Source organism: Neopsephotus bourkii, unplaced genomic scaffold, assembly GCF_033783945.1.
Source record: "Neopsephotus bourkii isolate Nb327-2 ecotype Australia unplaced genomic scaffold, CSIRO-AGI_Nbou_v1 NB_780, whole genome shotgun sequence".
NCBI classification, from domain to species: Eukaryota; Metazoa; Chordata; class Aves; order Psittaciformes; family Psittacidae; genus Neopsephotus; species Neopsephotus bourkii.
Genome location: NW_026901276.1, coordinates 3,057,697 through 3,129,785, shown reverse-complemented (window position 1 = coordinate 3,129,785; position 72,089 = coordinate 3,057,697). Strand labels below are relative to the sequence as shown.

Genomic DNA, 72,089 nt, shown 5'->3' with positions numbered 1-72,089 from the left:
AGCAGAAAAGACAGATGCTATGCAAGTCAGCAGTTTACTGATTTGACATTGACTGCATTTGAAAGGTTAACACAACTGTCCTGAATAAAAAGAAATTGGGGGCTTCTGTGTTCCCACTGAACCAGACGTGTTTGTGCTTGGAAGGAGAAAAGACACTGCTGTCACACAAGCACCTGCATTATAGCAGATATGAAACCCAAAGGGTAAATACAAAATTCTCTGCTTTCTGAGGCAGCGGTTATGCAAAATGTAGGTATGTAGAAGTATTTCATGAACAATGTTGTATTGCCTTTCAGTTAAGGAAAAATGTAGTGGTTACAGAAAAGCAAGCTTCAAACCGTCTTTAAAAATAACATACAGTATCAAACCTAAATTAGTAAATCTGCAGGTACTCTGTAATATCCTCCTGAACCTAAATGTGCATTATAAAAGGTCTTTTATACACAAGAAATGAGGAACCTGATTTGGAGTAAGGTCCTCAGACCGTTCAAAGAGGAGATGCATTTAAAACCAGGTCTACCTGGTAAAACATGGTTACCATGTAAATTGTAACAAGCACATAACCAAAGCATTAGGCAAAGACAATGTGAAAGCACACTTCCTGCATTTATCTTCTCTCTTTTTAAAAGTACAGCAGCAATACTTTGACTCTCTTTTGCTAGATTGTCATTCCTGGTATTGTACATTGTCCAGTTCCTCTGCTGGCATTCTGTTTTGCATCTAAATCCAAACCACAGTGGTAGCAGCATTACCCTCATGATATAGTGCTGCAATATACAGCTGTGTATTATTACAACTGTGTATCATTAGCGGGAAATCATTTTAATGCTCTTGTAAACACCACCAGAGAGCCAGGAGACTATTTGTATTTCTTTTACTGTCACAGACTAAAGTGCCTTCTTCCAACCCTGTCCATCAAATTAAGTGTTGGACCAGGTGCAAAGTACTCTAAACCTGCCAACTCCAAGCTGTCTTGAACTTTAGTAGAACAAGGCAACCACTTTCTACTGCAGACATTGTAAGCATATCTGTTGCAAATAGGGGCACTGATAAGGTGTCCTTTCTCCATCACTCAGAAGTCTGCAGTGCTCATGCTGGAAGCATGGCACTTTGCTCCAGAAGGCTTTGCCACATGTTTTATGCTTCTTATTGGCAGAACATTTCACACAGCTCATTCTCCCCACGTAGAGAAAATGTTGGTGGGTAAAATATTGGATAATCTTCTTATATAAAACATCTTATATTTTTATGTAAAAATACTGAATATATTTAGTTCAAAAATCTTGCCTTCTGAGGTAGCCCTTGTTAAGAATGAGAAATCTCAGCAGAGCTTTGAGAGATTTTCTGACCCAATCATTGGAAGCCACAGTATCATTTTAGGAAACAGTAGTCTTTCTTTTGGAAAGATGAAATATTCAGTTCATCCCACCACCATTAGCTATAAAAAAAACAGAACTGTCAACCAAAACATGGTTGCTGAGAGAAGTTTTCAAGCCTTATCTGAGTGGGAGGAACAGGAGGCAATCAAGGAGCACACCTAGCCAGGGAGAGTGAAACAAGAGGCTACAGAGCCACCAGAATGAAGTTTCTTCTGCAAAGTGGGGTGGCAGTAGTGGCTGCAGTGCATCTGGGAGTTTGCACCACAGTGAAGGTGTACCCCAGTCTACGCTTCTAGCTCTACCTTCAGGCACTGCTGCTGGAAGCTGAGAAGGAAGCTTCATCTGCCCAGCTGAAGGCCAGGCCTATAGTAAAAAACAAACAAAAAAATTCCTGGAAAGAATTGCAGTCACAGGGAACAGGGAAGCACAGAAGTAATTACTGCACTTTTGTAATGCTGAAAAAACACCTGTAAGCAGTCTCCAGGAGCAGCGCCAGTAACGAGGAATTCTGAATGACTGCACACTCGAGCACATTTCTTCTAGCCTTCACTATTGATCTTTTGTGTTCACTTCCTGTAAACAGCAAAGTCTTCAAAGCTAAGCTCTGCTGCTGTTGGATAGCAAGATGTTAGCTTGCCTCTCAGCTGCAATAAAAATTTGAATTGTATGCTTAATAAATTGGGGGTTCAGTGGTTAGTTACAAGAGCTAATGAAAGTACCTCCTAGAATTTGCATAGCAGTCCTATACAGGAGCTTCAAAGTACAACCGTCAAATATTCACAAGTGCTTATAACCTTTTTACTTGCATACAGATGCTCTCTCCTGTACCACGCTGTGCAGGAACTGACACTAAAATCAGCACAATTCCCCACAGAATACATTACTGAACTTGAGTAAAAGTGACAGGATCGAGCCCTTGAGGGAGGGGTGAGCAAACCCAATATTAGTTTGAATAATGAATGTGTCTGAGAATATCCTAATCTCCTTATGAAGAGAAAGGCAACATTTAAATACATTATTCATGATAAATTATTCAGTCAGCTGTGTGTGAATTATCCTGGGAATATTTCGCTGGCTTTTAAAACTTCTCCCTTAAAATGCATAAATCCAGCTTGGGAAAAGCATCCTCTTCAGTGGCCAACCACATTTTCAAACTAGTCTGTCAGCCAAAGATAAATTTAAAACATTTCTTTTAACATTTATTTCTATTGAGGAATCCCAGTTTTCTATCTAGGAATCCCAACAATGTATTTGCATTATTGTAGTGCATGCAGGTAACACAGCAGATGTTGCAGCTTCTTCTTTACTAACTCAAATGCAATGCAAGGGCTATGAGATGGACCAGTGGGAATGGAAGATGTTAAAAAATCTTACATAAAATACTCAACAGCAAAACCTTAGTACCACAGCATCACAAGAAAAGAAAGAAAACGTACTAAATCCAAAGAAGAGACAAATTGCAAAAAAAAAATTTTTGCAATGTATGCCAAGACAGAAGGGAAAAGAATGCATAAGAAATGCCGTCATAGCTGGAAAATGGCAAAGATATGTCAAATCTTGAGTTTCAGTGGGAAACTCTGCTCTGTCTCTTCAGAGGGACCTTTTGAATCACGTTTGTGGTTCTTACTTCATTTTTACAAGGTCTATTTTGCTTTAAATCCTGTGTTCATTCCTGGTTATTTTCTCTTTCTTAATTAAACCTTCATATCAGACTTTTATTAAGATAGAGACAAAGTATATACCTTTCTCATTCTCTCAAGGTTATCTTCTGAAATAGGATTGAATTCTTTTAACAGAGAGAGGGTGGAGAGTACTGCTAAATTTATGGGAAGGTTGTAATTCCACAATTATTTCTAAAAATACAAAAGATTATTGTATCTTGTATCTGGACAATCCAATTAGCTCAGTATCTGGGAATTAAACAGACTGCTGATCATGTAGGAGAACTGACCTATTTCAATGGAGAACTGTTGTCTGCATAGCAGACTCACAGGCCAATTTCTCCAGAATCAGTCTGAAATTAAGCATGGGCTCATCAGTGCTTGAAGTGGGAATGGTAACTGGTTCTTGAAAAGCGCAGCTGTAAGAACTCACAGATGGTCAGCATGGCACACAGGGCTTGTCCATGGGGTGTAGCTTTTAAGCAGAAAAATCAAAAAAGAAAAAAAAGAAAAAAAATGGGAATTAAGATTTGAAATACATTTGAAGTGGCCAGAAGTCAATATCTGATATTTTGAAACTAGCTGGAATGTTTCCATCAGCAATGTGATGCATAAGGGTTGGGAACCCAGGCATGTGTGGAAAGCACATCCATTATCAAAACTGGGATGCAAGCATTGGCCCATCATGTATAACCCTGAAAAGCCAGTCTAGATCAGCTGAGAAGTAGGTCTGTATATTGTTACTGTTAGCTTTTGTTTCTGGGGATACATAAGGGGAAAGGGGTAAAAATGGCTGTACAGTACCTTTTCACTGACTGATATGAAGCACAATGACCATATTTTCATATGGGTATTCCCAGTTGCAGAATTAACAGATTTGTTTTCTAAACATGTAACTCAACTAAACAGGGACTCAGATCCACAAAGTGTTTAGAAAGTTCTTCCATTTCCGAGTTTGAATACAAGTCTTCCTGCTTTGAATTTTTTCCCTAAATACATATCTTAAAAGAAAATTTCCTTCCCTTTTGCCCTTTTTTTTTCCATTCTTGTGTGACATAGAGCACTGAGTGTTACCACAGCTTTGGTACTGTGTTTTGGAGGATATTGTTTTTTTTTTTGTCATGTAATTCATTAATTTCACTCATCCTCTCCCCACTTTAGAATGTTTCCAGATGCAAGCAAGAGCAGAAACACACAGAGCTGATTCCCCTCTGCCACCCACTGTGAGTTCCCTTCCTGTTAGGGATGGTGCAAAGGCTCTGGACTCCCTGGGGTATCACATACCTCCATGGCCACCTGCCAAAACTTGAAGAAGGGAGAAAGTACCCAACAACTCTTCCAGGGAAAAGTTATTAGGTATGCTGTGAAGGCACCATACTCAATACAGGGTCTCTCTCACAGAGGCACATCGCTCTCTCTGTCCTTTCTTATATGTGGTTTATGATGCCTAGAACATTAGCATTTGCCTTCACAAGCTCTCCTGATAACATTTTAATCACTAAATTGATTAAAGTGGAAATTACAGAGAAGCAAATCATCAGTCAACAAGAATTTGTTAAATGTTTAGTAAAAGGCAGGTCCGCGGTTTTGGAATTGTGACTGTTTTTGTGGCCTTCACACTTTATTTTCGTCAAGTTTTCACTCCCAAACTTTGTGTTGATCTCTTTCTAGTCAAGATAATTGCCTTATTCAACAGAAGACCTTTCTAAGTTTCAGAGCACTGCATGCCTTAAAAGAAAGCGGGGAGAAAAAACAAAACAAAACGAAACAAAAGAGAAAATGACAGAAATTCAGAAGAGAGCAACAAAAGTAAGTGATGTTTGGAAAACAAGTCCTATAGCAATATATTAAGAGGCCTAGTCATTCAATCTAAAGGTAATAAAAGAGATGTAACTGCCAGAAATAGATAAAGAAAGTTAATGAATAAAAATCAATATCAGTTTCTGATGTGGCACTCTTCATAAATAGATCTTGAAGAGCTTTGGTATAGGAGGTCACTCCCATTACATGAGGACAAAGCCCACCTATTTTCGATAATATAAAAAATGCCATTTTGAAGTTCAATCCAGAAGGTGATACATCTCTGCTAAAAGGACTTATTTTCTGAAGCCTCCTCTAGCACTGTAGAAAGCTTTTATTAAAAATAACCATTTTATTAATTAAGAACAGAAATTGATTTTTTTTTTTTCCCCAGCATAATTTTCCAGCTTTTGAGCCCATACACACACACACATGCATACCTTACACTCCTCTCTGGTGAGACCCCACCTGGAGCACTGTGTTCAGCTCTGGGCCACCAACACAAGAGGGTTGTAGACCTACTCAAGTGAGTCCAGAGGAGGTCACAAAGATGCTCCGAAGTCTGGAGCACCTCTCCTGTGAAGACAGAATGAGACAGTTGGGGTTGTTCAGCCTGGGGAAGAGAAGGCCCTGGGGAGACCTAAGAGCTGCCTTCCAGTACCTAAAGAGAGTCTACGAGAAATATGGAGAGGGATTTTACAAGCTCATGTAGTGACAGGACAAGGGGGATTGTCTTTAAACTGAAAAGGGAAATTTACACTATACCTTAGTCAGAAGTTCTTCCCTGTGAGAGTTATGAAATACTGGCACAGGTTGCCCAGAGAAGTTGTGGCTGTCCCATCGCTGTCAGTGTTCAAGGCCAGGTTGGATGGGGCTTTGAGCAACCTGGTCTAGTGGAAGGTGCCCCTGCCTGTGGCAAGGGTTTATAACTAGATGATCTTCAAGGTCCCTTCCAACCTAAACTGTTCTGTGATTATATGGTTCTATGTTTCTATGAAAAGTTGGATGAAAAACAGTAAGACAAGCAGAAAATTGGCTACTGGCTTCATATGAGGTACCACAACTATTTCTCTTCCTTGATTGTTCTAGAGTCCTAATCAGAAGACAGTCTAATTGGTTGTGTCCTTTGTAATGTTTAATATCTTAGAACATAGGAGATGATCTCTCATTTCCTCCATAAAACAGTGGGCTCTAGCATAAAGTTTTTGTAGGTACAACTATACAAGAGGATTACTATTTGCTATTTGGATTCCTAATTAGGGCATGGTATTATAGTATGTTTAAAAGATCTAAGAGGTACTAAAAGATAATGTTCAGGTTTACAAACAAGGAAAAAAGCTGGGATTGTAAAATGTGATGTTTCCCTGTAGCACATTCTTGCAAAAACGTCCCCAAACTCTTTCATTCATCCAGTGGAAATTGCTCAGCGCTTGAACCCTCTTGTGCAGCAGTAGGCAATAAAATTCTCATAGGTGGAGAATCACTGCTGCCATTCAGGATGGTACACTTATATCAATTGTCCCTATCTCTGCTTTGAACAGTTCACTTGATAGATAGTTCAGCAGATCAGCATGTTACCTCTTCAGTGATATTTTTCACACTAAGTCAGAACTATACTGCAGGATGAAAACAAACCCTAGATAAGCCGCCTGCTCCAGCCAAGCACAGCCAGCTCCTGCATTGCTCTGCTGCTGCCAGCCATCATTGCAGAGCTTGATGTGATCAATACCACATCCAGCCAAATGCCAGCATTTGTCACCTTAATGAAAAGTGACACATTTCAGAAATTATGACTTCAGGAGAAAATTCATAGATAGTCCAGTGAATACCGGTCACTGAAAATAAAATCTCATTACGATCAGTGGCTAACCAGCTCAGTGCCCACACACTCCAGGTTTGAAGGAAGCTTTATAATTAGATATTCAGTATTTATTGAGGTGGGTGGTAGCTGTAGCAAGCTTCGGTGCTGAGGGTAGCTATGTCATCCTGGATGTTGCATGAATATCTAGGAAAGCTTGAGATCTTTATCAGCTTTTAATCATTTTGGAGTTTGTTGTAGGCTGAACTTGCTGTTGCTGCCTTCTGCTTTGCTTTTCTCCTCAAGTTCACTGGTTAAACTGAGCCATATTTGCTCCAGCTGAAGTCAATGGGAATTTCAGCTTTGATTTCATGGGGCCCTGGCCTTGCCAATATAAAGGAATTAACCTTTACTGATGAGTATAGATAGCTGTTAATGGGTATAAGACAAGGGAAAGTCAAAAGGTCATATAAAGGAAGACTTGTATGCCCCATACAAAGATTAGATAAAGCAGAACAGAAAGGGAGAACGAGTAGACACTGATAAATGCCAAAATTACAAAGCCATCAGGTAAGGCTATATGATGGGTGGGAAAAAGATAGGCCCCAAGATCAAGCAAAAACATTTCAGGCCAGCACTGCCACAAGAGGCATTACACTGGTACATGTTGATGAGATCTGCTAGTGATGGGGGTTCTGCCATCCAAACTTGGCTCCCCTGTATTTCCTGGAAGGAGAGATACTGCCTACGTCTTTGAAACTATTGCTTCTGTGCTACAGTGTCCACGGACCCTATGTGCTTCTGCTAGTGCCCTATGTACAGTATTTGTCACAACTACAAGCAACCCTGTTTTCAACTACTCACAGGTCCAACCCAGCTGATAAAACACAGTTTTAATCCTAGAGTTTGTGTTTCCCACTGGGGTGATCATTTTGCAGATGTGTCCAAGAAGTGGAAGTAGCCCTCAGAAAGGCACCCTCGTCCTCCCAGCCTGTCTGCATCCCTATTCTCTCACCACAGCACCTGACACATTTGCTGGGAAGGATATCTGAAAAGAAAGAGATGATTTACAGAGTGGAAAAGAATTTTTTTATCAATAAACAATGAGTCATCCATAATCCCTCTGAGACAGAGGCAAATCTCAGCAGCAGTGGAAAGGAACATAAATGCCAACGGAAGGGGTTTAGAGGGAACCATAACATGCATGTTCAAGCCTCCAGACATGACCCTTTGGTGCAGTTACCTGGCTACCAAAGATTTTAGGTTCCAACCCTTAAACTCGTATTCAAACAAAATTAGGAAATGAGTAAGCATAGCCATAAAGGCAAAAAGCAGTGCATCACAGAATGCATTTTGTTTGTAGCAGTGAAGCTCAGTTATACATATTATATTGAGGTTTTCTTCTTTTCTAATAAGTGCTTTCTGACACATTTTGTAAGAAAATGATGGTACTGTTACAAGTAGATAGCTCACATTCTTGCTGTGCATTTGAACATCTATTAGGGAGTGAAGTCCCTTTTTGGGGGGTATTAATTGTCACAAGTGGCTACAGATCAGTGAGGTATAAGACTATTTATTTGTTTGATAGCCTGTAAAAGCATCAAGTAAATTTTTCCTAGTATTTTAATGCTGAGAGGTACAAAAAACAAAAGACACAAAGGGAGGGGAAGCAGTACAGGAAGAGTTTGCCATAGGTAATCTAGAGGGTATCCTCCCATCCTTAGACTGACCCAAGCTGGTAAGGACTATATAAGAGTCCTATGGTCCATACCCTGTTTCTTTCTGGAGTGCAAACAAATCTGTGTGTGCCTGCACTTGAAACTGCAGCTCACAATACAGAAAAGGAAACAAAACAAAAAAAAAAAGGGGGGGGGGGGGGGAACCCCGCATACTGCTAAGTGGCAGAAGCATTTACTTAGTGGTTTCTCAGATAAATCTTCACTTTGCATGATGACAGATCCACTCATAACAACAGTCTAGAGATTTGCTTAGTTGACTTATTGATTATTGAAAACAGTGCTTTACTGCTGGCTTTCCCAGAAGGACTATGCAGCATGTTTGATTTTAACTCTCCCTTGATACTTGTAAGTGCAAATATTCATTTTCAGAATTTAAGCTTATTAAGCACATATCTACAAAAGAATAATGGTTCATGCTAGACTAATGTAACTGGGGGTTTTGTCAGATGAGATCCAATGAAAAAAAATAATGTTATAAACTGTTTGTCTCCATCTGCCATCAAGCAAAACGAGCTTAAAATATCTGCATAGGTTAGCCTGGGACCATTTAGGCAATATATTCTCCATGGAACAAGGTCCACGTCCTGCAAAGAAAGGTATATATCTATATGCACATATATATATACACACATGCATTCTTACATCCATGCAGTTGAGTCACTTGTATGACATGCAGATGTGTGAGTATTTACAGAATCAAGCCTTAAATGTACCACTGACCCACAGAACTGCTGCCATGCCAGTGATTAAACTAATTGTTACAAATATATTTTTTCTCTTGCTCTCTGACTGAGAATTATTTTTACAGTGGAAAAAGGAATAAAATTAACGGAAAGCATTTTTTTATACAAGCTGGTCTTTTTATTCAAGCTGTTGTGAATGCTTTTTCACTCTGCCAGTGCCTTTGCTATACAGAGAAAGGGTCAGGGAGCAATGCTGCCAAGGCAGGCAGCAGGGGCTCAGAGATATAGGCTGGGACAGGGACCTCTCCCCATGGCCCCTTCCCACTGCCCCAGAGGCAGTGAGCAGAGCCAGGCTGGGGAATGTGACCACAGACATGAGGATGGAGCAACTCTGAGGCCAAGCTGAGGGTCAGGATTGACAAAAGATTTGTGCAAGAGCTGCAGCATGGCTTGAGCAAGGACAAGGGGTAAGGGCTGGAGCTGAAATGCAGCTCGAGCCCATGGAGGCATCCCTGCCTCAACAAGGCTTCCAGCAGCCCTTTCTCATACAGCTCTGCCCCTTAGCTCAGGCTGGGTTACTCCACTGTACCCTGTGGTGCCAGCCTTGGCACACATCTCAAATCCTTTTGGGGTTGTGTGGTTTATGCAGGACCCTATCAGAAAATGACAGCATTTTGTGTGGTTTAGAAAGCACCTTTTCTTGGGTGTTTAAAAAATAAAAAAAACCACAACCAAACAACAGTGATCATGAGCAGCAGTTCATGGTTTTGGTAATCATGAAGCATACTTTTCTTTTTGTTTCTTTTCTGAACTGAGGTGATTTCTGGTATGCTTGTTGCCTGTTTTTCAGAAAAGGCTTTTAAAACCTTCAACTCCTGTATTTCTTTTAACTCCAAATAGTGAACAGTATTAAATTGCGGCCATAAAATACAAGTCCCCTAAGGAGACAGACATGATTACAATATTAATATTCCATGTAGCAACAAATACATGAAGTGGTAACTCATTGCTCTGGGAAGAAACACATTCCCATGATTAAAGAAAAGCATCTGGGAGCAAGGCTGCTGTTCCCGCCTCTGTGAGTGGCTTGACACACAGCATGCAACAAATCACTTGAGGCCGGGATATGAAAAAGTTGTCTGAACGAGTGGAGACCACAAGTGTGAAATTAGGCAAACCCCATCCTCCTAGTGTATTCAGTAATAAGAATGACCATAAATGTCCTTCATCTGATATTTGTATTCACACCAGCTATGAAAAGCATAACGTAATGCCTCAAGCAGAAATAAATTTTTAGAAATCTTTCTCTGTGAGAGCAGACTTCATGCACAGCCATATATCCCAGTTCTTGAATGATGAGATTTTGTGGACAAATGCCTTACATTTTGTCCTTCTTGATTCTTTGCCCACAGACTTGCATCTGTCCCTCCCATTCTTGGTACACCTCTAGCCATCCTATATAAGCATTAATCAATCCCTTATTGCAGTCTTAGAGCTCTTTACTAACAGGGATTTTGATCCTGCTCTGCCAGCTTACTGTTGGACAACCAGTGAAAGTACATCTTTGTCTCACCCCACAGCAGTATTGCCTGGGTCCACCTTTCCATCCTGGCACTTCCCTTTTCCACTGCTGTCAGGTTCCCACAATCCATCATGAGATCAGAGAAACTCCAATCATCCCCTCTCACAGCACACTGCTCTGAAGCAACACTATAACCTGCCAACAGTGTCATCTTTAAGTAGAGCAGCTGGCACACTTGGCAGAAAGGGTGCACCACTGAGACTAATTAGAAGATTAGAATCTTCTAATAAGCGTGTTTCAAAAGGCTTCAGAATCCAAAATCAGAAGTACTAAACACCTGTAGCATCCCTCAATGCAGAGATGTTTGTGTGTCATGGCCCTCCACCTCCTGTCTTAATTAGTAGTCTAAATGTAGCTGAGAACATCTCACATCAGGCTTCCAAATTTGGTACCCAGAAAGAGAATTGCTAAACTGAAACCCCTAGAGGTTACAGTGAAGGAATGATCCTTCTCACTGTTTGTCCCTTGACATAAATATATGAAATATATGAAATGGTTTTGAGTATGATATAACCCAGGTTCCAGGAAGCTGCTTGTGGTAAGGCTTTGAGTTGTGAATTCATGCACTTTGCAGAAAGAAGGTCTACCTATGTGGTTTTACACGCTAAATTTCTAGGATAACAATTTAAAATCCTGTAAGATTAAAGACATTTGAAAAGGACCACCATCACCCAGCAAAGTGGCATCTTATGTACCAATACTTACACTTTTCTTCTAAGTTGGGAGTGTTATTCTGTTGACTTCAGAGCTTCCCACTTCTGCCATGCTAACTAGCAGTTTGCTGTGTTGTGAAGAGAGTGGATTCTCCTGTTCTCCATGATCATAGTGCTTAGGGAAAGTCATACGGCCCAATTACAGCAAGAATGATTTAGATTGAAAAACTGTTGTAACATTAGAGTAACATTAGAGCTTGTAAGTCACTACAATGGTAATTCAGGAGTCTGTGAGCCCTCTCACGCTGGCTATTTTGAAGAACTGGGTAAACATTTGTCACAAATCATGTAAATGGGTCTGGGAGGGGACAGACTAAGGGTGGCATTTCAGGGTTCTGGTTGTCTATGATTCTCTGACACAAAAGTCTTAAAGTGTTAAGGCAAAATTGAAGAGCAGTGCAGTTTTCCATTTCAGCCAATCGCAGAAGAAAAGCAGTATTCTTGTGCCTCATAGTACTGCACTGAACTCAGCCATGAAAACTGTCATAACATTCATCCAGCCGTGCATACAAAATGCACAGTTACTGTAACCATCGTATGACTAAATGTGTGTTTACCTACAGCCATTAGTTGCCTAGCCTTGCATTTTTTCTGCAGGCATTGACTGATATGTGCAATTATGGTGGCTCCATGCATAATTCAGTGCACATGGGCTAGATTCATAATTTTTTTTTCCCAAGGAAGCATCAATCTTCTCCTTAGGAAGAGAGAAAACAGGAAAAGACTGGTTAATAAAAATAGCAAGGAAGAAAGATATCACCACTAGCCCAAGTGTGTCAATCATAATTCATTCCATTTTATCTGCAACAAAGCATACCATGAGCATTACACATCAATGTGTATATTTCTACACCAACCAGCTGAAAGTGGAGCACACAGCAGTATACCATATACTACAGTCCCTACCCAGATTTTGAGTCTCCATTCCTTCCTAAAGACATGATAATTTCACCAAATTCTGTGGAGTTAATCTAGATTCACTTTGGCACAAAAGTAAAGAAATGCATTGCAGAGTCGTCTGTTTAGAAGAAGCTATTTAACGAGAATTTCTTGGAGAGAAAGGTTTGGATAAAACCAGCATAGAAATCTGCATATTAAAGCAAGCTGGAAAAAACAACAAAGCAACCCATCATAACCAAGCAAGAAATTTTCAGTGACTAACGCCATAACTTGATGGTCATTATGTTTTTACAAGGGATCTTGGGCATGTATCTGAAGAAGAGGCTTGGCTCACAAATAAACCCCTTAAAGTGATGTCATATCCATAGGCCAAGATGCATAGCCCTAATTAATTCATGCTAAATGCCAGGCAGTTGGTGATTTTAGAAAAGATTTCCTATTAGGCTGTTAAAAACAGGTCTGCTTAGTGCAAATAGAAATATTCACTATTAATATTCGAATTACAAATTTTTCTGATTTTTTTAGTTAGGAATCTGGATTGCCCAATGATGCCATATTGTGGAGTCTGGAATGGCTGTTTCAGTGTTTTGCCTTTCTCACAATGCTTCTGAAAAAGTATTTTTTCTATCTTTATTTAAATGAAAAACTTTCTAGAAAATAGGGAGCTTACTCTGAAACAGTTGTTCCTCGATGGCTTTATTGACATTAGAGAATCTTACCTGGAAGTTTTCATCAGTCTTCTCCGGGGATGATGCATAATCAGCTTAAAAGAAAAAGAACACAGATAAGGCTAAATCACCCTTCCATTCTTGGATGCATCACTTAATCCAAAAAGCAAAGCATTTTTGCTTTCCCGTTTCCCTAAATACAGACTCTTCAGAACTAGTCATAACTGTGCAGCTCCTCATATTTTATATATATTTTAACTGCCTTTTCGGACTTAACCAGAATATTGACCTGTTGTGAAATAGGATAAATTTAACATTATCATGATACATATCACTCCCTACCCTGCATTAGAGACACTCTGGCTCTGATACACGTCCCTGAAAGAAAAAAAGTAAGAAGCAGAAAGGGGGTCCCTCAGCAGAAATTATTTGAGCTGAAGACAAAAAGGACAGAACTTCAATAGCCTCTGCTCCACCCAACACCTTGTGGGATTTTTCTTTCCCAATGAAGATGTAAGCATCAAAGTAGGCTGATGGAACAGAGTGGTGGTACACCAAGTGACACATAAAATTTCCTCTCACATGCTCTGGATTTAGTGTTGAGTCCCTCAATGTGCAGTGTCTTGACCCTTGACAGAATGAACAACAGTGATCCTACAGAACTTGCTATTGATAATCTCCTTGTTGCTGCTGCAAATGCCAACAGAAGCTCTGCCACTTGCACAGTTTGGTCCCGAGGCAGCCATGCTCTTGAACTTGTCTTTAAAGGCTGTAAGTACAGGAGTACTTGACTGAATGGTTCAGGATCTGTTGTCTGGCCTCATAACCCCTGCAGATCATCTTCATCAGCTGGTATTACTTTTAGCCTTCATCTAGCTGAGTTGTTGAACGATTATTAGATGAATGCAGATTGGGGAGATGGGCAGCGCAGCATTTGAGAGACCTCACTTCTACATTAGAACTGGAAATCCATGAATTTTAATTGCATACTTTTATTTTATCAGCTCTATCAAGAAGCACCTTCAAAATGGACAGCAGGTGAACTGGGTTTGTTAACTGTCCAGTGAGGACAGCACCACAAATACACATCAGAAAGTGATATCCAGTGGCTGTTGGCCTTTGCCCATCCTACCCTTTATCCCAGCCACGATTCAGCTGACTGGTTTTGGCCCCTAAAGACAAGAGAGGGCAGACCAGATCCCAGCTGCAGTATATTGAGGACTGAGGAATCCCAGGAGCAGGAGCTCAGCACACTCAGACTAGGTATTTCCTCACAGCAGGGTTGGGAACTTGAAGTTACCAACATGGTAGTGAAGGGGAAGTTGTGATTTTGCATGTGAAGAGCACCAAACAGAGCTACCACATGATTCTCAGAAGCAAATTAAACCTAAGGGACACCTTTTTTACTGTACATCATGGCATCACAATTCTTGCACAAAGATACACTCTCACATATTGATACTGCATACGCTTGCAAATGCACCCACACACATACACACAGCTATTGTCAAGATCCATAATCAATTGCTAGTAATTTGCTAAGGGAAAAGGAGCAAAAATGTAATTCCCAGGTACAACTAAAACTGTTAAAACCCTCAAGTAAAAACCCTCATTAGCATACAATGCTTCTCATATTTCATATAGATCTACTGAATATTTCAATCCAAAAATTATCCACATAATTTATTACATACAACCCCCCCAGGCTGAGCCTGGACCCACTATGAGGCATTTTCCTGAAGCTTGAAAGCTGTTTAATCTTCTTTTCTGGCCCCTCTGAGATAACTTCTGAATGGACTCTCTAAGCTTCTTATATTAAAAGGTGATCGCAGAGCAAGGCCGGAATCCCAAGTTCCCTTCAGAGGGTGGACGCATGCTGGGCTTGACCAGTTATCAATAAACACTGATAAATTTCAACCTCTTGTACAAAAGGGTCTGTGTATATTGAAGCATATATATATAAAGAAACTTCCTTGGAACAGCATGAAATCACTAGTGAAATCACTAGGAAATTACAAGGAGGGGAAAAAAGGAGAAATATCTCTAAACAAATGCTCAGAACCTTTCCCTTTGTGGCTGATTGAAATGAGAGATATGAGGGCTGGATTCAGCCTTTTATTATGAAACACTGAGGTTCTGCAATATAGTTTTGCCTTTCTCTAATTTAGATATTTGCAAAAAGTTGGCATGAAATACAAATAAACTACAAAGCACTGAGAATTAGGCCATTTGTCTGTAAAACTAGATATAATCCCCAAAATAGAAAAACATAGAAAAATGTATCAAAATGTATTAGAGATGACAGGCCATATATTACACAGGCTATTTATGAAACTGTAGATTATATATAAGTACCACTGAGTCACAGAAGCCTAACATTAGATGTAAGAGGCATCATACACATGGATATTAATTAAAATAACAGTTACTGGTAAGTACTACATTTTGCTAGACATAGTAACAGATCAAAGATTGGTGAGGTGTTCACAATGAGAAAAATAAACATTTTCACCCTGGAATATGTACATATATACACATATATGAGTATACTGCTAGTAGGAAAGAGTTGTGGAAGTACATAAATCTTCATTAATACATCATTTTAATTGCTAAAATAATATTTTCATCCCAAAGTCTCTCTACTGGGACTGTAAGCTTATTTAAAAACCCCATAGCTCTTGCCTTACACAGATACTACAGATCTTGAGAGCCAGTGTTCAGACCTTGGATTTACCTGGTTCAGTTGGGTTTTCATAGAATCACAGAATTATTTGGAATGGAAAGGACCTTAAGATCATCTAGTTCCAATTCCCCTGCTGTAGGCAGGGACATCTCACACTAGACCATGCTACCTAAGACTTTATTCAACCTGACCTTGAACTGCCAGGGATTGAACATTTACCTGTTTCAGTGCCTCACCACCCTAACAGGAAAGAATTTCTTCCTTATATCCAATCTAAACTTCCCCTGTTTAAGTTTTAACCCATTACCCCTTGTCCTATCACTACAGTCCCTGATGAAGAGTCCCCCCTCAGCATCTCTGTAGGCCCCCTTCAGATACTGGAAGGCTGCTATGAGGTCTCCATGCAGCCTTCTCTTCTCCAGGCTGAACAGCCCTAATTTTCTCAGCCTGTCTTCATACAGGAGGTGCTCCAGCCACCTCTGGGGTGGAAGGACACCTCTGGAGCCAAGTCAGAGCAGCAAGGGTGGGATCAGCAAGGGAGTACAGCTGCAGCATAGCTTAGGCAAGACTCAGCACTAGGGCTGCAGCTGAAATGTGGCCCCTAATCCTGGAGATGAGTCTTTCTGCAGCTCCTTTTGGCCAAGTCACTGCTTTCCCAGCAGTGAGAACCCAGATTTCATAAGGACCAGGTATCAGAGGTGGCCTTGTGCACAGCAGCCAAACCACCAGCACTGGAGAGGACATTGCAGAGCTTGTCCATGCCACCGGAGCAAATGTTTCATGATGGAAGCCTCAAGATCTCCAATTTTACCTGGACACTAAAAAACACAAAGCATGGTAAAATAGGACTGATGGGTGTGGGCCCCAACCTCAATTTCAGAGGGCCACTAAAGAAAGAAGCCATGCCACAGACTTAACACAGAGATGGTTTTCTTTCCAGTGCCCCTTCGGCATCTTTTTATGAAGCACTATTTGTTTTAGACAGAGATTTACAACACTGCATCCTCTCCACATTTAAATGCATCTGTAGGATACTGGCATCCTCACCCTGATTCTACACTGAGTTCCTATTAATGTGCCTGGGCATGAGAGATGAGTCAGACCCATTCTTCTGATCACTTTCATCTGGAAAACAGTGAATATGTTTCTTTGCAGGCCAAAATCTTGGGTCTTACTGGCATAACTCTGCTGCAATGACTGGAAGCCTGCAGAAAGGCTGTGTAGGTAGGATAGGAGGAAGTACTGCTTGGGCTATTTTCATCAGCAAGGATGTGAAATAAAGTATTTCCTAATGAGGATTTGAGGGGATTTTTATATCACTTGAGTTCTGTCACTAGATCACCAGAATTCTCACCTAATGATACATGTAGACAGCACTGTAGATCAGACATGGTGGGGAAGGCACATGCATTGTGACACAAGGCAGCTCAGGATGGTCCAGGGGGTCACTTGGACTGAGTTAAGAAGGAGCTCACAAAAAAAGTCACCATCCCCTATCACCCAAACACAGGCCATCCACTTGACCACATTTCAGATCAATATAGTAATTGTTTAAGTAATTATGGTACTGTTTGCTCAGGTGGCATTCATTTCTCATTACAAGATTTCTGCCCTGATAGATTAGAGGTACTCTGGTCTATCTTGGAGCTGAAAGGTTGTACCCTTTCTGGATAACATTTGTAGGTAGAAGAGAAAAAGGTCATTCATAATGATTTTTCTGGTATACTAGCTTAGCTACTCATTTGTTTTATCACGTGTCCTTTCTGACACAGCATGAAATAATAAGAGAGTTAGATTGTCTTTAGGGAAAACAGGCATCCAGCTCGCAGAAGACATCAGTTTTAATAACACAGTTTAAAGGAATCCTTTCAATATATTCAGGGATTTGTTCACCAGTTTGGGTTGAGCTGCTTGCAAAATAGATAGAAGAAACCTCTCTGTGTGATATAACCAGATGCCATTTGCAGAGCCTGTGACATATGGTCCTTCAGACGTGGAGATAATCACAGAGGATAATTCTTGAGAGCCCATTAGGATTCCAGAGTAGTTGTCTCTGCCATGTGGTTCTTGCTGATGTCTAAATATAAATTCACTCACTTTATTTTCAAAAACACAGCTAAAAGACTTTTAAAAGGAGTGGCATGAAAGCAAGAAGTATCAACCCTAACTACTCAATCAAAGTGAGAAATATGTTCCTGATTCCATCCAACTTCAAGGCAAATTAATGAACTAAATAGAAATCTGCAGCTGAAACTCAGTGATATGAGAATAATCTAATTTTCCACAATGAATGCAATGAGGATTTCAAGGGAGCCTACATAAGCTTTTGTTCTATACAGGGGGTTGGGCTGGCAGTAGGTACACCTTGGTCTTTGACCTCCCCTCCTAGAAAAGAAAAAAAAAAAAAAAAGGAGTGAAAATAACAATCAAGCCCTGTTTTCAGGATAAGAAGCAAAATCCATAAAGCTTATGCTGTTATCACAAAAAGTATTTCAAAACTATTTCTTAACACAGAGGCTCTAAAAGTACTGGCTTCCCCAGCTGTGCACAGGGGGCCCAGGCTGGTATTTCCTCGTATGCCGTTCCCATCCTGATCTTGGTACTCCAGTACTGACAAAAATAATTCTCTGAGAGGAGAAACCACAGCATATGGTTGCAAGTGTCTGAAACACCAGTGATGCCTACACTGCACTTCTTTACCCCACGCAGAAGAGGACTAGAGCTTAGCATGTGTGTTTCTTTCCAGCTAGTTCCTACCACCATGCCTGGGAAAGGTACTGGGGATACCTATGATAAGGAATGTTCCAAAGGGGGTGTAGGCAAGACTATATCAGCACTGGCTTGACACACTTTCTGCAGGCTTTGCACCTACAGGGAGCACAAGCCTTCATACATATCACTGGACACATACAGCCACAGCATGGCTGGCCTATAGCACAAACCTCACAGAGAAGATCATGGAATCATATCATAGAATAGTCTGGGTTGGAAGGGACCTGAAAGATCATCTAGTTCCAGCCCACCCTGCCATGGGCAGGGACACTTTCCACTAGACCAGGTTGCTTAAAGCCCCATGCAACCTGGCCTTGAACACTGCCAGGAATGGGGCATCCACAGCTTCTCTGGGCAACCTGTGCCAGTGCCTCACCACCCTCACAGGGAAGAATTGTTTCCTAATATCTAATCCTAATATCCAATCTCAGACACTTTGAATGAAGCCCATGGAATACCATTCAAAGTTTAAGGATGCAGGTTCACCTGAAGACCAGAGCCTGTGCAATGCAAATGCAGTCAGTATGCTCTGGAGAGGACTTGCCTGAAATAGCAAGGCAGTTTGTGCCCCTTTATCCCAAGTCCAGAGTCCGATTCCTTGCCAAGTGAGCAGCATAGAAATAACCAGTAAATCCCTCCACTGCTTTCAGAAACCAAATTAAATAGGCAGCTCCACAGACCAGGATCTATGGAGACAGAAGTTTCACTGGACAGCAGAATACTCCTGAAACAATCTAGGAAGGTATGAAGGGACATGGTATCATCACTGGAAATACTGAACTAAATATTTGAGTAGTTGTCACCACAGCAGCTGAAAGATGGGAAAGAAAGTCCTACAGACTTCCTATAAAGTCTGTAGGAAAAACGTAGCACCTTGTATTAAGCCAGCTGATGAATCTGTATCTCCCATAATATATTTTCTGACCTACTAGCTGCCTCTCTTCTGACACAGGGAATCTTCCTTGTGGTTTGTTCTTTTTTTTTTTTCTGTGCAATGCAAAAGAAACTAAATGAAATTGCATCTTTTACTGTACAGAGGGTCAAAGTTCTGGCCTTATACACCCATGAAAGCAATATGTGTGAAAGTGTCACAAAAGTCTTCCATGGGTATTTTTAAACTGATACAGCTTCAAAACTGCCTAGTTGCTTGACAACACCCACCTCAGCTGGATGAAGGAGACAAAAATACCCTTGCTGGAGGTAGAATCGGGTCAGCTTTTAACAAACATGCCTTACTTCTAGGGCACACTCCATTTGTAGCACGTATCTACTTGCTGTGTAGCATAATTGCCCAGTTAAGCTGTGCAGATAGTGTCCAACAGACCTTTTAATGTATTTTAGATCCAGCATATCACAGGCTTCTTTGTTCACTCAAACAGAAGAGTCCAAAAAAATCAGTTATTTTGGTGATGATTGTTTAAAGCATCATGTGCAGAGCCTTGAAACCTGTGCTTCAAGACATTAGCAGGTAAATGGGGGAGAAAAGACTGTTTCCAATTCACTTGTAAAGGTTTAACTGCTTCACAGCTCATCTATGACACAAGGCAGAAACAAATTTACATTATCATCCTTGGGAATGTGAATTTTGTGCATCCCAGAGTAACACAACATCCTCTGACTTGAGGAAGAAAATAATATGAGCCACTAATTTTTCATATTTGTCATTCCATCCATTTTAAGAAATTAAAGTTCTTGAAGTAATTTAAGAAATGAAGTTCTTGGGCATTGGTGGTTTAGTGGTGAGCATAGCTGCCTTCCAAGCAGTTGACCCGGGTTTGATTCCCAGCCAGTGTAGAGCATCTTTTTTAGATTCTCCTGGAAGGCATGCTAAGGCCCATGAAAAACAACAAGGTGCTTGGTGACAGCCAGCATGGCTTCACCAAGGGGAAATCCTGCCTGACTAATTTGGTGGCCTTCTATGATGGGGCTACAGAACTGATGGACAGGGGTAGAGCAGTTGATGTCATCTATCTGGACTTGTGCAAAGCGTTCGACACTGTCCCACACAACACCCTTGTCTCTAAATTGGAGAGACATCAATTTGATGAATGGACCACTCGGTGAATAAAGAACTGGCTGGATGGCTGCACACGAACAGTTGTGGTCAATAGCTCAATGTCCAGCTGGAGACCAGTAACGAGTGGTGTCCCTCAGGGATCGGTGTTGGGACCGGTCTTGTTCAACATCTTCGTCACTGACATGGACAGTGGGATTGAGTGCGCCCTCAGCAAGTTTGCCAATGACACCAAGCTGTGTGGTTCGGTTGATACGCTGGAGGGAAGGAATGCCATCCAGAGGGACCTTGACACGCTTGTGAGGTGGGCTGATGCCAACCTCATGAAGTTTAACCAAGCCAAGTGCAAGGTCCTACACCTTCATCGGAGCAATCCCAGACACAGCTACAGGCTGGGCAAAGAGATTCAGAGCAGCCCTGTGGAGAAGGACTTGGGGGTGCTGGTCGATGAGAAAATGAACATGAGCCGGCTTCAGTGTGCGCTTGCAGCCCAGAAAGCCAACTGTATCCTGGGCTGCATCAAAAGGAGTGTGACCAGCAGGTCGAAGGAGGTGATCCTGCCCCTCTACTCTGCTCTCGTGAGACCTCACCTGTAGTATTGTGCTCAGTTCTGGTGTCCTCAACATAAGAAGGACCTGGATCTGTTGGAACAAGTCCAGAGTGGGACCATAAGGATGATCAGGGGACTGGAGCACCTCCTGTATGAAGACAGGCTGAGAAAGTTGGGGCTGTTCAGCCTGGAGAAGAGAAGGCTGCGTGGAGACCTCATAGCAGCCTTCCAGTATCTGAAGGGGGCGTATAGGGATATTGGGGATGGACTCTTCATTAGGGACTGTAGTGACAGGACAAGGGGTAATGGGTTAAAACTTAAACAGGGGAAGTTTAGATTGGATATAAGGAGGAAATTCTTTCCTGTTAGGGTGGGGAGGCACTGGAATAGGTTGACCAGGAAAGCTGTGAATGCTCCATCCCTGGCAATGTTCAAGGCCAGGTTGGACAGAGCTTTGGGTGACATGGTTTAGTGCAAGGTGTCCCTGCCCATGGCAGGGGGGCTGGAACTTGATGATCTTAAGGTCCTTTCCAACCCTAACTATTCTATGATTCTATGATTCTAAGTACTTTCATTGAATTCATTTAACAACAGAGAAACTAGAATGAAGACACAGGATTCCTAAGCTGCAGGAGATACTGATCACCCTGGATTTGTTTCCTACAGAAATGACACAGGAAAGTGGAATGTATGAATGAAAGGAACAAAAGTTTGCACAACTGTGATTCAGGAACTTCTGGATTAAAATAAAGCATTTCTTGGCGTTCCAAAAACAAGTCTTTCTCTTTGATTCACTGGCCTGAAATGCAGCTTCTTGTTTTGAGTCAACATTAATCTCTGTGTTCACTCCAGATGCCAGAAAGACTTTTGGGAGTTGTCTCCCATCATCCTCTTGCTCTCCCAGATGGGAATTGCTCCCCAGCCAGACTGTATTTCCCATGGCCTCTCCACAGAGCAGAGGTGTAGAAGCATCCTGTGATGTATCACACTGACTCAGCCACAAGGAGAAACAGCCATTGGTTTTCATTTTTCATAAGCCCAATTTCATCAGTCTTTTCTCCTGTGGCAGATTTTGATTTTCATGAAACCACTTTTCCTCATATAAAAAAATAGGTGAATTTTTGCTATGGGCTATTAAGCATCCCTCAGAAAACAGATCTGAAGAAAGAATGAATGAAGATCTATATCACTGAAGGCAGATTTTTGCCTGTGAAGAAAACAAAAAATAGTATGTGAATTAATTTGGTAGCTAATTCTTCTTCTAAAATGATGGAGGTTTATTATGCACTCATTTGTATATGTAACACTCAAAGACAGATTAACATGGTCTGAATTTTATAAATTTGTCTATATATTTAAATAGCACCATGACTTACTTGATTTTGTATGACATTGTTTGAATTTTTAGAATTGGTATATATATTTACTCAGGAAAATGCACAGTGTGAATGTCAAACTTTGGAATAAAATCTGTTGTTCTTGTTTCTAAGGGACAGATTCAATTTAATTAACATATTTTCCAATAGAGATGTATGGGAAGAAAACCACTTTTAATACCCACGGCAAAATAAATTATTTAAAACTTCACATTCCTCACAAATTCCAGTCCTCTTTTTGTCTAACAATTATACACTCACGAATCTTAATTATCATAAAATATTGTGTAATAAATGACTTGCTGTCCAAAAAGTCAACAATTTTCAGAGCTTCTTTTAATTTACTAATTTCTCTTAGTTATTGATAATCCTAGTCGATCGTAACTGGCCATCTGAGACTGGTTGATTTTGTTACTTGGTTGGATGACATCCACTTGGTTGGATGACATCCAATCTGAATGAGAGGAAGAACAAGTAACAAATGATGGAGAATTAGAAGTGCCAAATGTATTTATTTTTTATAGTCACAGACAGTTTCAATTATTCCCTCCAGTCATTCTGGTATGAGAACAGATCCGATCAGCATCACAGCTGGATTTGTCCAATCTACATACAGGCATGCCAGGGTAACCCTTGTCTTGTGTAAGATCCTGGGCATAGGCACTGTGTTATAGGTTGGAGACTGGAGCTCATATTTCCCTGACAAACTGCAGAAGAAAACCCTAGAGACATATATACTTAGGGATAGAATCACAGAATCACAGAACCATAGACTGTCCCAGACAAATAAAACCAGTTTAGAAACTGGGATCTCCTTGATGCCCTTCCAGAGGTGTCTGATGAAAAGAAAAGCAATGAAGATAAAGTCTCCTCCTTGCTAGACACAGTTGCTCTTCAGCACTGTTCTGCCAAGGCAGGGGGAAGGAAAAGCTTCATGCTGGATTTGGAGACAAAGCGCTGTACAATAAAATAGCAAAGCACTATTTATACAAATCAAAAATGTAATTCGAGCTTCCCTCACCTTTCAGGGTGGATGCCTAGAGGTTCTGACCACACATCTATGGGAACCCCCTGGGTCAGAGACCCAGCAATCACATCTTCCCAGCTGGGAAGAACTGCTGCAGGGAGCAGGAGCACACAGCAGTGAGCAGCAGACTGCAGGCAGCACCAGCACCCTCACCTCGGCACGGCGGGGGATCGCACGAAATGAAGGAGGAATCTCCTCCCTCCAGCTTTAGCAGCTGAATTCCCTCACCACCACGCTGGGAGCTGGCGAGGAGGACAGCCTGCGCCAGGGCTGTCATTATCGATGTAAATTAAACAGTTACCACCGCAGGGTGACTCTGTTCTTTTCCCTGAGCAGACAGCTGCTCCAGAAAACACATGCTCAGGCTGCTCAGGCTGAAAGGAAGAGCCACAGAGATTTTATTTATAGATGCAATAGGCAGGTGTTCACGCCTAATGCCTGCCCAGTAAGAGATGGAATTGTCTCTTTTTGCCCACGACATCTACAGACTTGATTACTTTCTGTGCACATAATGCATTAAATATACTCTGTACCTCTCCCTTCCCATTGGGATTCAGTGCATAACCTCCATACAGCTGTGTTGCCCTCTCTCCTGCAACAAAACGTTTACTCATCTTACCAAGACAGAAAGAAAAAGTACCGCAGACTTTGGAAAACTAAATGCAAATTGAGGAGTTCACACTGAGCTGTGCCTGGTGTGTTTCTGGACAGCAGGAGAGTGTCATGCAACGAAGTTCTGTCCATCACTTTAGTATGAAACGTTTCATCGAGGTTTAGAAAGCCAGGTATGAAATATTAATTAATTACTGCTAAGTCTCACTATAATGTTCTGAAACTGGCACAGCACGGTTTTGTGCAGGTTCTTTTCAGAAATTATTGGCTTTTATTTCAGCTACATGATCGTAGCACTGCATAATTTATATGTGTAAGAGCCTTTTGTAGGGCACATTGGTAGAAAATCTCAGAAGTACCACAGAAGCTGGGATCTTGTTAATATTAACAAGGATTTGGGAGGGCTGGTAAACAGACACAACACAAGCAGTTCCACTGCTTGTGCCATCCATGATTTTGGTAGCAGCAGGTTTGCTACAATGACTTGTGACAAAGCAAAACTAAGCTCTCTAAAATGGAAAGAAAGGACACCTTGCTGTTAATGCAAGATGCCAGCTGCACCGTGGCACAAACATGTTTTGAAATCATATGAAAATGAACTTTAAAATGACTTTCATTTGAGCTGAGGAAGAAGGCAGATTCTTTTGGGACTGCAGTGCTATACGCCAGTCACCAGCAATGCAGAGCACAGAAGCAACTCCACTACAGACTGCTACTGACAAAATCAGGAAATGCTTTATCCATGCTTCTTGCTTAGAACGAATATTCTGACACACCATTTTTACATTAGTGAAATGCACCAGCAGAGTGGCAATAATTTACAAACTCTTCCTTTCTTTGGAAATAACTCTTTCATGTTTGGAAAAATATCCACCGGACAGAGTGGAGAGTGCTTGGGGGGTTCCACCACAAGGCACAAGCAGGTAAGCAGCAGTGATGAACAAGTCAGGCTCCAGGGGTGACATCAGTGCTGCCTACCTAAAAACTCAGTTCCCATCCCAAGTCAGGTATCCAGACTTCTTTGACAAGAGGACATCTGCTTCTCCTCCTGAGCTGCAGAGGGAGTCTCAGTGACAAGCTTCAGCTGTAGCTTTGCACAGCTACAGGTGGTTGAGGGGGATGTGAGGGTTGTGCCAGGACAAAGAATAAAGCTCCCAACTCTTTGCTTTCCAGCTCTACAATTAAACTGCTAAAACATGTTGACAATATGTCTGAATCTTGTTGGAACATCTATGCCACAAAACCAGCTTATGCCTGCTCCTGGAATTATTTATAATTAGATGTAATTAGGATGTGGACAAACAGACAGGCTCAAATGGGTACAGAGGCCTGTCCCTGTGAGGGCACAGTTTTCAGAGCAATCAAACAACAATTACCTTTGTAAGCACTAATTTTCATAGCTTGATGAAGAAACGTAAACAATAGCTAAAGAATTCTTGTCTTTTTACAGTTCTGCACCCCCAAAAGGCTGACTGCAATTAAGGGCAGTTTGAGAAAGCCTGTGTGCTGTTTCACTTGCTTAACAAGGTTGGTGCAGCGTGGACCACCACCCTGGTCGGCAGTGTGCACAGGGCTATGCCACTCTGATCACGCTATCCATGGAAAAGTGATGGCAACCCGAGTAAGCACAGTTCAAGCAAAAGGGTCTCTGGCTGCAGGCAACTCCCTGGAGACAGGTTCAAAGAGGTGTGCTCTGTGGCTGCATGGGAAAGAGATGCAGCAGCAGAGGTCAGTGGGAGGCTTGGGACATTGGTGGAGGACAGTCCCTGAGTCAACACAGCATCTCTCCCTGCCTCTGACTGCCCTCCATTGATACTCCTGGCCCATGTGCTTCCTCCTTGGCATGTATGGGCAGAGAGTAGCTGTATGTAAGACTAGAGGCACAGGGCAAACTGGGCTAGGAGACCACACTGAGAGCCAAGCTATGTGGGGAACACACACCACAGACTGTGCTGAGACAGCCTGTCCAGACTCTGCTGGAGACCTCCACCTCGCTGCCATCTGTGCTTTCAACCCATCCCCCAAGCATGGACAATGAATCCAAACACAGAGTGCTACTGATTTCTATCAGAGAGAAGCTTTAAATGGAAGCGAGATGCTTTGCCCCTCCCTATCCCCCATTTTACTGGTGAGGAAAAAGTCCTCCGGAAAATAAAAAGTCTCCAAGGAGTTATTCATGAACACAGCACTGCCACAGCATCTCCCGTGTCCCACCAAGCAGTCCTGCTGGGGGGACAAAACAAAGCAAGTGACACAAGAGGCAACTGTTTTGTCCTAACCTTACGGCACAGTTGAACAGCTGATGAACTGGAGGGGAAGGGTGATAAAAATAATAAGAATAGAAAAATTGCTACAGTATCCCTGAGGAAGGAATTCAGTGGGTATTTCTGGCTGGTACATAAGGAGGCTGCTTCTATGTCAGTCATGGGTTTTGCTTTCTGCAGGTTCCCTACAGGGATGTAGGCAGGTACCAAGCCTGCTCAGCCTACAGGAAGAAGCAACTCATGTCTAGCAAGTACAGCCAAAGCCTCAGTCAAAAATAGGCTGGATCTCAGGATTCACTCCAACAGGAAGAGGAGGCACAGATCTATCTTTTGCAGGTGAGCTTCTAGGAAACTGGAAATGCATCCGAGAAAGTGTAGCTTACCTGAGAGGCAGCATTCAAGACAGTGAGCCCCTGCTTTTCTCCATGCACTCTGCATCAGAAGTTTTGCAGGGAGGCTAAAGCAAAGGGAGAAAGGGAGGCAAGTTTTGGCCAGCAACACCCCTTGCTGTGGAGGCTGCACAAGAATTTCCAATCAAAACCCTAAATTGCAGTCCAAAATTCAAATATATGTTCAGAAACACATATTTCCCCCGGATTTTTACGTCTCAGAGGTAAATTTTCAGATAGAGTATAAAAATATCTTCAAATCCCTGAAGGCATATGGGCACCTTCATGCTGACTGGAACACAGTGGATGGGGTAATTGTTTAACTTCTGCAGGTTTTGGCAGTAACAGGTTATTAAGTCAGCTTGGATCTCACTCCATCCCATGGCCTCTGGTTGCAGATCTGAGGATTTGCTCCAATTCTGCCTATTTACTTTGCTGTAATTAGTTTCTTCATCACAACAGATTTGGCCTCTCACCTGCCAGTGCCACATTTTATCAGTGGCTCCTCCAGAGTTCACGTGTGCCATCTCACCCTCACCTACCACAACTTAATTCCCCTAAGTAATTTGGAAGAAAAGAGATTTTGCCTGTGGTGATCATTTAAGCATCGTACATGTCCCTAATTATTTTCCTTACTAATTTAACTAGTAATGAGGTAAAGTTGGGGTTTTTTCTTTTTAGTAAGGGAACTATTACTCTGGGAACATTCCAGCCCTCCTTTATGTTAGCCGGCTTTAGTGATTGTTCATGTACTTTTGCTGACAGATGAAAGACTTAAATTCTTTCAAAACTCCTGGATACCATCTGGCCCTCGTGACTAATTGCATTTTTAAATTGTTACTCATTTTTATCACCTACAGAAAAAGAAGCTTTAGAGCAGGTATTTCCCCTGTGTCCTCTGTGATGGAGATAAATGCAGGAATTTGTTTCATTTTGCTGCAATTTCCTAGTTATCCCCAACTGTTTCTTTTTAAAACAGGCACTATCATCTGACAGACACATCAGATGGAATGCGTTTTCTTCTCTCACTGCTAAAACTCATGCAATTCGTGCAATAAATTACTCTTCTTTATTTTTCTGACCAAGCAAGTGTTTTAGCACACCTTTATAGCAGGAATTTAGTTGACACACTGTTGCTTCTCTTGACGTAAATCTAAGTCTGTGGTACACTAGAGAGACACAGACAAGAAAGAGTCCCAGCCAACAATGAAAATGCAAGTATACACCATGCAGCACCTTTTCAAGAATTAAACACTTACCAGGCTCTATCATACTTCACGTAGCACAAGATAATCTCAATTATTATAATACCGTGACAAAATAAACTAAAAGTATCTTTAATCTCTTCACAGCTGCATTTGGAGAAATGTCATTGGTGGCACAGTAGGCAACATGTAATAAATGTTTCATTGGCTCCCACAGGTAATATTTTTGCCAAGGCAGCTGGCGAAACCATGCAAGTTTACTGGCCCTCGTATTCAAGCGCAACATCTATCTGGGGAAAACAGCTGAGGACTGTGTATAAATTCACACCATAAAAATAAGAAAAAGCCTCAATCTCAGTGACATACTGAGGGAAGTATGTCATTTTATTATTACTTTATTATTTTGTTGTTATTGCTAATAATAACACCAGTATTCCAGTATCTAAAGCATGGGAGGTTTCAAAGTTCTGTATATAGAAAAGAAACTATTGCCTAGAAGCATAACTGGAGGTAAGAACTGAGCATGGCTGGGAATCCCAGCCATTGCTTTCATTCAAAATTAATTCCAAAGGTTTCTTTTACAACAGACTTTTTTCCAAGTGCAGTAGATCAGGATGTGCACAAGACTGGAATGAAAGGCAGCAAAAGACAGTATATGGACTTAGAGTAGACATCAAATCATATGTTGGCTTCAGGATAAGTTAAACTGGCTCTTCAGTACTGAGAGTACTGAACAGCATTACTTCCAATGACTACAATGAGTGGGAGTAATCTCCAGAAAGGCCATGGTTTCTGAGAAATCAGGCTACTTAATTGCTGTTGCTGTCATCCATCTCTGTCTTTATCCTCAGCTACAGGGGATATTTGATGGAGAGATAAGCATCCATGACACCACCCTGTCCTTGGCCTTGCATTTTCTAAAGTGCTCCCCACTCAGGAGAGAAGGAATCATGCTTTTTCCTGACCTGAGTAGACTAATTGAGCATATACTTGGGGAACAGTCATTGTTAATGCCAGTGTAGGCAGGAAAAAGTGCAGACATCAACTCTTCCAGGAGGCCAGAAACTTTTCAAGGAGTCTGGTTTTGCTGACATCTTTCATCCTCATGAAGAAATGTAAATCAGACCTTCATACTGTCCCTGACAGCACACATGGTGAAGGTGTCTCAGGAGCCAGGAGACCATAGACTATTCTTCCACTTGTTCTTCACATGGAGGAAGGATCACATACTCAGTAAGATACTTCAGTCATTTCATAGCAGGCACCTAACCTCAGGCATTTATCTTAAAAGCTGCTGTCCACAGATCCCAGCAGCCACAGAAAGAAAATCTGTATTGACCACATTCACTCCTTTCATCTTTGATGCACATATAAACAAGATTGATATATAACCAGACTGGACTATTTGTGATTGTCTTCTTGTTGTATTAAAAATATTAACAAGGAAGATATTATAGTGTTCCCTTTTCCTCCAGTGGTAATTCTGATGGAAAGCAATATGGACAGCTTATACTGTCCCTGGGAAAATATTAAATAAACAAAAGGCTCAAATACAATAAGCATTAAAATTTCATGAAGTTGGGAAGAGAATCGAGAAAGCTTTTCTTGGTCACTTTACCTAGCAATCTCCCTGTGGGACTGAAAAGAGCATTAATGAGAAGCAGAAAGAAATACTTCAAGCAGCAAAAGTACACACCAAGTATGAAAATGAACTCCTTTTTGGATCCCTCAGAGGAGCGGGGCCGTGAAAGAGACTTCATTTCACATGTCTTAGCAGGTTATTTTGAAAAGTCAGGCAGCTGAGTTCTGTTTTGTTTGTTATTTTATTTGCTTTTGCCCACAGACCTTTCCAAAAGACTCCTCAATCAAAACACTTTACAGACACTGTCTCAAGTTGGTGATAGGTACTTTAGACAGGATAATTTGGGCCAGCAACCCAAAAGCACTGTGCAGTACCCACAATGGTTTAACCATCACCTGAAGGGGTGCAAGAAGTCCCTTCCTCTTTCACTGAAGATTGGAAGGGGTCCTGAGAACACCTCAGGAGTAGTCTGGACTTCCTTGAGCCAGCAATCTTTTGATTATGGGTGCCCACTGGTTTTGCATTTCAAACCTGCAGTTGAACGTGAGGAGATTTTGCCACTAATGCTAGGGGAGTCCCAGCTGACTATGGAAGCATGTGTGCTAGAGCAGCAAAGTGAGAAGCTTCTGGAAGTGTGCCATGACAAAGGTGCACACAGTGTTAATTTGTGTCACCTCATATGGGGTTCATTTTGCTTGATCTTAGACAATTATAGCACAGACATCTTCATCTGAGCTAGCTGCCTAATTCTCTTTATAGTCAAGGAGAAATAGGCACTCCTGGGGCATAATTCGTCTCCTCCTCTGATAGATGTCTGAAATAGAATAGATGAATCATGCTCTAGAAGCATCTCCTGACTCTACACTGTCTCCACAGTCATAAAGGAGGCCAGACAACCAGTTTGGATGCAGACTTCTGTTTTGTGGATGTATAAAATTAAGTGAGATGAGTGTCACCTTTTGTGACTGAATTGCATTAAACTTGTATATGACTGGATGTGAAAGCAGTGAAGAATACAATCACCTTCTTTAAAACAAAGAAAATAATTTTCATCAGCCTACTTTTCATTGAACTGTGCCACAAATAGTTCCAAGTCCATTTACAAGGAAAATGCCAGATATCCACTCTTCCTGAACAAATCACAGAATAATGTGCAACTTCTGGGAGCACCTTTTGTTCATTTTCTGGCATTTCTGGTTTCTCAGAACATGCATTGTTCCCTCTTCTCAGTTTCTCATGACCAAGCTCGAACCTGTAATAATCAGAGTACATGTGTCCTGTAGCCAGTTAGCTTCTTTTTCTTTCTGAAAAGTAGTCCTTTAATAGATGTGGAGGGTCTATTCTGGCCACGGCCGTTTATAATTACAATAAAATTATAGATTCGTGGTGACCCTCTGTTCTTTCATTTTGGGTACTCCCTACAGATATTTCTGATTTGTAGAACACAGAATGTGCTGTGTGCACCTAAACAGTGCTTGATGGCTACTGCCCTACTCCAGTCACACGCCACACCATAAAAAATGTCTTAAGTCTGCAGCAAAAATTATAGTCTGTAGTGCTCTTTTATTTTAATTCAGCTCAGCATTGAACAGTAATTCTGTTCCAGGAGAAGAAAGAAAGAGTTGGCAATCAATATGTTTAGACTATCTGAGACTTTACCCTGAGTTCATTACCAATTAACTCAATGTACTTAGCACATTCGCAAAGTATACAATGGACATAGTACATAGTTATTTCTGGTTACGAATTTCTGTCTCTTACCCAAAGCTGATCCTCTAATCTTTGGATGTAAATAATATTTTGTTAATAGTTTTGATGAAACGGAAAAGGGTGTCCATAGTAGCCTTTACTGTGTTAAATACTTGCTGCTAATTATCTATTAATAATAACCCAGAGCACTAGAAGTCTACAGTAGATATATCTGCTCTGATTTCTCTGGCGAAAGCATTTTTCCATTAATCATCAAACAGTACTGTGATTAGCTCCAGGCACTGCTCTTCAAACAAGATCACGGCATGGAAGTACAGAGCTCTTATTTTTATGCAGCAGGGGATTTAAGTGGCAGAGACAAGAAGTTCACTGTGCTCCAGTGACTGAAGGTACCTGCAGTAAGTCACATGAGCTTCAGATATGTCCCAGCTTCACAGTTTTTTCTGGGCCTCTCTTAAGCTTTTAGAAACAAAGCACATTTGAAGACCACTGTGAAGCAAAATGGGCAGATTTCAGAAAATGAAATGAAAGTTATGATGCTCTGACATAACTTAGCAATTCATAAAACTTCCAGGTAATTCAGAAAGTGATTGCATGTTTCCTGCATGTTACTTGCATACATCAGCTCCCAGTGAAGACTTCAGTGTTCAGTTTTCACCACTGAAACATTTTCAGATTAATTCGATTTCCTCCATATTTTATACTAGAAATAGTATAAAATTAGAACAGTCTCGAGTAAGCTTTAGTGTAATCATTATACCGTAACTTGGCCTTTTCCTACTTTTAGCATTTTAAATTCATATTCTCCTGTAAGAACACCTTACCTGAGGAAATAAAGTTTAGAGAAAGCACCTGGAAAGAAAAAAATGAGTTTAATTAAATAGCCATTTTTAGGTCTTTGTGGTTTATATTTGAGGAGCAGACTCTTAAGTACTAAAAGTGCACATTGTTACATTAATTTAACTAATAGGCATTAGTTATGACAGCCTGCCTGGTAAAGGTTCTGAGCCAGTGTCATTCCTATAGATTTATACACTCGGAAAAGTACACTTTAAATGAGAATCTTGCCTGTGTTAAAATTAAATTAAATTGAATTAAATCAAGAGCCTGATCACAAAGACCTGAGATTCTTTTCAGAAACAGGTCCAAATAACAATCGTATCTCTAGCCCAACTACAGAAGAAAATTAAAAGGCAGTTCCAACTTCATTATATTCTGCTGAAGCTGCCGGCCACGCAGGGCCAGCAGGGCTAAATCCTAATAGCGCAGGGTTAAATCCTTAGCTGAGCAAAGTGACTAGTACTAGAGCTCTTCCAGGACAACTACTGTCACTGTCACAACCTTTAAAAGCTCCCACAGACATGATGCTCTGTGAACAGTGTCTTCTCCAGGGACTGTGGTCACCGTGGGCACAAGTGTTCAAAATGAGATGATTGTCTAAGACCGAACATCAAGTTCCCACTCTCAGGAGTCCATCTTCAGACCCAGAAGGATCTAGTAGTGATGTGCTTTCAGGATTTGTCTGTCAGTGTTGGCACACAAATGTCTTGATGGGTTGATGCCTCCCTCAGCTGAAGTACTATAGTCAATCACAGGCAATGATGTCTCGCCTCAGAGCACACCGGTTAGAGCAGCCTTCACAGAAAGTGGAGTAAGCAGTGATTCTGCCTTCTTTAAGTAGTCCAGCGGTTTACAGTACTTAGGTGTTGCACAGTATTTAACAGTATACAATGTGAGCTAGGAAGGGCTTTACTTCTAAGAGGGAAGATGCTATTGCTCTCTCACTGGTGGAGTAAGGCTTGGAGTAAGCCAGGATCCATCAGTCCTGCTCAATTGGAATTCTTGGGAAACAGTGTCTCTCAGAGATTGTCCTTTTGCATGTATGTGGCTCCCACCTGTCGTGGCTAAGAGCAGCCCACCTGCTACTTTATGATCCATGCCAAGGGCTCTTACCTTACCTTAAGTCAGTGGAAACAGCAAGAAATAAGCAAGCAAATGAGTAAGACTGGGAAATTTCCCAACAAGAATCCTCTCACCTGTGCCACACAGTGACAGACCCTCCTGCAGACAAACAGGTGCCCCAAGAACTCTAAATGTCTAGCACGAGTCATAAGAAACATACTTTCACAAACAGTCTCACAAAATCAAAAATCTAACACCATTTCCTTATACATGTTGCAAATGTATGCTTAAGCCCCAGCTCTGTCAGGCTCCCATCATTCAGAAATGGGACCATGGCAAGAAAGTTTTGGTTCGCAGTATCGAACATAATTGATCTCAAGCCTTTAATCAATATGGCCTTTGTTAAGTGGGGCATGGAATGTCTGAAGAACATGAATGTCAGTGTTACACCACATAGTATAAATTCAGTCGTGCCTATCTTCGCTGGCTAGACCACAGTGATGCAGCAACCATGGGCTTGTAAGAAATGCTGTTAGAAGTTAAAATGAGTGAGATGAGGGCTTACACTTTGATGAACAGAATTCTCATTATGTGTATCTCTGCCTTAAAGACACAGTTCGTCTCAAGATGAGATTTAGCGACTCCATCCTCATACAGCTGGATCACAGTCATCATAACCAATGCATGCTTATCCCTAGCTTCCTCCAGCTTCCCAAACCCTGTGTAGCTCAGCACTACCAAGGATAAGCCCACTGGTTTTCCACTCCTCTCTCTTGCCTTCACCAAAAATAAAGTACCCATTTCCAGCAGAATCTTGCTACAGTCGGGAGCCAGCTTTGTTCAGCTACTGTGCCCAAGGCCACCTCTTCATCAGCCAGCCTCAGAAGTATCTTTGAAGGCTGGTTTATTGGCTGCCTATGAGAAGATTGAGGCAGAACACTTTTTTCTTTTGCTTTGTATTTTGTTTTAAAGAACTCTCTCAGTGATGCTCAGAGATGCCTACTCATCTATGCAATATTCTCTATTGGAGGGAAAACTATTACAGTTCAGTATACTGTAGAGAAACACCAGTTATTTGCAACTTGTGCTACTGTACTTCCCAAACCCATGCAACAAATACATGTACATACAGCACACCTTTATTTGGAAATGAAGCCTAATATTACACTTTTCCCAGATGCTGGGGTTTTGTCACCCATTTTAGTGCAACCAAGGTGCACAGTATAGCTGTCCTGTCTCACCTCTGATTTTCCTAGGTAACTCTGAAAACTGTTTTCCCTGGCACTGCCTCAACACACATCTGAATTTAAAACAAGCTTCTCTGTGCCCTTCTTCAGGGAAGGGACAGGGTGAAATGAATGAGGGGTGATAACAATAGCTGTCCTGCAGCACTCAGCAGGGTGACACAAACAAAATCAGCAGCCCACTTCATCTCTGAAAAGAAAAGGCACATTCCTGTGGCAGAGCACCTTATAAGCACTCTCCTGTAAGGATATCTCCTATCTGTGGACAATAAAGGGACACAGCTTGAATAACAGAACTATTACAAAGCTGATTGCATGGTGTGAGCTCTCTAGCTGTGCAATACTAAGCAGGATTAAGCCACAGGAGGAGCTGCAGCAACATGCTAAAAGTGATATGGACTGCTTAGGCAAGCCTTGATATAGTTGCATGGTCCATATAGGAAGTAGAAGCAGCCATGTGCCTCACACCCTTGCCCTAAAATTCCTTATTTGCTATAACCCCCACATGGTCCAAAAATACTCTTGCTGTTTGTACTGGGACACTGGTGAAAAGGTACACTTCTGCTACTTTTGCCAGTAACTGAGTGATCCCACAAACTTCCTTGGTCCCTAGTGAGCGATCATTAATCACTGTGTATTTTCTAAGTACAGTTTAGAGTTTTAATAAATGCCAAATAAAGAATTAACAAGGTCATAATCAAGAAAATGTGTTCCTTGATTTGAGATCACTGCAGCAGGATGCCTCAGAGCCAGATAAACAGGGTGCTGTAGTTCACACCCTTTTCTGTGTTCTTGTATGTTCCTCCACTTGTTGCTTGTAAAGAGAAAGGCAGACTCAATTTCAGATCTGTGTTTTTGAAGAAATCTGACTTCTCATTGTTCCCCCAGAGGGAGAAGAGAAATGAGGGGAGAGGGATTACTGATCCAAATTAAAAAGGTGTGTGCAAGACCCTCATCTCACCCACTATTGTGGGTGTCAGCAAGAGACCCCATTGTGGAAGGAAGCCACAGGAGGGAGGTGGTTAGAGTAAAGACACAAAGCACACACCTTTTTCCAAACTCAAATGAAATCAGTCCCTTCTCCATCTCAACTTGCAAGTAGCTCCTCCTTGCCCAGTCACCTCCTGCTTGCTGCAGCTTGAACCTGGTCCCTGCTTTCCAAGGAGAGGTCAGTACAGCAAATCAGTACTAACTTGTTGCCTTTCCTGTCTCTCCCACCATGGCTATAGTTTATGGACAATCAGGCTGTGGACAGAAATAGAGCACAGTTGCAACAACCTAGTACAAGTGCACAGTGAAAAACCCTAAGAAATGTACTATTTAACTTGAGATAAAACATAACCACCACACATGCCGAGTGGAAGAAGGTAATGACAATAATACTACTCAATCACAACAGCTGGCTGCTTCATTGGCTGATGGCATTATAAAAGCAAGCTAGGAAAAAAAAACATGAAGCTGAGCTGAAACCGTCTGGACCCAGTTAGGCAACAGCAGCTGGCTAGGGGCTATGAAGCACGGTTTGAAGGGGAATAATGCAATCACTGGTTTCTTTCCTGATGGCAACTCTCTAAAGCACTCTACTCCCTCCTCCCAGCAGGAATCAATGCCAGGCTATCATACCCAAAGCAAAGTGCAGCTGAAGAAGCACTCTTTTGCTATGCAACCTACACCTTGCCTGGGAAATAAGACAATAATGTCTGGATATATCAAATCAATGGGAGAAGCAAGAGGATGACACAAAATGCCATAGCAGAGGCAGTCGCCACCCAGACAGTGCCCAAGAAGCATCCTCAGCATAATGATGGGACTTCACAGCTTTAAGTATGTACAGTCTGCCAGATCTTCAGTGATCCTGAAACTTAATGATCTTCCTCCTCACTGTGGATTCACTGATACCAATGCAGCTGAGTGTATACAAGCCTGGCCAGAGATGAGCTGGATTTGTCAGTGCCTGATTCCTTTGCTGAGTTTTGACACAGTATCAGGTGAGTCACTTAAACTGGATTCTCCCTAATGCTGGGTTTTTTCACCCTTCATGATATGACCTGACACCCTCAGGCCTGACATATGCAAGTGTCACAGTCAAAGCCAGTGCACTGATCCACGGACAATGTGCTGTCAGCTAGGTGTTTATAGCAGTCATGTATTTGCCACACTGAATTCATGGAGATCTGTGATTTCTCCAGCCGGACTCTGATTCCCTCCCTACATGTCAGCCTGCCCAATCATTAGTTCCAGGCTTACCAGAGTTCCATGGAATCTTGATCCCCCTCTCCATTTTTTACCTTCTTCACCTGCCCCACCCCAGCCTATCTACACCCTCCTTAAGGGGAGCTTTGGCATCAAAGCAATGTTACATACCTGACTGTGTATTCAGTTGCACAAACTTCCTTTGTTTACTGTTCAAAATCTTATCAGCTGATGTGCATGTCCATTCAGAAATTACTTAGTCCAGCCCCACAATTAGTTGCAGTAGAAAATGGAGAAAAATCTTTAGAAGTGTAAAATTCCATTAGCATTTTTTAAACAAAACTGTTTGCTTCAGAAAATTTGATTGTCAACCTAAAAGAATTTCCTTTCCAAAATAAAATGTTGCCAGAAAGAAAAACAAATGTTTTGGGTCAGACTGCAAGAGCTTCATATACAGGGAGCTGCTTATGAAACAAAAATTCCACCAACATTGTTCTGATGAAATGCACCTTTTCAAGTTATACAGGTGTAACATTTTTTTCAGATGCATGGGTAGAGATCTTATTTTTTTTAATATGATCTAATGTGTGAAAAGCTGCAGCTATTTATTATTCCGCCCATTTTTTGAGGAAAAGAACATATTCCCTTCCTGAGTGGAGGGCAGAAAGAGGTAGTGAGAGAGAAAATCCTGGGACAGCATTGCACTATTCACCATCACTCACAGTACTGCAGCATCTTTCTGTCCCATCCAGACTGTCAGCTGCAGAACTCGCCAAGCACATGGATGTGGCACTTCCACATCAACACCGTCATTAGGTAAGGACAGCAGAGGCCACCCCTCTCAGCACAGCTCCACAGCAGTTGGCAGAGCCATTTCAATTTGGCCCCCCAGCCCAATGTTTGGGGGAACATGACTACAAAGACAGACCTCCACCTCCAGGGGCTTTCTGCCCCTTTCTAAGAAGTTAATAAATGGGCTGATAAAGTTAATAAAATATTTGTGCATCTAGTGCTACCAGTTCTCCCCGATTGCCTTTGGTGTGCAATTCACAAATATTTATCCACTTTTCTTATTGGGCAGATGTGTTACCACCAACTTGGTGGCACCATTTTGGTCAGCCATTTTATTTAGGAAAAATGTTCATTGTTTTATTAAGGGGTCATTAATTTCTCTGGAAATACAGTTTTCTACATGAGATACTCCCTTGTGTGATTCAATAACATGGAAATAAACACTCCAGTTGTCCAGAGACAAACTGCCTCCTTGAAATTACCTTCCCCGCAACATTTCATTAAAGCAGTTGATAGTTTAATACTAAACCAATTAAAAGCAATATACAGCTACATGAATAGGATATTAATTTCCTCACCACAAGTGAAAAGGAGTGGGTGCTTTGATTCCCACAGGGAAGGCAACACCAACCAGCAGCATAATCTACAAAGGCTGAAGCACCAAATGAGGGATTCACTGTGCACAACCGGATCGTTATGCTGTGCGGATATTAATGTTACAGCCAAAGCCTCATCCACTCTGCAGTAGCCCCAGGTTACACTAAGAAAGTAAAGCAAGGTGATCTTCTTACAAAAAAAAGAAAAAAACAAACCACTCCACACTTCTCTCCTTGTAGCTTATGAGATCGGTATGAATGCGAACAGTCCTGTGCCAAAATCTCTCTCTTAAATTGTCATTCCAAATCAACTCTGACTACAAAAGAAGTGCTTCCACTGAACTGATCTCTTCAAACCCCTATTTCCTATTGCAGCCAATAGTGAAAAAGAACATTTCATCCACTTTCAGCAACTTTTTTTATTGAGGATTAGCCACAAGAACGTGAGACAACAATATAAGCTATATCTCTGTGCATTAGGACAGCACACGATATCCTAACGTAGGTATAGGTGTAGAAGCAAATTCAGCTGAAATCAGCTGAAAATAGTTCCTGCAGTCTTAAATAAAAGTGGACTACCTGTGGATGCAAGCTAGCAGGACAGAAGCCATGTCCTGTCCACCACTTGTACCCCTGGTGTAGTGGCCCAGCCAAGAAGAGAAGGATGGAGCAAAGCCATTGGCACATCACCCCTCCAGCTGATACACTAATAAATACTTCCACACATCAAGAAATAAACCTACCTTAATTAGCATGAGAAACAGATCTACAACAGATAAAGCACAAGGAACAGCACAAAACGCAGGGTAACAAAGTGGAAGCAATAATGCTGATGGGAAATTTTGCCAGAGTTTTGCAAGTTTAATTGGTCCTTTAAATGCTGCACATCCCAGGCAGCCAAGACTCCTGTTTAGAGTGTTGTATATCAAAATTGAGCAGGACACCCAAAGAGAGACTTTAATTTATTTTTAAGTTGCAATCACCTAACCCTTATAGAACAATTTGTCATATGTCACTAAATAAATAACACTTCAGGGCACTTAGATATCTTAAAACCACAGCAGCAGCTTTCCCAGGTGTTCCTAGATCTCTGCATGCTATTATAGTGGTCTTCAAAAGGTCCAAGGCTTCCCAATGAGGTTTTGTGTAATTTTTATATCCGTATAATATGAAATATTATCAACACACATTGTCAACTTCAATATGACAATTTACTGTAGCATTAGATGTTCCACCCAAGCAAGAGCAGACCACATGAGGAGTTCAGGAGATCTGTCACGGGAAAGTGAGATAAATTCAACCCAGCTGAGGATTTCCAAGCTTTCCCAACCCCTTCATGTCCCCCGGAGCTGTTTTCCCAGTGGTAGCAGTACCTTTGTTCCTCATGGACTAAATACTAACTTCAATTTTTTGCCTTCAAATGCCTAGAATGATTACCCTCCTCCCGGTGAAAGCTCACCACTGCAGAGTGAAAGGAAGGGCAAAATGCCTTTCATTTCATCTGTAAAAGTAAAAAGCTTCTCCTTTGGCTTCTGAGAGGTTCCCTATCTTCATAGGTCTACTGGCTATTTGTTTCAATATCCAGTCAAGTAAAAGAGATCATTTATATCTCTCAGAAGGCAGCTTAACATTTTCATCACAAACATACCGGCTATTTTCTGTTTTCAAATTGTCCAGCAACATACCACAATCTCTGCAGTGTAAGGTAGTCACTGTAGCCTCTGTGGAGAATTTTTATCAGCCAAATGTATCCCGTAAGATCTGAGCATCTTCAGATAAAAGCATTTTGGTTTACAGGATACTCAAACAATATGTTTTTGTTCTCTGACTATGCATGTAATTCCTGGCTTTCCTTGCAAGCCCTGCTGTGGATCTGAAAAAAATAAATCTATCATCATCTGCAATATTTGCTGTATTTTTCAATTTCCATGAATACAGTTGCCAACAAACCACTTTATAAAAATATTTGCATAAACAAGACACAGACTAAGTGTGAGCACAGACATATAGAAGTTCCTTAAAAATGTGAATGAATATTCATCCCATTCTCTTGTAGTTTTCAGGCTCCTATCAGTTTAGCATTATTGTAAGTACTATTCTGAAAGCAGCTTGCTGGTTAGAGATGGGTATTGATTCAAACTAGTGCACTTTCACACTGTCATCTTGTCATATTAGCTGGTGAAGTCTCACTTATCACCATGCAGGGAAGAAATGAGAGAAAATCCAAAGTAGATAGAAGCATCCTAAAAGGGTTTATCAGTGGGGCTTTAACCTAATTTCTTCCCCCAGCATACACACAGATTTTGTAGGTTAACTTTCCCTGTAAGTTTCCAATCCATAGAGCAGATCCAATCCTATGAAAAGTCAACATCTAACCATATCAGCATAGAAGCCTCTGGAACTACCAAGTGCTTTTTAGCTCCCTCTACCATCCTGTGATAGTTCATGTTGTCACCCATCTGCCTGCCATTGAAAATACATTTCTCACATCATCTCATCCATGTGCCTGCCATCATCGTTTCTCACAACAGATCTGTGAGAACAGGGTCTTGCTCAACTATCTTAATTAATGAAAAGCTAGTAGTTTGATTGCAGGTTGGTAATTGCTCTAGCCCTGCCATAAATGCCATTAAAATCATTTTTACAGAGCTCTTCTAATAACTAGCTTTTGTTGTAGCGCAACTGCTTTTAAATATTGTGAGGTTAATGTGTAATACATGACTGTTCCAGTTCAAAGCTCTCAGCACTCAGAAGATATAGATCAGGTTTCAAGTTGTTAATTTGTTATGGTAATCAATACTTTATTCTTTTTAACCACAGAGGCAAACTCATTTACTCTTTTCGGTTTGATATTGGATTATGAATGATTTACATCCAGTACTGTAAATGCCACGTGACAATTAGCAGCATCAGCTAGGAATTTATAACTTGCTTTTCAGTGGGGTTTCAACAGAACTTGTCTGCAAGGCACCAGGTGACAGAGGTGGGGCACGAGCAGTATTTGATGGTTTGGGACCATTGTTCAAAGACAATTCCATGATTATATAGTCATAAAGATCCACATTTATTAAAAAATAAATAAATAAAACTGATTTTTATCAGTCAGTCATTTACATTTCACCAGCTAGCATCCATTCCATGCATACTCCAAGAGCAACAAGCAGCTGCTTGGAGTTTGGCAGCCGTATTACAAATATCAACAACTTTCAGCTGTGCGGGAACACAAGTAAATCTGATAAACATGGCTGCTAAATAGATTTGTGTCAGCTACAAACAGGCTTTTCAGAGTATAATTTCTTGAAGCATTTCCTGAGTGTTATCCTAGGTTACAAATTATATATAATCCAAAATGTAATCCAGAAGGAAAAAAGGATCTGGAAATTTCAGCATTCTTCCCCCTGTGGCTGTAACATGGGCTCACATCACCTCATAGGTCCTCCTTAGGCCACCAGATTGATGCTTTTCACATCTGAAGAGCACTCTGAAGACAGACATGGAGCCCCATGAATATAGATTTGTTTACAGGATTGGTTTTTGATGATATTTCAGGTGTATTAATTTTTTAATATTTTAAAAGGTTAAAATGACATTCCCTCCTTCAATTATTTCCTTGAGTTTCTTAATCATTCCTTGGAAGCTTAATTCCTTCTTGTGGTTCCACTTTCATATGTAGTTTCTGATTGTTTTTTATTTCCTCAGCACCGCAGGTTTCCCCACCCATTCTTTTAAATTACAGTTTATTAGCAAGTTCTGTGGTCACACTTCAATATTTCATCTGGGTGACACAAAACCAAAGTGGCTTAGTTTACAGGGCATGAAATTTTGATGAGTCTTAGTTAATTTTGCATGAAGATCAAGAAGCCAGGGCAGCAAAAGTCATTCATGGGAAGTGCTTTCTCTGTGGAAGAACACTTGTAAGATGAAGTTGTTCCTTGATTGAAACTCTTTCTAATTACATTAAGCATATTCTCCCTCTAAGCTCTCACCATTACTAAGCTTATTATTTCATTTCCTGAGGCCCATGCACTTTCTGACTGATGGATCCCACATGAAAATATAATGGCTATATCTAACTCCAGCATATTTCAGCCTGATGTCTTTAACTAGACCATAGATATTGAAACATATGAACCTTTTATTTTGCTAATAGCCAAAAGAGAGTGCTTTGGCATAAGATCACTCAGTACTTGTCTAACGTAAATGGCCCTCATAAAGCACTGGTTCAGTCATTTATTTTAAAAAATCTCATTGCTGTTTTGTTTGTGATAAAAGTGCACTCAGAAAATTTCCAGAGCAAGTTGACATACACCAAAATGTGGAAAGCATTTGTGAGAGTTCAGTCAGCCTACTCTTGGAAGATGAAAAAACCTCAGGGGAGCAGATTTTGCCTTATGCCTTAAGAGTGAGATCTGAGCTCTGTCAGAGCACAGCAAGAACTCCCTACAGTAAGAGCTACATAGCACTGGCACTTCAAACACTGAATAACAGCCTTCAAATGTGAGCTGAAACATCCCTTATTTAATCTATTAAACTGGGAAAAAGGGAGGGAGGCCTCCTCTACAAGCTTCAATACTCTAATCATGTTCAGCATCAAATCACTACATTATGTTTTAAAGTTATCTGGAAGGTAGGTCTCTCTAAGCAAAAAGTTCTTACCTGACTCTTATCACTGACCAGAGCTAGCTGGATTTAAAGAAATATGATTCATAAATGTATTTGCACACTTAGCCCTTGAGTTCAGCTAGCTACTATTTCTAGGTCTCAATAAACAAGAGCCTTCTCAAATTCAATAGAAATTCAAAGCCCTTTGCAGTCTACTCCTTCCCTACCATCTCCACATCAGTAGCTGTATCTTACTACCACCCAGCCCAAGATACTAGTTTTATTTTCCACTTAGATTTTCAAGTAATCACCTTCTATGATTTCTGTTGCTGCTAGGAAAAAAGACAACAAAAGGCATCCCTTATATGACTCCCTGAAGCACAGTCTTGCCTGATGTTTACAAAATATGTCAATAGCTAATCTCTTTGTGTGCCAAGGTCACTGCTTCAGGCTGAGGTACTTTGCCTCCCTGTTTTTCTGGGCTCCTCAATATGCTATCAACATCAGTTTTCTCCCATCTTAGCCTTGGATTGTAAACTTCTTTCAACTGCTCCTTCTTACAAGTTTGTGCAATGCCTAGTAGAGTAGGTGTTGGCCTATTACTGTCAAGAGCAGTGTCACCAATTGAAATTCTAGGGTTTTCACAGGCTTTGCTACAAATTAATATTTAACAAAAAGTTCATACAGATAATTCAGTGCTCACAACAGAAAAACTATGCTTTGGAAAAGGAGCAAACACACCATGCCAGCCTTATCCTGAAGGGCAGACTTTCAGATTACATAGAATAGCATAACACTGGTGTCTGTAGAATTATGATGATTGATACCAAAGACTCATCTGGCAGTCTTTGAGTAAAGCTTACAGATGCATAGGTCTTTTTAATAAGGATTTATTGAGCTCAATATGTTGTTAATAATTTTCGAAAGACTTCCATTTCACAGCTTTTAAACCAGCAAGATCTTGGTAATCCCATGAGGGAAATAAAATGTTGTCATATGACTTAGACACCCTGTGCAATTTTTCAAAATGAAGTTTTCCTAAACAACCTCACAAGTCAAAGTTTTTACCCCAACTAATCCATGAGGAAATGCGCATGACAAATCTGTTCTGAACCAATTCAAGCAGTACTCACATGAGTCTACCACCCGCATCCCACTTAGTCAAATCTTCTAAGCTTTCTTCAGCTGAAAGTAATGTATAGCTAAATCAGAAAACACAGCCTAGCAAAACAACCCACAAAAGAACAGTTCTGAGTCCAGGTATCAAAAGGGAGAACTATAACTACCTCTGACAGTCCCACAAAGAAAGAAGGGCTCCAAACCATATCTACAGAAAGGCCAATAATCTTCCACCTTTTCCACATCCCTTACTGCTTCTAGGAATCTATCAACATCCCTAATGATTCGATGAATAACTTCTCATTGCAAAATGCCGTACAGAACCACCCCAAGATCAGGAAAGGTATGAAATACACCTGCCAGCCAGAGCACCGAGAACTTTGCCTTCTCAAACAGCCTTCAAATAAATGGGAATACCAATAAAAAATCCAGGTAAAAAAAAAATAACAAAACAAACAAACAAAAAAAAAAAGAAGGAAAACAAGCAAAAAAAAAAAAAAGAAACAAACCACTGCACATTTTCTTCAGATTATTTTTTGAGAGGTTCCAAGAAAACCATGGAGTAATCAAAGCACAGAAATATCTACACCAGAAGAGCCACTGGGAACCCAGTATGGATTTGCAGTCCATCATATTTAATGCTGTTGAGTGATCCAAACCAATTAGTATTGATTTTTCTATATATTTGTCCCTTGCCAAGATGTAATCACTTATTAATAATACCAGAACTTCTATTCTAAGAAGAATTTTGCCTCCAAATTGTAGTTAATTTTTTTATTTTTCGTATTTGTCTCTTTTTTAACGTGAATTTCAGAGTCAAAGTTCTGAGAGCACATGTGTACTAAAACTTGCTTAGTAGGCTCTGCAGCAAGGAATTATATCCATACCTACCTAATCAGATAATCTGTTTCTCTGCCTTTTCCCATCGCGACTTCATTAGCCAATGTGTTAAGATAACTTCTGACAAATAAGTAATGGTTAATTTTTACAGAGTGGTCTGCATACCACATCAGACTGTTTCTACCAACATTCATTTTTTGACCTCTCAGGAGCATACTATTTTTCAGCACCCTTCCTCATGCAACACTATAAAAAAATAGTCATTTATTAAGAAAAAACAATTATTGCAGAGAACTTGCAAGGTCTTATAACAGTAAGGCAAAATGCAAAGCTTGTGCATTGAAATCAGCTGTCAGCTCAGCATTTAGTGAAAATGTTAGGAGACAGAGCCAAGGATGAATTTGAAAGCATAATCTCATATATATCATGATGAATCATACCTTGAAACTTCTTACCTTAACTAGCCTGGAAGGGTGAGTTGTAAGAAAGATGTCTCTCCCATTTTGGAAAGTAACTACATAGCATGTGGCAGATTTATGTGCTGAAAGAGCTGAAATTTACTAGCAGACTTTAAAGATGGTATGAATATATATTAATTGGCAAAGATACAGTAGAATCATTGGTAAATTTCTATTTATAAAAATAGGGATAGAGACATAATGTATTAGGAAGCCATGTAGGCATAGGCAAGAACAAGATAAAAGCTCTACTGGTGATCAGGATTTCTGGTTTAAGTACAGAACTATTTTTGCTTCTTAGAAGGTCCAGAGTGAAATCCTAAAGATACTTTTTTAGCCATAAATGTCAGTAATGCTAGGATAACACTGTAAAAGTACTAGGATCCAGCATCATCATAAAGCATAAAACTTACCTGCAAGCTTCAAATGGCATCAAAGTGCATATATATATATATATATATATATATATGAATGGACCACTTTAGGTTTGAATAAAATATATCCCCTAAAATTAACATTGCCAGAGAGAGGTAATTGTTCCATGTCCCATACCCCTTGCCTGTGGGTTATACCTAGTATTCATAAGAGGTTAGCAAACAAAAAAGCTTTTCCCAAAAATGCCTTGATGACAAGCCTTATGACAAATGTTACACTTTAGACGCACAGGCTCAGTGCTACTGAGGAAGAAGTTAGTATGAAAGATAAGCACTGCAAAGATTCTTGACATATCTTAAATGCCGAGTAGATTAAGCTAAAAGGTAGAAAAACTAAATGAAAACAGAGGGCAGATGAGGGTTAGAAGTTTTTGAAAATTATTTGTCCTCTCACCTGTGTTCAGCAGCAGAGAGAACTTCACCTGCAGTGTAAAGGGGAAGGGACACAAGAAGCCCCAGCTGAGGTGCTGCTCTGAAAAAGGGCTCTGGGACAGAAATGTTTCTTCGGCTTCCACAAAGAAATCCTGTGAGACAGACGGAGCAATCTGTAGCTGTGAAGCATATTTGAAGTTCATATTTATTTATTTTTCATATTTCTGTACTTTAACTTTGTTGCCAGTAAATAATAAAGAACTTAGCCCTTTGCTTCACTGATTTTTCTCTGAAAGCATGTCTGGTGCTCAAAGTGACACTGATCATTTACAAAAAAAAAACAAAAAATGGGATGTCTTTATTCTGTGGAAATAACACACCTAAGCAAAGCAGTCTTCCAGATAACTAGGAGCCAAGACAACTTTGGGACTTCCAGGAGCTGGTCTGTTTCCAACAACCTTCCCTTGTGAGCTGATATTGTGAAACAGCAGGATGGAAGGAATGATCTCCCTGGGGTTCTTATCCTGACCCCCTCCTTGCAAGGAAGTGGCAAAAAGACAAGGCATGCTTTCAAGAAATTGGTATCATTGATGAGTGTTATAAGTATCTCCTGGTATTTTTGTGAGTGATAGGCATCCTGTCCTTATCATATCTTAGTCCATATGTTGCCTTTTCAAATCTTCTTAACTTCATGTCAACAAGCTCATTAACAATTTGGTGCCAAGCCTAAGTAATTTCAATGATGAAATTACATTCTTTAGATAATGAAATAGCCAGCAAGCAATTGCTCTGTGCATCTCAGGTTAGTGCTGCCAGATGCTCCTATCAGTCTCCTTTACTTTGGATAGACCTGCAAGAGTCTGTACCCCACCTCTGCTTTCTTACCCCTTTACGAGCAGCTGAACACCACCATAGGATCGGATGGCTCCAGACCTGCAGCTATCTGCAGCACCAGTATGTTCTGTTCCCCACAGCAGTTTAGGAGAACTCAGTGAAGAGGCAGTACCTGTAATAAATAATTTATTTATGAGATACTGAGATAGAAAGCCTTAAAGACTACTCAGCAGAAAAAAGCCAACCACATGGACAGGTGCCTTAAAGGCACTAAGAATTCACCCTGTTAAACACTGAGCGTCTACAACTCACACCCTTCTCTACAAGCTTACCAATCAACAGTTTGCACAATCACATTCTTAATGACTTGGTTGCTCCTGTTAGGTGGGGAAATTGAGGTCCTAGGTACAGCAGAAGTTTGTTGCACAAGGGCAAATACTGACTTACGTGGGAAAATAAAGTTTTTTTCAGTTTGGTTTGGCATGCATATAGGAGCTCTGAGACCTTCAACTCTTACGGACTTCAGCATTAGGTACCTACTGAAAAGTGCAATTCTGCAACCATCATTTTTCTTTTCCCAAAATACACACCAAGTTGCAGGTACAGATAGAATAAAACGGGAAAAACAGGTCCTACTGTAATTTAGAAACTGAACACCTCAAACAATCCTCCCTGTGGGGAGAGAGGATAAGACCAAGAACAAGTTTCCAATAACAAGTGTTAGTTCAGTGTTAGTAAACAGAGTACATTTAACATACTTCTGGAAAACACTCTGTTATTACATCCTGACACCAGGAAATAGGGCTGGGTAGGGTAAGGTAGGATACAATTTACAATAGGATACAATAATATAAGAAAATTTCCTGCTGAGAAAGCAGATAATTATCTCTTCTTCCAAAGTTTTAGATTATTAACATTATCTGAAACTTGGGAAGGTCTATTAGAAAGCCTATTCAAGTTCAAAAAAAATAGGATGAGCAATTTGTCTCAATCACACATATCTGAAAGATCTTTGAGTTCACAGATAAATCTAAGGTCATGTTCACGTAAGAATATTAATTACACAGCGCATCAAACATGATAAAACTATCTTCAAAATAGTGAGGGTCTTAGTTCAATATTAAGGGTTCAATTTACAGTTTTCACAACTGAAAGATAACTATGAGGTTTAAATAAGAATACCAATATAATATTAAGAGTTCCTAATTAGAGAGAGCTATTTTAAAAAACTGATTAACAATTGTTAAATGAACTGTTAAATTAACTAATAAAATTACAAAACTTAGCATAACTTTGGGATTTCTGTTTTCAATGCTTTTTTCCATGGCTAAACCAATTCTTCTACTTTGCCTCATCCTTCTGGGCCACTGCTGGGAAATGTCATTAATGTTTCAGACCCCACTGAGTTGCAATACTGCTGCTTGCTGAATGAAGATAATTGAAACAGGGACAGGTATTTCTAAAAGTGTTTTCGGAATTCCTTAGAGACACATGTACAAATCTGGTAAATATTATTCAGCTTCATACAGAAACTGCTGCAGTATGAGGGAAGATACTGGCACTACTGCTGCTTTTGTTTCTGGAGTATGATGCAATATTTTGTTCTCTTCTGTACCAGGTTTCCAGGGCTTAGTCAAAGGCCAAAGCTTGTCTGGTTTTCACCCTGAAAGACACTCAACCACCTAGAGAAGGAAAGCAATTTATGTAAAAGAATCACAGAGTTATAGAATGGTTTGGGTTGAAAGGGACCTTAAAGATCATCTAGTTCTGCCCCATCACCACCACTACAGGCAGGGATACCTTCCACTTGATCAGGCTGCTCAAACCCCACCCAACCTGGCCTTGAACGCTGCCAGAAATAGGAAACAAGTTGCTAGAAACACTTCTAAAAACAGGAAATAGCCACAGCTTCTCTGGGCAACCTGTTCCAGTGCCTCCCCACCCTCACTGTAAAGATCCTCTTCCTAATATCTAACCTAAATCTAACCTTTTTCAGTTTAAAGCCATTTCCCCTTCTCCTGTCACTACAAGCCCACATAAAATGTCTCTCTCCAGCTTTCCTGCACACCCACTTTAGGCACTGAAAGGCTGCTGTAAGTTCTCCCTGGAGCCTTCTCTTTTCCAGACTGAAGAAGTCCAACTCTCTCAGCCTGTCTTCTTAGGAGAGGTGCTCCAGCCCTATGATCATCTTTGTGGGCTTCCTTAGGTCCACATATATGATTTATTCAGCTGCTCCATCTTTCCAAAGAAAGTGTCCTTGGTTATGCTGATGTGTATGAGCTCTCTGGTGTAACAGATTCTTGGATGATGCTGACACACGAACATCAGAGCAGTTGGCATGTTCAGGTTCACCATCCATTTGCCACTGCAAGTTGATCACACAGCTTCACCTCACCACAGCAAGGGAATACCAACTGCTTCCAAGCAGGCTACCATGTGATTTGAGACCATTTGGAGTGCTTCAGGGACTATTTTCCTATTTTGCAGATATACACCAGCACCCTCAGTCTGTAAAGCGTTATAACCTGCAAATGACTTGCAAAGTATAGGCATGCGTGCACTGCAACTGCGTAGTACAACAAAGCACAGATAACTTTTAATTGACTGAAGTAGATGTTGGCTACAGGAGTGAGAAAGTCTGCACTACACATGGAGGGTCTTAGGAATTGTGCTGCCCAACTGTGTCATGCCAGCACTGGTGAGACATTTGCAGAGAAGGCTTGTCAAAAGGATGGTTTTTTACAACGCAGGTGGTTCCCAAATGACTAACTCCAACACTGGAAACAGCTCAGGCATTGCAGCATAGAGCTGTGAAGCCTGGTTTGTCCTGCTTCACAGCAGCTTCCTGCATAAACAAGCTCTTTCTTTCACACTTCATTTTACTCTTTCCAAATCCCACCGCAATGCAAAGGAGGCTGAGCTCTGGATATTTATTCTTACCAAAACTGTTCTCATTTCTCCTTAGGTATTTCAACTTGAAAATATCCCAGTTGGGTGTAGTGACAGCATCTGAAATGTGATAAGACATCAGAGACATGAAAGAGATCAGCACTTACCCTACTTGGAGGGGATGGAGAGAAGGGGGTTGGGAGTGTTTTTTTATCTCTTTCCTGACATCATGTTGCTGGGTGAAGCTTTATGGGCCTGGGGAGGTCCCAGCTTTCAAGAGCCAGAACCACAGGCTCTGCATGCAGCTTTGGGCTGTTTAAGGCTGGATCACCCCACCAATGGCTCTGGCTGGGGCTGTGCACCCATGAGCAACAGCCAGGGCAGCTTCAGCCTTCTAAAAGCTATGGCCAGCCCCAGCACATGGCATGGAGGTAGAGACTGACAATTGCTCCCAAAACTCCTCCTGACATGGGACTGAAATGCCACCACTTCTCCCAGGCAAGTAACTCAATTTGTAATGAGCCCCTAGTCAAGTGGTGCAGGGTCAAGTGGCTGGAAGGTGTATCAGAGAGGGAAAAGTCTTGAGCTGAGCAATAGAAATGAGCAGATGTTGGATCCTTTAAACTTCATTAGGGATCTTGGGAACATCAAAGTATTGCAGCACTTAATTTGTCCAAAGAAACAACATATAGACTTCAGAAAACACAAAACTACAGAAATGCTTCACTGAATTTCACCTGGATTAAACCCAACGCTGACGTTACTGTGACTAATTCCACTTCTTTCTCCCCTCACCCTTCATACCCTCAAACATGGCTAATTTTAGCAACAAAGTCATGCTTCTTAGTCTCAGCAAGGCTCTCTGAAGTTTTTCTAATGATTACTGTATTCATGCACTGTGTTAGTTAGTCCCAAAGAAAAGCATAGGTCTGCAGGTCTAAATATGATACGACATTATACGCTCCTGGGTTTTCATTTAAAGTGAATAGCTATATCCCACAGTTCAACCACAGTATTAGTTAATTTCATTGCCCTCAGCAGCCTGAAGTTCATTTTACAGCCTGAATGTGTAAAATAACCACACTTAATAGACAGAAGTCAGGATACATTTCTTGGCAACCAATATGACAACAGCATTTCCACAGTGAATTATTTTGGGACTCTTATCCCATCATGGAAACCACATTTTAAAAGAATCACCTTGAAATTAATTATAGCAGTTTTAGTAATGGTATGGAGTTTAGTAAAAAGAGTATAGTCACCTATTGCTTGTGGGTTGGCTGGAAAGAGGCAGTCAAATCTTTGCTCAAAATAAACATGCGTTATCTCCACTTACCTGGCCTTTACTTTGGCTGCCTCAGTGATTTTTAAGCAAAACCGAGAAGTGTCTAGAATGAAAAAAACCTATCAAATTGCAAATTATCATAGGGCTTTCCTATGTCTTTGAAGTGCAGATTCTAAAAAGAGGCCAGCTCCTACAGAGGTAAACTTCACCAAAATTTCAGTTGCAGCATTTTCTGTTAAAAAACTAGCATTGTTTTAAGATTAATATTAAATAAAATATGTTAATTTTGTTTTGTATTCCCATTCAACATTTTAAAATTAAACAAATTTAATTTGTGATTACAAATCATAGTTCATTTTATCTTTTCAGTCCCATATACTTAACCTTGTGATAAGTTGTTCTAGGCAAAAAAGTAAAAATATTAGAATATTATTATACTACATTACAGTAAATCAACATATTACTTCACTTCCACTATTGGAAGATCACAAAGTAATGAAAATTATAAAAAAAAAATACAAGTGAAAGTACAAAAAAGGAAAAAAAAATTTCTGGGCTCTGAAATTAAAATTTTAAAAACTTTGCCCTATCTGAAATTTTTTTGAAAGGTGAAATTTTGAAAAGCCTGGGTTTTGTTCTGTAGCCAAACAAAAATTAATTTAAAAATGTACAAATTGTAGAAGTTGATAACAAGGTGTTTTCCCTAAAAAGCAGCAGCTCCTTCTGCATCTCCAGTACGAGATTCCCAGAGCAGAAGGTTTTGTAGGCTAATAAGAGAAAGGCAATTTTTAATCAAGATCACTTCTCCAACTTAAAGGGACATTCTCAGACTTTCTGGAAGACTTCAGACACTGGCAGATGACAAAAGCAGGGGAACCCGTATTCTCTTTTTCAGTGACAGAATTTGCAAAATGAAGCTGAAATGGCTCCACATCTTATGAAAGGCATTGGCCGCACAGAGAAGTCAAAAAGCTTATTATCTACAGACAAAAGAATCTCAGAGCAGAAATAAAGGGAATAGGCTAGAGATTTCCATAGTGTCCCTAGAGGAAGTGGATCCAAGGGTGTCAAAGAGCATGCAGAACTTTTTGACATACATTTGAATAATGTCTTTGAAATGGAAGAAGGGGAAGACATGAAAAGCGACCCAAGAACTGCATGTCTACATTGATCTTCTCACTGGCTGTGCAGGTGGCACATAATCACCCTAAAACTTTCAAACCTTAGTGTCTGCCATCCGACTCTGAGAAGGCACAAGAATAGCTGTTTTTAATGGCTTCTGACAGGGAACAGAAACTCAGTCACACTCCAAATTGGGCTAGTTACTTGCAGATTTCCCCTCCTACTCCAGTGTAGCTGTAAGTGCTTCAGGCAAGGTGAATCTCCTGCTTTCAGACCTCATCATCAAGGAGCACTACAGAGTCAAAGTTGATTGATCTGAATGAAAAGAGAAGAAACTAAAAATATTGGTGTCTTCCATTTACCAGCTGTGTCCAATGAATGGCACCATATGGGGCAACTTGACCAGAGTAAACCTTGCTCAACAGGAAGGCTTAGGGTAAGATGTCACAAGATGGCTCTTCCCTTGCACATAAAACCAGAAGAAAACATCTTTGGTTTTTTGTTTGGTTGGGGTTTTTTTCACTAAACCAGCATAGGAATCCAAACCAATCCACAAATATCACCAACAGGTCAGATAAGAGTCAGGGCCAGGGCAAATGAAGCAGGAAGGCTGCTTGGTTGAGAAAAGAAAGGACAAAAAATGTCTGATAATTTTTGCCACTTGTAAACTTTTTCTCAGGCTCAAACCTCACCTCTAAGAAGAGCAACACGAAAATAAAGCCTACAGGTATTCCTGACACCCTTGCTTCTGTTTACATACCCCTGCAAAGAAAGGGCTTTATGCACCTTTGTCATATGGGATCAGCTTCTTCAGGGGTAGGGTGGCAACAAGAAGCTACCTGTGGTGCAGGCACCTTGGGGCCCAAGAAAGCCTTTGAACCACCAGACTTTTCCAGCTCCATTCATTCTTGCCAACCATGCTAGCATCAAGCCTGGAAATTAAGGTGTCCTTAGCACAAGGTTAAAGACCGAATTCCACCTGTTTACACACAAGCAAGGGCCAGCCATAACCTGGTCTAATCTGCATAAGTGGTTTATAGGGAGAAAAAAAACCTCTAAAGTACAAGAAAAAAAAGACACAGAAACCAAGTGTGGCCCAAAGTTGTTTTGGTTTAGTTCAAATGACACATACACAGTTTCTGAACCATAGAATTTATGTGCTTTCTTAGTGATTAATATTTAAAAAGATTGTTTGGCACTGGACATTCAGTACATGTCTTGCAAGGACTTGGCACGGAGAAGAGGTAGTAATCAGAAATGTGCCAAAGACTTGTCAAGGAAAAAACTTACACTCAATACTAATCAAGCTCAACTCTGTGCCAGTCCTCCCACTCATCCGTTCATAGGAGAGCTAAGTCTTTCAGCGTGAGTCTGCCCATGCTGCTTCAGAGACAGCCAACACCTTTCACAGTCAGTTGACAAAAATGAAAGTTTGGGAGGCTGAAAAGAGCAAAAAAAAATACAACTCACCTGCTCATCAGCGAGGATCACTGCTGGGAGCAGAGTCCTGCCTCTTCTGCTCAGGGGATTTCCTACAGTAAAGGACTTCATTTGCAAGTCTGTGGTAGCAAGAGATAAATTTCAGCACGCCCCCCACCTGGCATGTTTTGGCCTCCAGTGCCAGTGCCATGGCAGCTTGACAACAGCCACCATCTTTTTCTGTTACAGACAAATTCACACTACAGGCTGTAGCACAGACACTAAACTCATTAGCGTTGTCCCTGTGCGGATGAGAGATGCAGCTGCAAACTCAGCTCTGCCCTCTGCACCTCTTGCATGAGGCGTGCTAAAGGGTTCACCCAGTAAACAGCAGCAGTGCGGGGCAGGGACTCACAGGTGGGTTTTGTCTGGTTTGCTGGGGTAAGATGGTGTGGCCAAGCTGTGTTTTCCTACTCTTTTTAGAAGAAAGCCTTCCACAGGATAACCACAGACACCACCCCCCGGAGTCAAAGTCCTGATGGTGAGAACCAGCTGAGCTTACGCACATCCCTCCTCTTGCCCAGCACTCACCAACTGCACTCATCACCACCTGCAACAGGGGAGAAATCAAGTGGCTGTCTGCTGTAAAAATCTTTCCTCTTCTCTTCCACCTTTCCTCCCAGGGTCTGAGGGTGCGATGCCAATATTAATGAGCATGGCTCACAAAAGCTCTGCAGAGCCCAGCATACTTGTGTTGCTGAATGGAGATGTGGAGGTTAATTAGCTTGCCAGGGGGTGCAGGAAGATCTTGTCAGAGCCATCGGTGCTGTTAGAATTCCTGTCATTTATTTACATAGCAACAACCATTTTCTTTATGGCTCATATCCAGAAATTAAAACAGGGAGGACTGTTCACACAACCTGATTTTTTGCACCTAAATTAGAAGATTAGTTTCCCAAAGTGCCTAAATTAAGTGCTTTGAGTCATCTCTGGAGTAATATCTCTATCTCCAATGACTGTAGTGACACCCTAGAGACACAAGTCTCTCTCTCAATACAGGTGATTATAGTTAGCTGGTGTGTACTCTTTTTTCCTGTACAGTTTATGTAAGCCTGATCTCATTTAGGTTTAAAAATAGGATGCATCAAAGATCACCTGAGAATCAAAACCAATTTACCCAATCTGAAATTGCATGTGCACTTGTGCACTGACTTCAGGAACATGGTCTGAAAATATTTTCAAAGGTATCAAAATGTTTGTTAATGTCACATCCACTATACACACACAGGGTGCATGCCTTTAAACGTCTGCAGGGTCAGAGCCGCATTTGGCTGGGAATCTGAACCAAATCCATTTTTTAAACTTTGCATTTAATAAAATATACATATTTAACACTACATTGAGATAAGAGCTTTTCTGAAAAAAGTAAAAACAAAACAGCACTCGGGTTCTCCCAGAAGATGTGCTTTCCTACCTGCCACAGTTGAATAATATTCCAGAGTTGCATGCATCACTCTTAATGTTACCAAAGATGCTGCTGCATGCACAACGAATGCTGAGAAACTGGGCTACACTGCTTCCTGTGACACTGAGACACAGAAGACAGGCACAACTTGTGTAACCCTGGCAAACAGCGTTAGCAAAAGGAGATTAATCTCCCAGCTTCCAAAGCACATTGCAAACATTACAGGAGAAAATAGATACATTTTGAGGATAGTCATTTTCTTTCTTTTTTTCGTGTTGTAATCCCTTTTCTTTCTCTCTCTAGCCTACATTTCAAACACCAAACAAGTAACACCTCCACATCATTTCTGCAATGTTCATTTCCTGCCAGGGACTCAATGAGAAAAAATGATCATTGTGATCATCAGCCCAAAGTCGAAGATTTTTCCAAACTGACTAGGGCAGGTCTCTCATCCTCCCAGTGCGAGATAACACACGGCTTTACAGCCAGTAGGCACCAAAGGGAGGTGCATAGGAAGGGACTGGTGTAGTGGAGGTGCACACCCTGTTTGCTTTAGAGCAGCACGGCTCAGAAACAATAGAAATCTTCTGGATCTAATCCTCAGGTTGAAAAATATTAAGGTTAAAAAAAAAGAAGAAGGAGCAGCTGACACTTAAAAATTGCAATTGTTCAGGGACATTAGCAGGAAAAGGAAATGTAGCCACTGTTGCTGGCACGTCTGATTTTATCTCTGTCCCCTCTCAGAGTTCACACACATAGTCACAAGTGCTGCAGACCACAGTGACCCTTGCTGCTTCTCTTACTGAAGTCAGCAGTAGGGAAACACCAGTGTACCTCAGAAAACGTTTCAGGATCCCTTGATCCCAGGACCGGCAGGGGTGAGACCAGATTGCTGAGCTCCAGTGGCACCATTTTGCTTTCTCTGTCCCCTGGATGGAGAAAGCATGGTACCATGCTACTACAGAGAAAAGGAGTGCTGGACCCCAGCTTGCAATGCTGTAGCACTTGGTCTCTCTGGTTCCAGCAAGGAAACTTTGCGGGACGCACCATCATATTTAAAATTGTTCCTATTCCCACTGCTACATCATGGGCCAGTGGCTGATGATGAGAAGAAAAGTCCTCTCGTGGTGATGGCTTCAAGTGTAAAACATTACCTCAGAAACAAACCTTTGTTGAAATGTACAAAAACAGGACAGTGCAGAATTAAAAACTTTTCATCACAACTTTAACTTCAGTGTAACTTTCAGCCCTATGAGCTGCATAGTAACTTACCAGTTTTGGATTCTCTTTGTCTTTTTCCTCCTAAATTAAAAGTCTTTGCAAATTATTACTGTTGTTGTTATTAATCACACTTTCTACAGTGGGACCTAAGGCACCAAGGATTAATGAGCATGTAGCAAAGCATTAATGTAGATAAATGGGATCTACCTATCTTTATTTCAAGCACTTATCTCCTCATGGTCCACACTGTGCTGGAACAAACATGTCAGATAATGCATATTTCTGTGCATCCCTACAGAACTAATCCAAAAACCAACCCTACTAATACCCACAAAGTAGCAGAACCTGAGGGGGTTTACAGCCTAGGTAGGTAACACAGAAACAGGAGAGGGAAAGTGGTGGATCACATGAGCGGAGTGTGATACATGGGGAAAGAGAAAGGCACATTAGTTGGGAGAGTAGGACAATTTAGGAGAGAACTGGAAAATGCTGAGAAGATAAAAAGGTGCTGATGAAGCAGAGGCAGTAAGAAGGACAATGAAGGTAGGTGGCACAACTTCTCAGAAAGAGGGTGAGCCAACACATCACACAGGGCAGAAGCAGCCCAGTCACAGCTGCACAAAGTCATAGAATCATAGAATGGTTTGGGTTGGAAGGGACCTTAAAGTTCATCTATTTCCAATTCCCTACCATGGGCAGGGGCACTTTCCACTATACCTGGTTCCTCAAAGCCCTATCCAACATGGCCTGAAGTCCTTTGGCTCCTCTCTCTTCCCTGGCCCCTTCGGTGCTGTCCCCAACACCTGGGCACTGTCACCCTGGGCACCAAGAGACTTTGGTGGCACTGCCCCCTTCACTGCACTGCCAGTCACTGGTGGCACTGTGCCAGCAAAGTGATGCTCCAGACATGAAACAAGATACACCTCCCTAGGGAGCCTGGTCCTTAGCACCTGGATCTCAGGGCCAGAAGAGACACTCTGAGCAGTTGCACTCAACCCATTCATAAAAAGAGCCACAAAGGGTCACCTGGTTATCCTTGCACAGACCCGACCAACACACCTTTGATTACCATTCAGAAAAGCACTCAGACTGGCTATGAAGACATCAAGGGATGGTGAATCCATCATTCCCTTTGGTCATTGATTCCTCCAGCTAATACCCTTGACTGGGGGGGGAGGGGAGTGGAAAGGAAAGGAAAATAATATTGGGCTTCACATCTGGGTTCCTGATAATCTGTCAGCCTCAGAAATAGGAAATTGCATGCCTGGAAGCTAGACATGCAGAATGGTTCTGTGACAGCAAGACTTGTGAAAAAGATGCACTCTCTTGGACAGGCAGCAAGCATTTTGGTCAGATCTCCACAACTGGGTAAGAACATTAACTTGAATAATACGTGCAGATTCTGTTGGGCCAACTCTTCTGCCGATTTTGTGCAATCATGTTACATACCTCACATTCAGAAAGAGACGGTAATGCTTCATCACAGAATTTCCCTGCCCAGACAGAGTCAAAGATCCTCACACACAAAAAGGGAAAAGGTATGGTTCAAGTGCTTGCTTTGTAGGCATTTCAAGAGAAAAACAGAGGGTTTTTTTCCATGTAGAGCCAAGAATGCCATTTTCTGCCCAATTGCCTTGTTTCATGGAATGTCAAGTAAATCTGCCCATTTAGTAGATATACTGAGGCAGTAACAACCAGTATGTGAACAGAAAAGGACTGCTTATTTTGCTTTAAAGGACCATAAATCACATTTGCCCTTACGCATAAATGTTGTGCAGCAAAGCTTATAAGAGCGTGGGCCAGCAGAAATTTCAAGGAAATAATTTTATTTTAAAAAGTCAGACACAGTGCTTGAACATGGCAGCAATGAAAACTCCTGCAAAAAATAAGTACCCAAACACAGAAAAATGTTTTTAATATCAACTGTCTATTAAAGGTATCTTGCAGTATCAAAAGAAAATTGAGTTTGTAAAAACACTAATACTTTCATTTCAAATATTGTAAGAATAACTGCATACCTAATGCCTTGCTAAGACTCCTTGGGCTTTGCTTTTCAAAGTATTGAGATCCCATTAAGGGCAGTTCACCAGCTCGTATAAATATATAACCGCTTAGCAAGGGCACAGGACAGCCATCTTTTCCATAACTAGCTGATAGGTTTTCATCTACTTTCAATCAAAACATTCCTCCCACTGAAACATTAATTTTGCTTAAATTGAACTTTAAAATTCCCTTATAGCCACCAGGCTTGGGGTCTTTCTGAGTATCACGAACAGTAAAAATAAATAAATACATACATACATACATACATAAATAATTCTATGGCAATAATGTAACCTTTTAGAAGAGTTTCCTTCTGTTCCCAGTACTTGGGGGAGGAGAAGAATTCAGCAAATAATTCCATAATGGAGAAGAGAGACCCAATATGATCTGCAGACCAGAGCGCGCAGGATATGTGACTAGTAAACAGAAGTGCAATGTGTGTGTTTCAAATGTATTTCACTGGAAGGTAGTTTGTAAAAAGAATTAATGATGCTCAGAACTCAAATCTTATCTCCCTAAAGGGCAACAACTCTCCTACAGAAAGAGATGCTTTCACCTTAATCATAGAGTTAAGTAAATAATTGTATTTTTGGCCAGGCAGAAGACTGAAGATTTGCAAGAATTTGAATTATATTTGAAATTATCTTTGACTTTAAATTAAGTTGTCTCTAGAAATAATGCTGAGTATTATCTCCCACGTGGAGCGGAAAGTGAAATTGGCTTCTCTGCACAGAAGGTCTTCTCCACAGAACAATAAATTGCATTAATCCATTTGTAGAAATGTCAAGCTCAGAAGATAATTATCAACTGGTTTTGCAAAAACACTGGCCATTCCTCATTAAATTTATGTAAGAGATCTAACTAGTGAAGTCCATTCTGAGGTGTCTGACGATCTTTTGCTTAAGGTAACAATGTTCTTGCAGCACAAGATTGACTTTGCTGCAAAATGTACCGTGACTCTCAGGCTCCGCAGTTTCACATCAGGCAGAGCAGGCTCAGGGCATCTCACAGGTATGGGCAAAACTGCATTACACCACCCCAGGGATGAAGGATGCTCCACAAACACAACCTTTCCTACCAAGCCAAGTCTAGGAGGTAAGATGGGGCTGGAAGTCAGGCAGAGGGCCCTGAGAACTACAGCTTTCAGATCATGGGGGGAGCAATAGTGTTCAGTACCGATGCAGAAGCTGACGGGAGGTAACAGCTTCCCTCACACACCCACAGACCCTGTCCACAAAGCAGCAGTGACAGCAGCCAGGCTGGCCAGCAGGCAGCTCAAAGCCCTGGGCTTCCTGGCATGCAGAGCTGTCTGCTGAAGTCACCATCTTTCCAGCCCAACATCTGTGTTTGGTAGGAAAGCTGGAACAGAGGAAGATGGGTCAGAGGAAGCTAGGTAGGCTCTTGTTTCTGTCATGGCAGAATATCTTCATCTGCAGAAGTGGGTTCAAAGCACCTGAGGTAAGTTCCTGGCTCTGCTGATCACAGTGGCAGATTTCCCAGTTGTTCCACAGTGCTGGTATTTAGAAAAACATGCAACAAAGGACTGTACAAAACAACATTGGCTTGCTGGTGAAAGAAGGATGAGGAAGGAAAATTGTTTTGGTTCTCTCCAGCCCACTACTTTATTCTTAATAGCTAAATTTATGCAAACAACAGAGAGAAATATGTATCAAACACACACATGAATGGATATTTTTTTAAATTAAATGGCATTTAGATAAAATTTCATCGGTTCTGCTGAAAGCAAATAAAGAAAAAACAAAGTCTTTTTTAATTCTGCATAATCATAATACTGAATAGGGCTATACAGATATCCAGATGAATTTTGATGGTTTGCATACTGGGACGACATTGTTTATGGCATGGTCTTAGTAAACACAAGGAGAGAGAAGACTAAAAGCTTAATCTGTTCCCCCTGGAAACTAGAGAGCTGCCCTGATGAGGCAGGACTAGACTGCCTGTTCTATAACAGTATGTATAATGGATGAGACTTTCAGGGGGTGGGTGTTCAGGTGCCAAAAACTGATGCACACAGAATCATCAGTCACTTCTGAAAAGTCTTTGGCAGGATCCCTAACTATATGGAACCAATCCACAGCTATACAGCTCACAAACAGGATGCTACAGATTTAATTGTCTGTTATCGAGCAGATATATGGTTTGTTTTTGTTGAGTTATTGAGTTTGTTGATGGCTTCTTGGACCAGAATGGAACTGAATGAAAAGGGAAGATGATTCACAGAAGAATGGCTTAGTTGACCAAAATATACCTCTTCTGCTCCATGATGCTGGCTGACACTGCTAGCTCCCGTACAGACAGCTAGGAAAACTATTTCCTTCCTTTCTTTTTATCTATCCCCTCACAACAGTGTAAGTGTGTGTCCTTCTTCATGATGACCGATGAAGGCCTGAAAGCATTTTAGGAGCAATAGGGTAAGAAGAGGGGATGAGGAGTAAGTCTTATCCTGGTTCTGTCGGAGCAGTTCGGGATGAGAGCTATTGAGGATACATCACACCAGAAGGGAAAAGGAGGCTGTACTGAGCCTTTAACAGATTTGCTCTCAGCAGCAGGCATTGGTCACCAAGATGAAACGGGTATGAAATTAATAAAGACCCTGAAAGAGTTGGCAAGGCTAACATTTCCTCCACAATCACTCCATTCACTCTTACCAGGACAACAACTTACTAGCTGTAGTCAGTACAACCTCCCTTCCTTTACATGATTACCAGAAAAGATAAAAAAAGGAAGTGCCTCTTGGCTTTTTTCCTGCCACTTGCTTTTCAAGTCGTCTATGAGGTTCAGCTCCAAATCAATCAAACAAACAAACAAAAATGCCCAAACTCAGTGGGCAGCAGAGAAGCAAAGGTGCATTCAAGAACAGCTCCTACAACCACTCAGCATTTTGGTTACATCAAAACAAGACACCATCCTGGCATTCAGGCCAGAGGGACTGTGGCTGTCTCAAAACTGAGACACCATCATACATCATGGCAGACACCTCACTGAGCCAAGTGGGGTTGCTGGAGACACTCTGATAGGAATACATAAAGCAAAATGGGAAGCTCGGAGCCAAAGACCTGCAGCAGGAATTTACCCAACACGTGGAGCTAAGCAAGAGGGTGCATCAGGTGAGCAGAAATCTGTCTATGACAGCAGTGAGGTGTCTCACCTCAGCTGATAGCAGTGCCCCCCTTCATGCTGTAGAGCAAAGCAGAGGAAGTGTTTTGAAGGATTCAAGCCATGCCTGATCCCTGTAACACCACTGCTTTCACAGCCTTTTCAGTGTAAACACATCTCCCCTTGAGATGACACTGCAGCTCTGAAGTGTCCAGCAGCAAACTTTAGGCCAAGTACTGCAGTTGGATCTCAACCTTATAAACTTCCTCTAGCACATACTCAGACTTATGATCTTTGAAGAGTTTGACAGCTAGTGGATCTGAGCAAAATGGGAAGCTTGACATGCCATAGAGAGCAAGGGCGAAGAGGGAAGCTGTGGAAATACCCACAAGGAGGGATATCCTAAATCCTTAATTTCTGTTCATCATGGACTCCACAGTGCCATTTAGGAACCCCTCTCTCCAGACACAACACCGTTAGTCCAAAACTAAGTTTAGCATCTCTTTACATGAATCTGAACTTGTATCAATAACACCATTTCATCACCTCACACAAAATGTGCTGTGTTTGCATGGCCACTTTGCAATCAAGACAAAAAATAATTCAGCCAAACTCTGACAAAAAGACTGGCCTGTTTGTTTGGTTCCTGGGGGATTTGCAGAAAATATTCATGTGCAGTGCACTGACACTAAAAGACAATATTAACTACAGAAGGGATCTGGCCAAACCTTGCCACAGGTCCCTCCTCCCTTACCCCAAGGTGAATTTGGGAATGACATGATCAGCTCTCAGTTCTCCCATAGTTCAGGCTCTGCAGGGCTGTCAGACTTAACATACCTTTCATGATTTGTGCGTTTGGTAGGTGAGTCACCTCTCCGCAAGGCTCAAACGCAATCTCAGGCACTGACAAGGGAATGAAAACCACTTGGCTTAGGTACCAAATTGCTAGTCAGGAGAACATGACTTTAGTATTCACCCCTTCCCCAGGCAGCTCTTGATATTTTGCAATTTGCAAGCATTACCAGAGGGCTTTTCACACCTGCCTGGGAACAGGCCATGAACTTTATCATGACAGGTTAAATCTAATGCTCTCTGTCAAATGACTTTCAGAGCAAAAGTATCCAGCCTGTGGTTGGCTTTGCTATATAAAATCTATGCTTCACCCACAGCCTGCTCAACAAATCAAGAGAAATCGGGCCAATATCTAATTCTGTTTTCAAAGTCCTCTGGAATTCAGTGGTACAGCAAGGAATAGGTCAATTGGTAGCGGTTGCTTCTGCCTACAGGTTTCTTATCCCTGCACTGCAAAATAGAGCTGTGTAAGTGATCCACTTTTAAGTAACAATCACTGAAAGGCTGGATATCTCAGCTTTAGGGAAAAAAAAAAAAAAACAAAAACCAAAACAAAAGAAGCCCGCAACTCAAAACTATTTACAAGCAGAGCTAAGCACCTCTTACACCAGAACACTGACAGTAATCAATCAACTTAACAATTATAAATCACTGGTTTAAATCCTACTGCTTTCCAAATAGCCTGTGTTGGGAGCCCTAAGATGAAACTAGTTTTATCAGCCTAAGTCTGCATCTCTTTCCTATATCCATCAAGACACTTGGCACAGACCAATAAACTAGAAGGGCGGAGATGCAAGGAGGGAAAGGATGGATAAAGCATTACCTGGCTTACACAAAGCAGACATTGAGATCAGGACATGCCAACCTACAGAACCTGGGAGCAAGCCAGCTGAATAACGCCATTCAGTGAGACTGGCAGCTTTCTACCTGCAATGAAACACACAATTTTATCATCTGAAATTCATTTATCTGTGCAAATCATTTGCCAAAATGTGAGCTAACTCGGGCATAATTTGTACAAGTAGCAACATGAAACTGAGGGCAACATAGCAGCTCTGTATCTGCTACTCCCAGGAGTCAAAGAAGTGCTAATATCAGTGCATACCCTGCCCACTATATATATCTTACCCAGGAGACAGCCCCAAAATGGCACAGCAGTGCCACTCAGCCGAACGCATTTTCTGTTTGAGACCTGCGTATGCTCCCTGCAGACCCGTGGGGGAGCCTGCAGCCATGACCCCCTGCCTTGGAGCTACTGACTTCAGGCCAAAACAGCAGCAAAAATGCAGCCTGATGTGGCTATGTGCAGTCCAGGATAAGCATGTGATGGCTGAAGTCTGCATAGCTTCTTCCAAGCCATTGGTGGGACAGCGCAAGTGAGAACAGTGCAAACGCACACACAGTGCCAGCATCCAGACCTGCATGGTCCTATAATATGGGGCAACCCTTACAACTGCCTACAAGATTCTAGTGTGCTTTAGTCAAAATGTATTAGATAAAATGATCATCTGGCTCTTTGCAACCAAAGCCACAGTCACCAAACCTCAGGTGAGGACAGACACCTAAATATCTGTCAGATGCCAAACAAAGGTAATTTGCATCTACATTGATGGTGTCTGAGGACATTCAATTACTTGGTAAGTCTGAGTGTGAAAAGGATTGATGTTCCCGTTTTCTCCAATTACTCATACATCTATCTGTCTCTTTCCCCCATACACATTTTTGAAGAGCATATTAAGGACCTTATGAATATTTTTCTATTGTCCAGAAAACTTTGAGAAGGTTTCTCCCACGCATAAGCAAAGAACACAGTAGACAAATTGCCTGCATGTATTCGTCAAATCCAGCTCTGTGGAAAATGTTTTAGTTCTGAAATTGAACGAAATAATTTTACAAATGTTCCCTGAGAAGCTGTTCTCAGGGGAAAAATAATGAAACATTCTTCATTCCCACATGGCAAAGGGAAATAATGTCCCCAGCTCCATGGGACTGCCCAGGTCTAAGGCATCCATCTGAGGAGTGCCAGGCCCCATGCTATAGGGCTGGACTCTCAAACCCAAAGGGATCCTGCAGGCACCTGGTTCCCACTCCCTTGGGGAGGGCTTCTGCAAACACCAAGGATCCAGGAACAGCATACAGAGCTACTGCACACATCCAATTCACCTTGCTAGAGATAATAACACAGGAAAGAATCTAAAAAATGACTGGAGCTATTAAAAAAAATAATTAAAAAAAAAAAGGTAAGCTTTCCTTGCAATGAAAGTCATCATTATATGTGTAGTTCATCTGAAGAAAGGTTAAAAGGTGTCTTGATCACATTTTACAAGGGGCTGCACTGTGACACAGATGGATCTCATGTCTTTTTTTCTTCTCCCAGCTATTAGAGCCAACACTGGGAAGCTGAAGCTAGACAGATTCAGATTAGAAATGAGGTGTGAATTTTTAACAGAGCAGGTAATTAATCATTGAAACAGCTTACTCAGGGATGTGGAGTATTCTTCATCATTTGCAGTCTTTAAATAGATGCTGGATTTCTATTTAAAAGACATGCCAGGTCCCAAATGAGAGTCAGGGGCCCAATACAAGATTATTGGCTAAGCTCTTTTGCTCTGCCCCTACTGCACAACACAGGTTTAATAACCATAATGCACTATCAGGGCTTAAAAATCTCTGGGGGATATTCATACCGTCTAACCTTAGGTATGCCTAGTCATCCTCTGCAGCCAAAGGAGAAAATGAGTCTTCTCCAGAGGGTAACATACAGCAAGGGCCAAATTTGCATGCTCTGAACAGCCCCTTTGCACAGCTAAGGTCATTTGTAACCATATCTAACCTCCAGCCAACTGAAGTTGAGCTCATAATCAGAAAAACAGCAAGCAACCGAATGCTTCCTGCTCCTGCTTCTTCGTTGGAGATGCAGAGATGGACAGGAGGAAGGCAGTGAGCCAGCACAAGGGCAGCACCTTTCTAGCCTACCCACTTCTCCCTCCAAGTTCATGCTGACCCATGTAGCACCAGAGAGTCACCAGACAAGTCCTACTGAATCTGCACTCTGCTCCTCACCTGGCTTTGGGCCAGGTTCCTGAGGTGGTTCACCAGCAGGGTCCACATCCATTTTAGTGACCTCAGTTGTATAGTTAAACAAGACACTGCTACTTCCTAGTTACTTCTGCTGTAGGAGAAAAGAGTTTATTTCATACAAAGGCAAGGCTTACCACAATATTTGATGCAATAGCAAGAACCAATTGGATCCCAAATAAGCTTAGAAAAAGGGAGAGATTGCCTCTTTCATGTACCACTCTGCAAAGTAGCCTCATGTGTCTTCAGCGGTAAAACTTCCTACAAATCCTTCACATTCTTTAAAGAACTGTGATTTTTTATACCTCTTTACAAATGTTTGCTGTTAACACTTGCTGTTGCCAACAGATGTTGCCAATTTCTGTTTGAAATGCAAGGAATGAACCATCGTAATTCTGGACACATTTGCAAAAAATAAAGGAAAACCACCAAAATATGAATCCCTGAAAAAAAAAAAACAAGAGACTTGACAATTTTACCAAAACAGAAAGCAATCCATAAACAGATTCACAACCAGATGCGTATGAAATTTGGTTCTGCAAATCATATCCTAAAGAGCCAATGTTTCTTAGCAGAAACACAAAGCATTTCATGTGTGGAATCTGACACACATAGATCTTTAACAAAGACCACTGTGACTGGCAGCAGGCTGATCACCTTACTTGTAGGCAAAGGTTATAGCAGACTACTTTTTATAATTATACATGAAATATTGAAAAAATAGGTGTCTGGCAACCACAAGATGGGAAAAAGCATTCCTTATTCTACAGGAACTACATCCAAGAAGCACACACATTCATTTGATGATACCATCCTTCACTGTTCCCTATATGTACTTTTGAAAAATTGCAGCACTGGTGTATAAGCGGTTTGCTTCAAAAATATTTCTGATTTGAGCTCGGTAGCTACAACATCCACCCTTGCTGTGAATGTTTAGGATTGATGCACCCAGGACATCAGTTTATCATAAAAGAATTATATATATTCTTTTTTATATTTATATACACACACATATAAATGTGTGTATACATACATACATATTTTATACACAGGTATATACTTTACATAAAAACGTTGACACTGACAGTTTGTCAGAGATGTGACCTTTCCCATTACCGAGTGCTATTACATTCTGACTACTAATGAGTAGCAGAACTTAGATGTTAACACATGGAATAGGCAGGCAACATTTCTGTGTGATGCCTATTTATGGATCTTGACATTTCTCTGAAGTCAGTCATCAAGGAAGCAGCTATAGCCACTTGGAGGGTTTAGAAAAACACAGCCTAACCTAACAAACTCAAACAAATTTGTGATGACTCACTGACTGACACATCAGCAGTACCCATTGCAAGATCAGCAGGGAAGGAGGACTCACCCAGTTCTTCCACATATATGAACTGGAATCACAGATGAATGCTAACTGATACAGGGAGCTAGAGTGGCTTTAGGACACCCAGGAAAATAACTGCATACCATGCAACATTTGCGGACATTTTCCAATCCACTTGGTAGCATGATGATGCTCAAGCACAGAAACAGCCAACGCTCAACTCTGCCCTTTAAGAAGTTTGCCTGTAGAGACAGCACATGACTCACAAAACAGGGTATCCTCAGCTGAGACAGCAGCTTCTGAGTCAGCAGCAAGCAGCCAAATGTCTGCTAGTAAAGGTGATAAAAAGGTTGGGCTGATAACTGCAAATGAAAGGTTGCTGGTAAAAAGTGGAGCTCCCTAGCTTGGGGAGGACACTTTGGGTGGAGATGCTGTAAGACATCCTTCTGATGCTGCAACTAATTGAGGAATAGGTGCATTTTGGGCTGATTTATTAGTTCTTGTGGATTCACCTTCCAAAACCAAGCTATTCCGTGGAAGGAGAGAATGACACATAGGGCACTGCCACACAGAATATACCTTATGATTTCTTCCTAAAGAACAAGAATTTAAAAGCAAAACTGTTCTTGTCGTTAATGGACTTAAAGCAAAACACATCCCCTGCTGACACTCATCTGTCCGTCCCTTCTCAATAAATTACACTTGCAAGTCAAAGTATATATCAAAATAAAAGGAAATTCATGAGTCAGATGTTGAATCAGTCCCTCAGCTCCAGCAGGGAGGGAGCCACACTGAGCCCCAGTGTCTGCTGCTGTCACCACAGGAGAGATACTTGCAGAGACAGAGCCAGCAGGACACTGTGGTAGCTCTCAGACAGGATCCTGGGGTACCACGTTTTCATACAGCACTGCCAGCCAGGGAAGACAGAAGTTTCATAAGTAAATATGATGGCAGTCTATCGCGAAAGGTCCCCCTTTTCTTTCTTGCATTGACCTGTAATGATGACAATAGGAAATGAAGACAGTAAAGATGAAACTAAATGTAAAGAAACCACACTCAAGAACATACCTTGTGGTTCCGAGTTCCTCTGTACTTGGTGAGGAGTCCAGTGTGATGCACGCACTTGTGAAAAAAGTAGCTACAAAACTTATCATGTCATAAGCTATGCTTATGTTCTGCAATTGTATTTTACTTACCTATTACCTATAATGATACCAGAAAGAAGCCACCGAGAAAACCTTCAGTGTAAATGTGAAAAAAGTATTACGTGCAAAGAGTCAGAACTATGCAAGGGTGAATTGTACAATAGCTAAAGTTTGCTTTCGTAGATTCACAAAGGGGTACTGTGCTTACCTGACACTGGTAGAGGAAAAAGTCAATGTTTAATTTGCTGCAGTAAAAGTGTAGTGAAAGCTGTTTAAGATTAAAAGACTCAAGTACAAGAAGACTCACATCCATCAGCTTGAATCTTTAAATATAAGTCTATAAAAGAGAAAAAACGTATCAGGCAAAAGTACCCAGTGCACGCCTGGGGTATGGTGTGAGGGCATAGCAGGGTGTCTGAAGGTGCAAAGCCTGCTGGAATAGCAGTAGAGGGCTGCTTAAAGCACAGAAAGACAAAACTGGTGCAATCACAACCTGCTTTTTGGACATGGCCACTGCACCAGCTGTCACACAAATTGACTAGGCACCATCTCAGAGCATGCTAACTAGCATGGGCCAAACCAGTCAGGGAATGTGCTGGTATTTAAGCAGCATGGGAAATCAAGGAGCTAGCACTCAAGGATGCTGGGCATTATTCTGCAGCATATTTTCAGCCAATGTAGCTAGGTTTGCGCCATCCCTTGTCTGAGGGATCACATCGCACTCCTGAAACACTGTCTGCCTGGGAGGTGGGAAGGTCTCATCAGCCCTCCTAACTCTTCACATTTGGGTTGTACCTGTTGTTGCAGAAAGCTACTTCTTCTTCTAAGGTCGTCTCCTCTCCCCCAGGGCTGTTACTTCCTTTCCATGTTTACCTGAAGAGATCACGGGTGCTACAGAAAATCAGAGAAGATCCTACAGAGCTATCAGATGGCAGTGATCACTGGCTGATTGCAATAGAGCCCTTTCAGTTCCTTGAACCATGTTGCAGGGATTTAGGAGGAAGCGAGCTTCCTGCAACATAGGATACTGTCATGCAGCACAATCAGGTGTTGTGATAAGATGATCTTTTCTCACCAAAGAGGGTCTCCTGAGACAACATGGATGCTTGCAGCTTTGTATGGCACTGAGGGGATTGGCATATCTGGGCTTGCATTTCTTTCAGTCAGGTATGCTGAGCTCTGTGAAGAAGTGTCATGGTGCAAATGACAGACATGGTTCACTACCTCAGACAAGTGTCCTCCGCTGGCCTGTAGGGAAGGGCAGTGCAGGAGTTGGTGATTGACCTTCCCTGTGGAGCTTGAGCCAAGAAACATCCACAACCCCTCCCTTTACACACCGTATGACCAGAGTAAACAGGGGAGAGGGGATGAAGCGTTTTGCTGCTTAGAGATCTGGTAGGCTTCCGAACACTGCAGGGGACAGGCAGGGTTGAGAAAGGCAAAATCTGACTAAGCCTGAACATCCTGGTTTCCACTGTTTTTTCTGATCTTTAATAGTATTTGATCATACAGAAAGTTATTTCACAGTTTCAACATTCCATTACTCTGGTGTATTGTAACCTGTAACCATTGGGAGTAATATATCTCACTTGCACACGCAGCAGGACCACTCATGAAAGCAAAGTGAATTTGATTCTTGAGTCCAGATGCTGTAGCTGATGCTGGCTCTCCCTCCCCCTTACAGTACAGGCCACAACAGAGGACTTCTTTTTGCAAAGCAACTTCAGCATGTCAAGTAAAATCAATAAAAGCAAGGGGAAAAAATGCCTCCAGCTCTGTTAGTGCTTTTAAAGCATAGCTGCACTTTGGATCTTGGAAAAAGCACAATGCAGAGGAAAGCCTCAGAGGAGCAGGGGAGCAGAACCTAGCAGTCACCTTTGGAGAAGTCTCAGCTCTCTTTCTCTCTTTCTCTTGCCATTTTTGCTGACTTTAGCTAAAGTAGGCCAAGCCGCATGTCTCAGTGGCTTTTCTACAGTTTATCAGCTTCTTCAGTGGGATGAGGACCCAACTAGTACCAGTGAAAATGGCAGCACTATGCATGCTTTGAACCTGTGCCTGTTGTATGAGAAATGCAGCAGAATGACAGCACCAGAAATCACAATTTGCATCTTCCTATTTGTGTGCTGAAGTGTTCTTCCATGACCAAACAGTAGTAAGCAAAAGATTTGGTCTTGTACACCTCTTATATAGCACTCAGGCTTCACAACAGCATCTAGCACTGAATACCATTCAGAGGCTGGCAACATGGCACTTACATGAACTATGCCCTACACAGGTTTCAAAATGTAAATGCTATCCCACTAGGCCAAAGTCTCGTAGCTAATGTATCTTAGGATAATGAGCTTTTAGCAAGTCCAAGTTCATCTGAGGGACTTGAGACAAGACCCATAGGCAGACAGCCCCAGGAGAGATGTTTATTTCCAGGCTCTCCAACTTCGGAGTAATGAGCCAGATCAGCATTTCAGGCTTTTTTCCGTGGACTCAGGAGCCTCAGACCCCATGGAGGGAAGCTCTAAGTAGTCACAGTTGCTGTTGAGTGACAGCAATAAACCATGGCAGAGGAGTTGGAACTAGATCTTAAGGTGCTTTCCAACCCTAGCTATTCTATGATTCTATGTCACTACTCTGAGCAGCTGACAAGCATGACTGGATTTCAACCATTTTAAAAACATCTGATTTCTGAAAAATAAATTTCTCAGAATTTCTGGTGCACAGGGCATTTTGAAACTGTCCTACTACAGCCTAGATCCTACCACAACTATTCTTCAGAAACATGATCCAGAAATCCCAGTCTTTACTCAAACCAACTTCATACTCCTCTTTCAGCAGCTTTCTACTAGAAACCCCAAAATGTCTCCTTCTGGCCAACACAGCCTTCAAAACCCAGGCCCAACAATGCTTCATGGGCAGGTCTTTTAGTTATAAATAAAGTTTAGAAAACTATTTGTCCCCAAAAGCTGTTTCCTTTACTCCTTCTCCATACCCTCCCCCATATACTTTGTTTCTTTGAATCCACCACACAAATTTCATCTATGCTTGAGCTTGGCAAAATTTTACAATATATGATTTTATGGGAAGTCAAGTCATTTAATGGTCCAACAAGCAAAACAACAAAATCATAGCTATTATGTGGTATTCTTTAAACAAAACACTTTTATCCAAAATCACAGAATCATAGAATGGCTAGGGCTGGAAGGGCCCTTAAAGATCATCTAGTTCTAACCCCGCTGCCATGGGCAGAAATACCTTCCACTACACCAGGTTGCTCGTAGCCCCATCCAGCATGGCCTTGATGCTTCTGTTTTGCTACAGACCTTTAAAAATCTTAATAATGGAACAGAGCATTTAATTTAAGATGAAGGATGTTAGGACTCTGAAATCCTTTTTATCAAGTCCTTTGGTCACCCATGCAGACTTAGTGATTACACTTAGTCACGTATCCATTTCAAAGGACATATAAGGTCCTGAAAATGCAGATGGCCACACACTTCATACAGTTGACTGCCACTGCACTCCTCTGGTTAACATTTTCTGTTAGTTTTCCTCCGGGTTATCTCCCTTGGGTTTGCTTTGTCTAACCAGCTGAACCTTCTGTTCAGACCAAAAATTTACAGAATGTCTATTTCACAAGGATAATATCCATTCATATGGATAACAGTAAAAAAAAATAATTAGTTTTTCAATGTGTTGCACCAATAGAAAAAAAGAATTCTTCCCACTCTTCTTCTCCAAATACCTTTCTCTACCCTTTCACACAGTTGGGCAAACTCAAAGACGCAAAGGGATCCTTCTGTCAATATCTGTTGAAGGGAATCAGTACAAGAGGATACTCAAAAGCACTAATACAATAAGAAATCTACCATGCAAGCCCTGGGCCACAGAGGCAGTGCACGGTATTTGCATTACCATTTCAAGATTTTTCAAATCATAGACCTTGAAATTTACTATTTGCAAATGAAATTGTTTTTCACTATCCTGGGAATAGGGGTCAAGGAAAAAGCTAATGATGGCCTTACAAATTATACACACAAAATAAGCATCCCCCACATGCAAAGCTGCTCTCAAGAGATCATTTTATTAGCAGCTGCACAGTCTGAATTTTTTGGTCCTGATATTCTGACAGGAATCCAAACATTCACCATGAGTCATGCAGACATCTCAGGCTTGCATTATCCTCAGTGAATCCAGATGCCTTAGGGGGCTATTTGGGAGGGTTTCTCTCCAAGCTATTCTGCATGTTGTCCCCAACATTTCAAAGCCTATTTTATGATGCTTCTCCTTCAAAGGCCAGAGGAACTGAGAGGTCATTCAGTCTTACAGACCTGTGGCTTCAGATTCGGCCAGAGTAGGAGAAACAGGCAGCTGAGCAGAAACTCCTGGTGTAACTCACTGGGAGTTATGCTCAGCTCTGAGGTCCTGGCCTGAAAAAGCCTTCATAACTGCTTTGTATAAGCTGTAATGCCAAAATGTGTCAGACCCACTGCTCAGGCATGACACAGGTATCCGTTGGTCTGTGTTTCCAGCACAGCAAAACAACCACTGCTGTACGCAGCAGCTATGACTACAGCACCAAGGCCAGAGCCTCAGGAAGGTTTGAAACAGCTCTGCCGTGGAACTGGATCACCAG

At 41.4% G+C, this 72,089-nt stretch overlaps 2 long non-coding RNA genes across 2 annotated transcripts; both read right to left on the bottom strand.

Annotated features, from left to right (window-relative positions):
* Positions 1 to 21,580: 21,580 nt before the first annotated feature.
* On the bottom strand, positions 21,581 to 51,043 carry LOC133213141 (uncharacterized). Its single transcript, XR_009725703.1, has 5 exons — positions 50,719 to 51,043; positions 49,434 to 49,502; positions 46,545 to 46,665; positions 45,682 to 45,811; positions 21,581 to 22,149 (listed from the first exon to the last, which is right to left on the bottom strand). It is a non-coding gene; the product is annotated as an uncharacterized LOC133213141 (long non-coding RNA).
* On the bottom strand, positions 38,561 to 40,850 carry LOC133213142 (uncharacterized). The gene is made up of 2 exons (XR_009725704.1): positions 39,483 to 40,850; positions 38,561 to 39,335 (listed from the first exon to the last, which is right to left on the bottom strand). It is a non-coding gene; the product is annotated as an uncharacterized LOC133213142 (long non-coding RNA).
* Positions 51,044 to 72,089: the final 21,046 nt, after the last annotated feature.